The sequence below is a fragment of the Musca vetustissima genome, unplaced genomic scaffold (genome assembly GCF_032173495.1).
Source record: "Musca vetustissima isolate MV318-11 ecotype Yass unplaced genomic scaffold, APGP_CSIRO_Mvet_v1 utg57338, whole genome shotgun sequence".
Classification (NCBI taxonomy): Eukaryota; Metazoa; Arthropoda; class Insecta; order Diptera; family Muscidae; genus Musca; species Musca vetustissima.
This window is the reverse complement of record NW_026877614.1, coordinates 52,900-124,988: the sequence shown is the minus strand read 5'-3', so window position 1 is coordinate 124,988 and position 72,089 is coordinate 52,900. Positions and strand designations below refer to the sequence as shown.

The following is a 72,089-nucleotide window of genomic DNA, read 5'->3' as shown; positions in this document are numbered from 1 at the left end:
AGGTGGTAAACACTCTATACCGTCATCTATTAAAGGTTCATAGGTTCTGGGGTATCCTCTTCACCGCTACTATTTGATACCAGAAGATTTTCAAGATGCTCCTTCCATATCCTCAGCACGATGTCTGTATCTGTCACCAAGGTTTCCTTCTTCATCTCTACAGGAGGATGTGCCTGCACCAAAGGCTTCGGTTTGGTGTTTTAACCGTTGGTAGAATTTTCGGTCTTTATTCTGACTCCTGTACATCTCGATTTGCTCACGCTCAGGTTTTTCTTGTTCTTTCTTCTTTTTTCTGAAAATGCGTTTCTTCTCTCTTTCCTTTTTCACCCGATAGTTCTCCATCACATTACGTGTTGCCACTGTCCGCAGGGTTGGCCTATACGCCTTTTATAGACTCAGGAAAAAAATTATTTTAAAAATCCACGACTTGTTATGACCTTTAGAAAAAAATCCTTTTCGATTTTTTTTCGATCCTCTCCACCCTTCCATTTATTTGATATCCTCCTGAAATCTGTAGTATATAAAATTGGAGACCCGCTGGTTTACAAACAAATACATTAATTGTTTGTAAACATTTCGCAGTTCTTGTCAGTTTTTTTTGCAAAAAATCAAAAACCACTGACGCAAATGAAAGCAAAAAGCTCTGTGTAAATATTCGTAGCCCGATTCGAATCGTATGTATATGCAATTTCCAAATAAATAAACATAAAACCGATGAATAAATATTATTTTATGTCCATGATTAGAAATTGTATTAGTGATTGTTCAAATAAGAAAATAAAAAAAAACAATGCAATTGGAACACATGACTTAATTGGAAGCGATTTTTTTATAACAAAGAATACCATAAGGCACCGAAAAATCGTGCACCTCTGGAGGGATGGGAAGCACAGACTCACATGTTGGGAATGAAAGGGGTGCAATTTAATTTCATATCCTTATTTATACTTAATATTTTATTGCCATCTTTCTATTGAAATAAAAAAATGGTTATTTTTTCAAAAGTAACCGGTTACCCGAAAAAGTAACCGGTACCAATTTTCAAAATTTTCATTTAAACTAGTTATTTAGGCCGTAATAAGTTGCAAAAGACAAAAAACCAAACCGGTTACTCGAGTAAAAAACCGGTTACTTAAAAAAATATTCGGGATTTTTATCACGAAAATAAAAAGATAAAAAATTTTGTGTTAAACTAGTTATTTAAGCCATAATTAGTTGAAAAAGACAAAAAACGAAACCGGTTACTCGAGTAAAAAACCGGTTACTCAACAAATTTACCACATTTTTACTTCGAAAATGTATACAAACAATTTTATTTGCATTAAATTATGAGTAAATGTGTTAAAATTATAAATGTTGTGCATCTTTTAAACGATTACTCGTTTAAACATAACCGGTTACTTAAAGAATTAAGGCGTTTCTGTTTCGAAAATGTATTCAAACTATTTTATTTACATTAAATTATTAATAAAAGTGTTAAACGTTTAAATTTTATATAAAAATTAAACGGTTACTCGTATAAAACTAACCGGTTACTTAAAAAATTGACGGGTTTCTATCTGGAAAACGTATACAATCTATTTAATTTACACACAATTATGAATGAATGTGTTAAAAATTTTAAGTTTGTCGGAAAATTAAACGATTACTCGAATAAACATAACCGGTTACTTGAAAAATGTCCGGGTTTCTGTATTGAAAATTTACTCAAACTATTTTATTTGTATTAAATTATGAATAAAAGTATCAAAAACTATAATTTCATAAAAGAAATTAAACGAATATCCTTATACAACTAACCGGTTACTTGAAAAATTACCGGGTTGCTATCTCCAAAATGTATCCAAACTTTATTAAATTTGTTAATTAAATAATAAAAGTGTAAAAAATTTGAATCTTTTTACAAAATGAAACGATTACTCGTTTAAAACTAACCGGTTACTTGAAAAATTATCGGGTTTCTATCTGGAAAATGTATCTGAACTAATATATTTTTTATGAAATTTTTAATATAAGTGTTTAACATGTAAATTTTATAATTACATGAGACAATTACTCGAATGAACATAACCGGTTACTTGAAAAATTACAGGGTTTATATCTCAAAAATATATCCAAACTATTTAATTTACATTAAATTATGAATAATAAATTATGAATAAAGAATTTAAAAGTAATCCAGTGATTTATAAAAATGTCCGAAATTTAAAATTTGTTAAGAAATTAACGGATACCCGTATAAAAATATAACCGGTTACTTAAAAAATATTGGCATTTTTAATTTGAAAATGTTACTAATATATTTTATTTCTGTTAAATTGTCATAAAAGTTATCCGAAATTGCAAATATATTAAAAATGAAACGGTTACTCGAATTAATGAATTAATCTAACCGGTTACTTGAAAAATAATCGATATTTTAATTTGCAATATTGTATAAATAATTTCTTTGTAGTTCTGTTCTCATTAAAAGCGCCTGACATATAAAATTTATTAAAAATTTTGATGGTTACTCGAATAAATATAAACGGTTATTTGAAAAAAAATGAATTTTTTAATTGGAAAATATCACCAATAAATGTCAGTTTTTAAAAATTATCAATAAAAATGTCCGAAATATTTAATTTATTACAAATTAAATGGTTACTCGAATAAATATAATCGGTTACTTGAAAAATAATCGATTTTTAAATTTGAAAATTTCACTAATAAATTTAGTTGTTATTAAATTATCAATAAAAATTTCCAAAATCGGTTAAAAATTAAACGGTTACTTGAATAAATATAACCGGTTACTTGAAAAATAATCGATTTCTAACTTCGAAAATTTCACAAAAGAATTTAATTGTAATTCTATAACCAATAAAAGTGTCAAAAATTTGAAATTTATTAAAAATTAAACGGTTACCCGAATAAATATAACCGGTTACTTGAAAAATAATCGATTTTTTAATACGAAAATTTCGCTAATGTATTTAGTTGTTATTAAAATTTCGATATAAGTGTCCGAAATTTCAATTTTATTAAAAATTAAACGGTTAACCGAATAAATATAACCGGTTACCTGAAAAACAATCGATTTTTCAATACGAAAATTTCACTACTAAATTTAATTTCTAATAATATGATAATAAAAGTGTCCGAAATTTTAATTTTATTAAAAATTCAACGGTTACTCGAATAAATATAACCGATTACTTGAGAAATATTCGATTTTTGATTCGAAATTTTCTCTAATGAATTTTGTTTTTAATAAAATTACAATAAAAGTGTACAAAAGTACAAATTTCATCAAAATTGCAACGGTTACTCGAATAAATACAACCGGTTACTCGAGAAATAAATTGGTATTAAATTGGTATTAAATATGTCTACGAAAGTAAAAAATTTTTACAAAAATTAACGGTTACTCCCTACAAAGTAACCGGTTACTTGAAAAATAACCGGTTTTTATGTTCCAAAATGTCACAAAAGACTTCCATTGCTATTACAATGGCAATAAAAGTCCACTAAATTTAAAATTTGTGAAAAATTAAACGGTTACTCGCTACAAAGTAACCGGTTTCTTCGAAAAATAATCGGTTTTTAAGTTCGAAAATGTCACAAAAGAATATCATTGTTATTACAATGTCAATAAAAGTCTAAGAAATTTCAAATTCTTGAAAAATTGAACGGTTACTCGATTAAAAATAAGCGGTTACTTGAAAAATATTTGGTATTTTAATTTGAATAATCAATTTTTTTAGTAGAAAAATTCACAAAAGAATTTAATTGTAATTCAATGATCCATAAAAGTATCCGAAATTTTAATTTTATTGAAAAGTAAATGGTTACCCGAATAAATATAACCGGTTATTTGAAAAATAATCGATTTTTCAATACGAAATTTTCACTAATGAATTTTGTTTTTAATAAAATTACAATAAAAGTGTCCGAAAGTACAAATTTATACAAAATTCCAATGGTTACTCGAAGAAAAGTAAGCGTTTTTAAATTTGAAAAATTTTAAGAAATCGGATTTTGATTTAAAAATTGATACCAAAATTTTTGGTATCTAATTTTATTTGATATTTAATATTTTCTTCAACAAAATAAAAGTGACTTAGTCATTTTTTATTTTAATAACCGGAAATTTATTTTTAATCTCCAATTTCCTTTTCAAATATGTTGTGACAAAAATTGTATTTTCTCCAAAGAAATCGGCTAACAATATACATATTACAGTTGTCAAAATTTGTTGATAAATCAAAGGCCTATGCCGCCAACAACCTCCCGCCTCCCCCCTACCTCCTATCAAAATTTCTCACTCAGGCGATAGGTAATAAAATTCCAACATTTTGTTTCATTAACCAGAAGACAATTTACACACACACGACGGTCATAGCACACCATAGACATATTTATATATGTTTGTATGTGTGTTATGAAAATTTTTCAATTTTGCTTCCCAATTCTCTAAAAATACATTTTGAACTTTGTTTTGACTTTGCCCTAGGGTATATTGCCCCACAGAGCATGAAACATTCTGCCTAAGATGCCAACCAACGAGATGAAACAAAAAACAAGAGGCAGATGGCCCACTAATGGGTGATACAATTAGCCTACAATTCAATGTACAAACACACACAGAGAGCAGGAGCTCTCTGAGAGATACAACAACAAACTGCGATTGCCAAAAAATTTCCGCATTTTGGGTGGTGAGAAACATGAACTCCAATGTTTGGTGATCCGATCAGACACACAAAAGAGCCCCAACTTAGCTAAGGAAATTCTCTGTGTTTTAGAGAATTTTCAAATACCAAAACCGCACCTATTTTTTGAAATTGATTTGATTTGAATTTTGTTGTTTTTTTTCTAATTTAATTTCAATTGATCTGCAATGGGCGCCTGGCTTCCTTTGATTGAAAGTTGAAATCAAAAAAAAAAACTGTTCGAATTTATTTTTAAAGAATTGACCGAAAAATGACGCATTTTGCGTGGCATACAAATCAGTCACATTACGAAGAAAAAAAAAAACAACAACAACAAATGATCGGTGGGATGGATGGGTGGACGGACAGTCAAACAAATTGGGGAGATAGGTGGCGGGTTAGTTAGCCTGATCGAAATGTTAATTTATTTTTATATTTGTTGGGTATTTGTTTGAAAATCAACAAAAACAAATCAATTCTCAATTTTTTTCTAATCAATTGATGGTTGTTTTTGTTGTTGTTCGATTTGTTTTAATTTTCAATGAATTTGAATTATTGCAAAATTTGTTGTAATTTTTGTTGGGCCAACAAGCAATAAAATAATTAAAATTTTCTATGAATGGAAGGAAATAAATAAATAAAATAAATGTTCAAAATTTGCAAATTTATGAAAAAATGAAACGGTTACTCGATAAAAAATAACCGGTTACTTGAAAAATAACCGGTTACTTGAAAAATAACCGGGGTTTCAAATCGAAAATACCAGCAAAGAATTTAATTGTTATAAAATCATCAAAAAGGCCCCCAAATCTTACTTTTTTTTAAAAAAATTCAACGGTTACTCGTTTCAAAATAACCGGTTACTTGAAAAATAGCCGGTTTTTCATATCGAAAATACCAGCAATGAATTTAATTGTCATGAAATTGGCTATAAAAGTCTGCGAAAGTTGAAATTTTTACAAAACCTGACGGTTACTCGATTAAAAATAATCGGTTACTTTAAAAATAACCGGTTTTTAAGTCCAAAATGTCACAAAAGAATTTCATTGTTATTACAATGTCAATAAAAGTCTACGTAATTTCAATTTTTTGAAAAAATTAAACGGTTACTCGATACAAAATAACCGGTTACTTGAAAAATATTCGATTCGAAAATATCACAAGAACATTTAATTGTTCTTAAATTGGAAATAAAAGTCTATGAAAGTTGAAATTTTTACAGAAATTAACGGTTACTCGATTAAAAGTAATCGGTTACTTGAAAAAATAACCGGGTTTTAAGATCCAAAATGTCACAAAAGATTTTCATTGTTATTGCAATGTCAATAAACGTCTACGAAATTTCGAAGTCTTGAAAAATTAAACGGTTACTCGATATAAAATAACCGGTTACTTGAAAAATATTCGGTATATTAATTTGAAAATGTCACAAGTACATTTAATTGTTATTAAATTGGCAATAAAATTCCGCGAAAGTTAAAATTTAAAAAATATTAACAGTTACTCGCTACAAAATAACCGGTTACTTAAAAATTATCCGGTTTTTTAAACTCGAAAATATCACAAAACAATTTAATTGTTACTACAATATCAATAACAGTCTACGAAATTTCAAATTCTTGAACAATTAAGCGGTTACTCGATTAAAAATAACCGGTTACTTGAAAAATAGTCGGTATTTTAATTTGAAAATGTCTATGTTGTTATTAAATGGTCAATGCATGTGTCAGAAATTTCAAATCTATAAAAAAATCAAACGGTTACCCGATTAAAAATAAACGGTTACTTGGAAAATATCCCACTTTGTAATCCGAAAATGTCATCAAAGCATTTAATTGTAATTAAATTGGCAATAAAAGTGTACGATATTGTAAAATTTTTATAAATTATTCGGTTACTCGATTAAATATAAACGGTTACTTGAAAAATAATTGATTTTTAAATTCAAAAATGTCACAAAAAAATTTAATTGTTGTCAAATATTTAACAAATTTGCAGAAAATTTAAATTTTACCAAAAAATTAAACGGTTACTCGATTTCAAAATAACCGGTTACTTTTAAATTCATAAATGTCGCCAATGAATTTATTTGTTATTAATATATCAATATTTGGATCAGAAATAACAAATTTATATAAAAATTAATCGGGTACCCGTATAAAAGTAACAGGTAACAGAAAAAAATTCTGTTTTTCAAATCGAGACAGTCACTAAAGCATTTAATTGTTATCAAATTATTCATAAAAGAGTTCAAAAATTTCAAATCTATAAAAATCCAAACGATTACCCGTTTAAAAATAACCGGTTACTTGGAAAAATATTCGTTTTTAATACGAAAATGTCACCAACGAAATATCACCATACGAAAATATTAAATGAACAATAAAATTGTCCGAAATTTCAAATTTATAAAAAAATCAGACGGCTACCCGATAAAAAATAAACGGTTACTTGAGAAATAAACGATTTTTCAATTTTAAAATTTCACAAAACCATTTAATTGTTGTTAAATAAGCAATAAATTTTTAGAAATTTTCAATTTTACCAAAAAATTAAACGGTTACTCGAATAAAAATAACCGGTTACTTGGAAAATAATTGACTTTTTAATTTAAAAATGCCACCAATGAATTTAGTTGTTATTAATATATCAATTTATGTGTCAGAAATTTAAAATTTATAAAAAAAATTAATCGGGTACCCATAAAAAAATAACCGGTTACTTAAAACATATCACTTTTTCAAATGACGAGTGTCACTAAGGCATTTAATTGTTATCAAATTATTCATAAAAGAGTTCAAATATTTCAAACCTATAAAAATCCAAACGATTACCCGTTTAAAAATAACTGGTTACTTGGAAAAATATTCGTTTTTAATTCGAAAATATCACCAACGAATTTAATTGGTATTAAATGAACAATAAAATTATCTGAAATATCAAACTTATAAAGAAATCAAACGGTTACGTGTTAAAAATAACCGGTTACTTGAGAAATAAACGATTTTTCAATTTTAAAATTTCACCAAAGCATTTAATTGTTATTAAATTTGCAATAAATTTGTCTAAAATATTAATTTTTTCTAAAAAAATAAGCGCGGTTACTCGATTAAAAATAAACGGTTACTTGGAAAATATTCAATTTTGTAATTCGAAAATGTCACCGAAGAATGTCTTTGTTATTAAATAGACAATAAATATGTCGGAACTTTTTAAATTGTTGAAAAAATTAACGGTTACTTGATTGAAAATAAATGGTTACTTGGAAAATAATTGATTTTTTAATTCGAAATTTTCACCAAAGAATTTACTTATTATTAAATTGTAAATAAAAGCGTCTGAAATTTTAAATTTATCAAAAATTAAACGGTTACCCGATTAAAATAACCGACTATCTATTCGTATTTTAATATAAAAATGTCACCAAATAGTATCTTTGTTATTAAAGTGTGAAAAAATGTGTCCGAAATTTAAATTTTTTGCCAAAAATAAAGGTTACTCGAATAAAAATAACCGGTTACTCGAGAAATAAACGGTCTTTCAATTATAACGTGTCAATAAAGGTTATAAATTCTATTAAAATGACAACAAAATTATCCGAAATGCAAAACTACTGAAAAATATTCGGTTAACCGAATAAAAATAACCGGTTACTTGAATAATAATAGATTTTTTCGATCGAAAGTTTTACAAACGAGTTTCATTGTTATTAAGTGGTCAATAAAAATGTCTGAAGTTTAAAATTTATAAAGAAAATATAATGGTTACCCGATTAAATATAACCGGTTACTTGGAAAATAGTCGACTTTTTAATTGGAAAATTTCACAAAATAATTTTATTGTTGTTAATTTATCAATAAAAGTGTATAAAATTTCATAATTACAAAAAAATTAATCGGTTACTCGATTGAAACCAAACGGTTACTTGAAAAATAATCGGATAAATGTCACTGAATAATTTAGCTGTTATTAAATATTCCATAAGAGTCTCCGAATTTTTAATATGTTGAAAAAATATTCGGTTACCCGAATATAAATAAACGGTTACTTGAGAAATAAGTAATTTTTTAATTCGAAATTGCACTAAAGCTTATAATTTGTATTAAATTGTCAATAAAAGTGTCCGAAATTTTAAATTTTTCGAAAAATAATCGGTTACCCAAATAAAAATAAACGGTTACTTGAAAAATAATTGATTTTTGAATTCGAAAATTTCACCAAAGAATATATTTGTTATTTAGTTACCAATAAATGTGTCCGAAATTTCAAAATTTTGAAAAAATAAACGGTTACTCGTTAAAAAATTAACGGTTACTTAAAAAATATTCGAAATTTCAAATCGAAAATTTCACCAAAGAATGTATTTTTAATTTAATTGCCAATAAATGTGTCCGAAATTTCAAATTCTTTAAAAATATATTGGTTACTCGAATAAATATAACCGGTTACTTGAAAAATAATTGATTTTTTAATTCGAAAATTTCACTAAAGAACTCAGTTGTTATTATATTGTCAATAAATGTGTCCGAAATTACTCGTCTAAAAGTAACCGGTTACTTGAAAGTTAATCATAGTTTTATTTGAAAATTTCATAAAAAAAATTGATCATGAATAATACGTCAATAAAAATATCAAAATTTTAATTTTAATAAAAATTATGCCCACGTTTTTCCAAAGAAAAAAAATATTTATTTTTCTCTCTTAAATATTTCTCTTTTGGTTCATGGAAATTTGTTTATTTAATTTCAAAATAAATTTCATTATTATCCGTTTCATATCGAATATATATTTTTCCCTTCCGTCCAGATTTCTCAATGACCAAGATGGCTGGCTGAAAATATATGTCTGCCAAAATCAAGAAATCCATGAGAAATCGAATCGAAAAACTAAAGAAAATCATTTTTCATTTTCAATGCCAAACAATGTCGAGATTTAACACAGATATGAACAGAACAGCAGACAGGCATGCCAATGTTCGGACAGACAGACAGGCTGGCAGATAGACAACAAACAAATAAGCGAACAGATTGTATACAAGATTTTATGAAAATAAATTTTTGGAATACATATTTTTTATAATGTAATTTTTTAATTATAAAAATATTAAAAAAAATTGTGTTTTTTTTTTTGTAAAAAATATTAAAAAAAATTGATTTTTTTTGGATTTTTTTCATCCAAAAAAAATATTAATTTTTTGAAATTTGGATTTTTTAATTTTCCAAACATGACAATTTTTTGACTCGACTTCTGTATGGATCCGAACAGCTGCTCAGATTCCCCCATCCATCAAACTACGTCATGTTTACGTGTTTCACACCAACTTTGTTCTTTTTTATCACAGTCGTTGACACCTTAAACCCATGGCGCACAAGTTCTTATCTTGAGTTACTCACACAAAAAAATTTGTGAATTCCTGACATTGAAACCTCGAGATATAAAATAAAAAGTTAAAAAGAGAGTAGAGTTTAAACCATTTCCAACAGAAAAAAATATTTTTTTCAAAAATTAAAAAAAGTCATAAAAACCGATTACTTGTTACTCGAGTAACCGTTTAATTTTTTTTTAAGAAATTTGAAATTTCGGACACTTTTATAGCTATATTGTTAAGAATTAAATACTTTGGTGAAATTTTCGAATTAAAATAACGATTATTTTTCGGGTAACCGGTTATTTTTATTGGAGTAACCTAATAATTTTTCATAAATTCTAAATTTCGGACACTTTTATTGGCATTGGAATAGGAATTAGGTTCTTTTTATATAATATATTTCAAGTAACCGGTTATTATTATGCAAGTAATCGTTTAATTTTTATACAAAATACAATTTCGTAGACTTATATTGCCAAAGTAGTAAAAGATTAAGTCATTAATAAAGTTTTCGATTTAAAAAATTTATTATTTTTCGGGTAACCGGTTATTTGTTTTCGAGTAACCGATTAGATTTACATAAATTTGAAATTTCGGACACTTTTATTGGCAATTGAATAGGAATTAAGTTCTTTGGCAACATTTTCAAATTCAAATAGCGAATATTTTTCAAGTAACCGGTTATTATTATGCAAGTAATCGCCTAAATTTCATAAAAAATTGATTTAAGAACACTTTTATTTTAATATTATTTAAAATTTGACTCTTTTGGGGAATTTTCGTATTGAAAAATCGATTATTTTTCAAGTAACCGATTATTTTAATTCGGGTAACCGATTTAAATTTTTGTAAAAATGTAAGATTTTGAACATTTCATTGGCAATTTAATAATAAATAAATACTTTTTATGATGTTTTTGACTTCAAAATTCGTTAATTAATTAAGTAACCGTTTATTTTTAGTCAAGTAACCGATTAATTTTTCACAAAATTTTAAATTTCAGACATTGATATTTTAATAACATATACAATCTATTGTACATTTTTCGAATTAAAAAATCAATTATTTCTTAAGTAACCATTTATTTTTAGTCGAGTAACCGATTTAATTTTCCAAAATTTAAAATGTCGGACACTTTTATTGTTAATATAATCACAAGTAATATCTTTTGTGAAGTTTTCGTTTTCCAAAATCAATTATTTTTCAAGTAACCGTTTCATATTAATTGAGTAACCGATTAATTTTTCACAAGTTGGAAATTTCGTACACTTTTGTTAAAAATGCAATGCAAATTAAATTGTTAGGTACATTTTTTGAACTAGAAAATCTATTGTTTGTCAAGTAACCGGTTAATTTTAAGCGAGTAACCGCTTACTTTTCCGCAAGTTTCAATTTGCAGACACTTTTATTAACAATTTTATAATAATTAAATCCTTCAGTGATCATCCTTCAGTTCGAATCAAAATACTGATTATTTTTCATGTAACCGTTTATTTTTATTCGGGTAACCACTTAAATTTCAAACACTTTTATTGACAGTTAAACCAAAAACAATCTTAATCTCACAATTTGCAAGTAACCGTTTTTTGTTAAACGAGTAACCGATTACTTTTTCACAATTTTGAAATTTCAGACACTTTTATTGACAATATTACAATAACTAAGTCCTTCAGTGAAGTCCTTCAAGTAACCGCTTATTTTGAAACGGGTAACCGATTACTTTTTCATTAATTTTTATGTTTTTTCAGTATTTGAATAAATATAAAGTACATTATTGTAATTTTCCTATTAAAAAATCAATTAGTTTGTAAGTAACCGGTTATTTTTAAACGAGTAACCGAATATATTTTCACAATTTTGAAATTTTAGACACTTTTATTAACAATATTACAATAACTAAATCCTTCAGTGAAATTTTCAAATCAAAATACCGATTATTTTTCAAGTAACCGGTTATTTTTATTCGGGTAACCGATTACTTTTTCATTTATTTTTAGGTTTTATCAGTATTTGAATAAATATAAATAATCATCAGTATTTGAATATATATATATAAATAATCAAATCCTTCAGTGACATTTTGGAATCAACCGACTGATTAATTTTCAAGTAACCGGTTATTTTTATTCGGGTAACCGATTATGCTTTAATTAATTTTAACGTTTTATTATTATTATAATCAAAATAATGTACGTTAGAGCAATTTTCGGATTAAAAAATCAATAATTGTTCAAGTAACCGGTTACTTTCAATATGGTAACCGATTATTTATGTTATAATACTGTATTTTTCTATTAAAGTGTCGATTATTTTGCAAGTAACCGTTTCATTTTAATCGAGTAACCGAATAATTTTTCACAAATTTGAAATTTCGGGCACTTCTATCAAAAATATAATACAAATTGAATTCGCTGGTATCATTTTTTAATTAAAATTAAAAATTAAAAGTTATTTTTCAAGTAACCGGTTATTTTGAATCGGGTAACCGGTTATTTTTGTCATAATTTTGGAATATTTGGCAACTTTTATTGAGAATTTAATAACTCAAAATTTGTTTAAGGATATTTTTGAGCTAAAAAAATTCTAAGTAACCGATTATTTTTAGTCGGGTAACCGAATATTTTTTTTCTTTTTTTGAAAATGGTGTGCAATAAAGTTTATCAGTAACTTGTTTTTATTTTTCGAACTAATTATTAAATAATTCACCTTTATTTTACGTCGTATGCTCTCTCTCTATCTCGCTCTCTCCCTTAACTTGTATTCTTATCACTAATTTTGTTTTTGTTCTTCTTCTTTTGTTTATTTGCAGATATCATTTTTGCCAACGAATAAATTTAATTCTTCTTTTAAATTTTCTTCATACACATGAATGGAGACAAACAAAAGTTGGTGGGAGTTTTGACGCCAAAATAACACAACGACTGTCTGAAACACAAAAAAAAAAAATACAAAAACAACAAAATTTCTTTCACTGGGTGCTAAAAAAATAAAAAAGTGAAAGAAAATAAATAACAATAAAAAATATTAATTATTATATGGATTAATCGTAAAAACAAAAAAATAAAATAAATACCTCTGTGGGAATTCAATAGTTCTTGCCAGACCAACGACAACAGTAATTGCCAGAAAATAAAACAAAAATTCCAGATAAGGTCTCTTCGTACTCTCTCTCTCTCTCACAAAGTCGCTCTCTCTTCATTGTTAGACCTTTACCTTCATTGCAACTAACTACGAAGAACAAAAAAAAAAACTTAGTAGCACCCCATTTAATTTTCGCATTTAACCAACCAGTCGGGATAGATAACGCTGCAAAAAAAAAAAGTTTCCCATTGTATCGAGGTTATGCGGATCTGTCTAAAATTTAAACGGATTACGGATATCAATATTTTGCGGATTATTTAAATTCCCGAATTTTAACTAGATTTTAAGTAAAGAATTGAACACATCAACCAATCCTAACCATGGAGCATTTGGATTTAGCCGGTATTATGACAACACCACCCCAATGGAATACACCAGTATTTGATCAACAAGGTAAGGAAATTAAAATAAAAAAAAATAAATATTGGGGTAAAAAAATATTTTTTTTGAAGACCTTAACAAAGGCGTGTATTTTTTTAAAAATATTTTTTTCAAAGGCGTGGATTTTTTAAAACTATTTTTTTCAAAGGCGTGGATTTAAAACAAAAAATTCAAAAGCGTGATTTTTTTAAAAATATTTTTTCAAAGGCGTGGATTTTTTTTAAAAATATTTTTTCAAAGGCGTGGATTTTTTTAAAAATATTTTTTCAAAGGCGTGGATTTTTTTAAAATATTTTTTCAAAGGCGTGGATTTTTTTAAAAATATTTTTTCAAAGGCGTGGATTTTTTTTAAAAATATTTTTTCAAAGGCGTGGATTTTTTTAAAAATATTTTTTCAAAGGCGTGGATTTTTTTAAAATATTTTTTCAAAGGCGTGGATTTTTTTAAAAATATTTTTTCAAAGGCGTGGATTTTTTTAAAAATATTTTTTCAAAGGCGTGGATTTTTTTAAAAATATTTTTTCAAAGGCGTGGATTTTTTAAATATTTTTTTTTTGAAGGCGTGGATTTTTTTAAATATTTTTTTGAAGGCGTGGATTTTTTAAAAATATTTTTTCAAAGGCGTGGATTTTTTTTAAAAATATTTTTTCAAAGGCGTGGATTTTTTTTTAAAATATTTTTTCAAAGGCGTGGATTTTTTTTAAAAATATTTTTTTCAAAGGCGTGGATTTTTTAAAACTATTTTTTTCAAAGGCGTGGATTTTTTAAAACTATTTTTTTCAAAGGCGTGGATTTAAAACAAAAAATTCAAAAGCGTGATTTTTTTAAAAATATTTTTTCAAGGGCAATACAGACAGGCGTGGATTATTTTTAAATATTTGTTCAAGGGCCATTGCAGACAGGCGTGGATTTTTTTAAAATATTTTTTCAAGGACCAGTAACAAAGGCGTGGATTTTTAAAAATATTTTTCAAAGGCGTGGATTTTTTAAGAATATTTTTTCAAAGGCGTGGATTTTTTAAATATTTTTTTTTTGAAGGCGTGGATTTTGTTTAAAAATATTTTTTCAAAGGCGTGGATTTTTTTAAAAATATTTTTTCAAAGGCGTGGATTTTTTTAAAAATATTTTTTCAAAGGCGTGGATTTTTTAAATATTTTTTTTTTGAAGGCGTGGATTTTGTTTAAAAATATTTTTTCAAAGGCGTGGATTTTTTTAAAAATATTTTTTTCAAAGGCGTGGATTTTTTAAAAATATTTTTTTCAAAGGCGTGGATTTTTTAAAAATATTTTTTTCAAAGGCGTGGATTTTTTAAAAAAATTTTTTTCAAAGGCGTGGATTTTTTAAAAAGATTTTTTTCAAAGGCATGAATTTTTTAAAAATATTTTTTTCAAAGGCGTGGATTTTTTAAAAATATTTTTCCAAGGCGTGGATTTTTTAAAAATATTTTTTTCAAAGGCGTGGATTTTTTAAAAATATTTTTTTCAAAGGCGTGGATTTTTTAAAAATATTTTTTTCAAAGGCGTGGATTTTTTAAAAATATTTTTTTCAAAGGCGTGGATTTTTTAAAAATATTTTTTCAAAGGCGTGGATTTTTTAAAAATATTTTTTCAAAGGCGTGGATTTTTTAAAAATATTTTTTCAAAGGCGTGGATTTTTTAAAAATATTTTTTTCAAAGGCGTGGATTTTTTTAAAAATATTTTTTTCAAAGGCGTGGATTTTTTATAAATATTTTTTCAAAGGCGTGGATTTTTTATAAATATTTTTTCAAAGGCGTGGATTTTTTATAAATATTTTTTCAAAGGCGTGGATTTTTTTAAAAATATTTTTTCAAAGGCGTGGATTTTTTATACATATTTTTTCAAAGGCGTGGATTTTTTATAAATATTTTTTCAAAGGCGTGGATTTTTTATAAATATTTTTTCAAAGGCGTGGATTTTTTAATATTTTTTCGAAGTGGGGGATTTTTTTTAAATATTTTTTTCAAAGGCGTGGATTTTTTAATATTTTTTCAAATGCGTGGATTTTTTGAAAATAGTTTTTTCAAAGGATTTTTTAAAAATATTTTTTCAAATGCGTGGATTTTTAAAAATATTTTTTCAAAGGCGTGGATTTTTTTTAAATATTTTTTCAAAGGCGTGGATTTTTTTTTTTTAATATTTTTTCAAAGGCGTGGATTTTTTAAAAAATATTTTTTCAAAGGCGTGGATTTTTTTTTAATATTTTTTCAAAGGCGTGGATTTTTTAAAAAATATTTTTTCAAAGGCGTGGATTTTTTTTTAATATTTTTTCAAAGGCGTGGATTTTTTTTAAATATTTTTTCAAAGGCGTGGATTTCTTAAAAAATATTTTTTCGAAGGCGAGAATTTTTTCAAAATAATTTTTAAAAAATCCACGCCTTATGATGGTAGTCTCAAAAAATAATTTTTAAAAAATCCACGCCTTATGATGGTAGTCTCCAAAAATAATTTTTAAAAAAATCCACGCCTTATGCTGGTCTCCAAAAATAATTTTTTAAAAATCCACGCCTTATGCTGGTCTCCAAAAATATTTTTTAAAAAAATCTCCAAAAATAATTTTTAAAAAAATCCACGCCTTATGCTGGTCTCCAAAAATAATTTTTAAAAAAATCCACGCCTTATGCTGGTCTCCAAAAATAATTTTTAAAAAAATCCACGCCTTATGCTGGTCTCCAAAAATAATTTTTAAAAAAATCTCCAAAAATAATTTTTAAAAAATCCACGCCTTTTGAAAGTCTCCAAAAATATTTTTTAAAAAATCTCCAAAAATAATTTTTAAAAAATCCACGTATGAAAGTCTCCAAAAATATTTTTTAAAAAAATCTCCAAAAATAATTTTTAAAAAATCCACGCTGGTTTATGACCCTTTGAAAAATATTATATTAATTTTTCAAATTTATTACCCTCCTCCCCTCCCAATATCAGTTTCCAAATATTTTCAATTATTGCTCATAAACATGCCAAGTTTATATTTTTGTATTTCAAAAATTTATCTTCCCAAATAGGTTCCTTAATCTGACCGTAATTTATTTTTTTTAAACTCATTCGGAATCAGTTTCAATTTTTGTTGTTGCTGTATTTTTTGTGGACCTGAAATGTCACGGCTTCTTTCGTAATTGTTGGCTACTCCATCACTGGCACACAGTCACACACACACACACGCACATTCGTACCCATGCCCACATATACGACCTCTTGTCACAATTTATAAATTTATCTTCTTCGAAGATTCATGTGTCCCGAAATTGTTTTCCTGGTTCTGAGAGGAGCAGTTGCCTTTCAGAAAATTTACTCCGCCCCCTTTGGGGGGAGGGGGACATTTTTTTCTAGAAAAACAAATTCTGCTGGTGAGGAGTAGGTTGCTGATGGGTGGAGGATGGTTGGCCCTTGCGCCAGCTATTTTTCTCTCTCATTCTGCCTGACATTCTTGACTTGAGGCACACACGCTTCGCAAGTTTTTTTTCCTTTGTTTATTTTTTTATTAATAAATTAATTGCAATGACAGCAGAAAAAAATAGAAAAACAGAAAGAGGCAACTAAACAAATGCATCATCATTTGTACCCGGCATCATCATCCACTTCGGCCGATGCAGCCTCCGCTGCATCAGCGGGGCCTGTCGTCATCAAAAATAAAATTGAAAACAAAATTCTAAGGAAAGGGAGGGAGGTAGAGGGTCTCAGATGACGATCATGATCGCCATCATCATCATTATCGCTTATGATCAAAAGGCCGCATTGGCGGCATAGAGGTCCATCAGAAGACAAAAACAACAACAACTGCAATGGCATGGCCATTGCCGAGGGCTGAAGGGAAAAATAATGAAATCCATTTAAGGCAGAAATTAAGGCAAAGGGGGGAAGGATAGCCAACGCAAGGCGTGGATAAGGCGTAAATTTTTTAAAAATTTTTGGAGACTTAAAATTTCTAAAAATAAATTTTGGAGACTTAATATTTCTAAACAAAATTTTTTGGAGACATGAAACTTCTAAAAAAAAATTTTGAGACTTGAAATTTCTAAAAAAAATTTTTCGGAGACTTGAAATTTCTAAAAAAAAATTTTTCGGAGACTTGAAATTTCTAAAAAAAATTTTTTTGGAGACTTGAAATTTCTAAAAAAAAATGAAGACTTGACATTTCTAAAAAAATTTTTTTTGGAGACTTAATATTTCTAAAAAAAATTTTTTTGGAGACTTAAAATTTCTGAAAAAAAAATTTGAAGACTTAAAATTTCTAAAAAAAAATTTGAAGACTTGACATTTCTAAAAAAAAAAATTTGGAGACTTGATATTTCAAAAAAAAAATTTTGGAGACTTAAAACTTCTAAAAAAAATTAGAGACTTGAAATTTCTAAAAAAAAATTATTTGGAGACTTGAAATTTCTAAAAAGAAATTTGGTGACTTGAAATTTAAAAATATATATATATATATATATTGGGGACTTGAAATTTCCAAAAAACAAAAAAAAAAAAATTTGGAGGCGTGGATTTTTTAAAAATTATTTTTGGAGACTATCATCATTTGGCGTGGATTTTTAAAAACTTATTTTTGGAGACTACCATCGTTTGGCGTGGATTTTTAAAAAATTTTTGGAAACTTGAAATTTATAAAAAAAATTTGGAGACTTGAAATTTCTAAAAAAAAAATTTTTGGGGACTCGAAACTTCTAAAAAAATTGGAGACATGTAATGTCTAAAAGAAAAATTGTTGGAGACTTGAAATTTCTAAAAAATATTGGGGAATTGAAATTTCTAAAAAAAATGTTGGAGACTTGAAATTTCTAAAAAAATTCTTTGGAGACTTGAAATTTCTAAAAAAAATTCTTTGGAGACTTGAAACTTCTAAAAAAATGTTTGGAGGGAAAATGGAAAAATTTTTGGAGGTGTGGATTTTTTAAAAAATTATTTTTGGAACTTCCATAAGGCGTGGATTTTTTTAAAAATTATTATTGGAGACTTCCAGAAGGCGTGGATTTTTTAAAAATTATTTTTGGAGACTACCATCATATGGCGTGGATTTTTTTAAAAATTATTTTTGGAGACTACCATCATAAGGCGTGGATTTTTTAAAAATTATTTTTGGAGACTACCATCATAAGGCGTGGATTTTTTAAAAATTATTTTTGGAGACTACCATCATAAGGCGTGGATTTTTTAAAAATTATTTTTGGAGACTACCATCATAAATTTTAAAATTTTTTTTTGAGACTATCATCATTAGGCGTGGATTTTTTTAAAATTTTTTTTTGAGACTATCATCATTAGGCGTGGATTTTTTTAAAATTTTTTTTTGAGACTATCATCATTAGGCGTGGATTTTTTTAAAAAAATATTTTTGGAGACTTTTTTTATATGGCGTGGATTTTTTTAAAAAAATATTTTTGGAGACTTTTTTTATATGGCGTGAATTTTTTTAAATGGCGTGGCGCTTTTTTTATATGGCGTGAATTTTTTTAAATGGCGTGGCGCTTTTTTTAGATGGCGTGGATTTTTTTAAAAAAATATTTGTGGAGACTTCCATAAGGCGTGGATTTTTTAAAAATTATTTTTGGAGACTACCATCATAAGGCGTGGATTTTTTAAAAATTATTTTTGGAGACTTCCATAAGGCGTGGATTTTTTAAAAATTATTTTTGGAGACTATTTTCAAGGCTTCCTTTCTCCTAACCATATCTCCCAATGAACGACATACATGAATGATTTGCTGCATGCATCATCATGATCACAATATTTTTAACCTCATAATCACCCATCATAATTATGAATCATATTTTAGATACTGTGAAAAATTGAAAAACACCCATGCAACATTTTCATTTCGGTATCAAAGATCAACTGTTGCGGTTCTCTCTGTGGCATTCATAGATAAGAAGCCATCAACATGTTGAAAGTACAAAAAAAGAGGAAGAAGAAGAGTAATATGGATGATGAAGATGGTGGCCTTAAGGCACTGCCATCCATCCATCCACAACTGGCAGCCCCCAACAATTCAACCAAGAGTTATTGCTTAGTTTCGAAGCGAATATTCTTAAGGACGGTTCGAAGTTGTTTACGACACGAATACCGGAATATTTTACGAAAAAAATTTGGTGGAGGAAGGAAGGGGGAAACAGCCAAGAAATGCGTAAAAAACGCTCGATAATAAAAGGCAAGAATGGAATTAGTCGGTAGAGCTGAAAACCTCCAAAAAATCCGGACCTGCAAAACCAATTTTTTTTAAATCCACGCCTTTGTTAAGGCCATGAAAAAATATTTTTAAAAAATCCAAAAATGTCTCCAAAAAAATTTTTTAAAAAAATCCAAGTCTCCAAAAAAATATTTTTTTTAAACCAAGTCTCCAAAAAATATATTTTTTTAAATCAAAGTCTCCAAAAAATTAAATAAAGTCGTATTAAAAAATACACGACTGTTTGAAAGTCTCCAATTTTTATTTTTAGAAATTTCAAGCCTCCAAAAACATTTTTTTACAAATTTCAAGTCTCCAATAAAATTTGTTTTTTAGAAATTTCAAGTCTCCAAGATTTTTTTAGAAATGTCAAGTCTCCAAAATTTTTTTTGGAAATTTTAAGTCTCCAATTTTTTTTAGAAAGTTCAAGTCTCCAAATTTTTTTTTTTAGAAATTTCAAGTCTCCAATTTTTTTTAGAAATTTGAAGTCTCCAAAAATTTTTTTGTTAGAAATTTTAAGTCTCCAATTTTTTTTTTAGAACTTTCAAGTCTCCAACAATTTTTTTTAGAAATTTCAATTCTCCAATTTTTTTTAGAAATTTCATATCTCCTATTTTTTTTAGAAATTTCAAGTCTCCAAAAATGAATTTTAAAAAATTCACGCCTTGTGGAGACCTCCAAAAATGAATTTTAAAAAATCCACGCCTTGTGGAGACCTCCAAAAATGAATTTTAAAAAATCCACGCCTTGTGGAGACCTCCAAAAATGAATTTTAAAAAATCCACGCCTTGTGGAGACCTCCAAAAATGAATTTTAAAAAATCCACGCCTTGTGGAGACCTCCAAAAATGAATTTTAAAAAAATGCACGCCTTGTGGAGACCTCCAAAAATGAATTTTAAAAAATCCACGCCTTGTGGAGACTTCCAAAAATTAATTTTAAAAAATCCTGCCTTGTGGACACCTCCAAAAATTAATTTTAAAAAATCCACGCCTGTTTGCAAAAAATCCAAGTCTCCAAAAAATACTTTTTAAAAATGCACGCCTATTTATATGTCTTTAAAAAATATTTGAAAAAAATGCAAGTCTCCAAAAAATATATTTTCAAAAAATTTGGACCCTTTTAAAATTTTTTTAAAAAATCTACGTCTCCAAAAAATATTTCTAAAAAATCCTCAAAAATATTTTTTTAAAAAAATCCAAGTCTCCAAAAAATATATTTTAAAAAAATTCAAGTCTCCAAAAATGTATTTAACAATCCACACCTATTTTGAAGTCTCCAAAAAATATTTAAAAAAAATTCAAGTCTCCAAAAAATATTTAAAAAAAAATCCAAAGTCTCCAAAATATATTTTTAAAACCATCCAAGTCTCCAAAAATATTTTTAAAAAATTTAAGTCTCCAATTTTTTTCAAAAAATGCAAAGTCTCCAAAAAATATATTTTTTTAAATCTCCCTTGAAAAATATTTTTTATTAATTTTCTTTTTTTTCCTCCACTTTTTCCAGATGCCATATATCTATCCTCCTCCCGCCAAATGTTGGAACCCATTATGGAAGAAACTTCTGAGGATGAGGAATATGCCTATAACTCCTGGAACCAATATGACTCGCATCTAATTGATGGTGGAGGTGGTGGTGGTGGAGAAGTTGATGATTTTGCTGCCGACCAGGAGGAGGAATGCGATGAAAGCCTTTGCAGTGCGTCGAATTGTGTACGCAATCACAGTAGCAGTTTTTATAGCTCAGCCGAATCGGATACAGGTTCTGTAATTAGAGTCGAAATAACCAAAGGTAGGGTAGCTTTGAAATTATTTTCAAAAATTCAAAATGATTTTTAATCGCAAAATTTTCCGATTCCGATTTTCCAGATAACGATTCTAATAGTGAACGTGATATTTTGTGTCCGGCCAAGCGGGCAAGGCGCTGTGATGATCCCACTTCAGAGGATGAGGTGATTTTGCGAAGACCGGCAACATCAAATCTCTATGCGGAACATAAAAATAGCAGTTTGGAAAGATTTTTGAATTATGAGAATTTTTCACGCGATTCCTGGGGCAGTGGCGCCCAACAGATTTCGGCGCAGCGCAATAGTTTGGGTAATCGCCGTACTTCGACAGCCTCTGGTGGGGGTGGTGGTGGAAATGGAGGTTTTGATGATTTCTATTCCGATTCCGACTCCTTGTCCTATAACTCCTTAAGTCGCTCCTCATCGCTGATCCAATTCGAGTCCTTGGAGCGCCAGTTGCTGCTGCAGGAACAGCATGCAAGCATGAATAGTTTGGGTAATTCTTCGCCCTCCCTGCTCAGTTTTGATATGTCCAAGGAGGCGAATGAGGATTGCAATAATCGAAATTCCGCAAATAGTTCGGGAAATAATAGCAGGAGAGGTTCACAGTCTTCGTTGCTGAAAAAATATGAATCGCTGGATGGCCGTCTACATCAGACCTATTACGATTTGGATAAGCTGAATTTTGATGATATGGTGGAGGTTGGTGGTGGGGGTTCGAATGCCACTTCGGAAAATTTCCCCCGAGTGGGTGGCTTGAAATTGGCGGAACTGAGATCAGATTCAGAGTCGAGTTCCTCGTCATCCTCCTCAAGCTCATCCTCGTCCTCCTATGAAGGTTCCGATGCCTGTTCCCCAAGGGTAGTATCGGTTCTCTCCCCCAAATTCCAGCGTTCGCAAAGTAAAAAAGGTAAATCTTCGGCGGAGAACCTTAGTGAGGACTCGGGCTATTGTGAGCCTTTTGGTGGAGGTCTGCTAAGGCGTAGCAAATCCCAGAACCTGTGTAAAAATTATGAAAAATTCTCCGAAGAGGATGAGGAGTTAATGGAACATAAATCCCTGCAGCATTCCGATTTCGATTTCAATTTGCCAATAAAAAATCCAGAAGCCCATGAAGCAGCAGCATCCTCACACGAAGTGCAGCCAGCATCTTCTGGCTTCTGTAAAGATCAGGCGGCCAAACATTCCATTAACGTATTTAAAAATAATCCGACAACAACAACACCCCCCACCTCCCCCACTCTTGTGGATTACATGCGCCACAAGCAACGCAGCCAAACACACTCACCATCGCCAGTCTCCTCGGAGGTGTCTACGGCCTCAAGTAAAAATTCTCATACATCCTCAGCGGCATCGTCATGCTCACGCTCATCAGCCGCATCATCAACATCATCATCCACATCGTCATCATCATCTTCGGCCACGACATGCGCATCTCGGGCCTCTTTCACATGGCTAATGCCGTCAGCCTCCGACGCCACCAACAGAATCTCCACGCCACCACTGGCTTTTCACTGTACGGAAAATCGGCTGCCAATTAGTTTAAACGATCTCTGTGAAAGGAAAACATCTAACGGGAAAATAGACATCGACGACGAGAACCGAGAACCGACGATCAGCAGAAGCAGCAGCATCGGTCAAAAGAAAGAAAATGCCAACCAACAAAAAATCAGGGCAGAAGAAAATTTGAAAACAAGTGATGACGAAGATATAGAACAGCAACAACAACAAAAACATTCAGAACAAGAAGCAGCAACAAATTTTAAAAATTTTGAAAAATTCCAAAATTTTGAAAATTCCGAAAATCGCTTGAGGGACCAAATTTCTTCTAACTACAGGCACCTTGAAGAAAAACAACAACACAAACCCCAAGAAACAGACAGAAATTTCAAAAATTTTGAAAATTTCCAAGATTTTGAAAATTCCGAATTTGGCTCGAAGGACCAAATTTGCTCCAGTGGCCTTCTAGAAGAAAATTTGCTACACAAAATCCGCCAGCAAGAAAAATATTTGAACTCAAGTGAAGATTTGAGATCCCCTCCTCCAGTATTTTATAGTTCCGAATCATCGGAATATTATTCTTCGCCAGTGGTGGAACGCCGAAGTGGTTTCCCCAACTTAATGCAGAATTGTTGGTTCGGCAGGACCTCAAGTGTACCAAATGAATTGCAGCAATTGGGCCGAAGCAAAACAAAGAAATTGAAAAAGTCCCGGACACGGATCCCCCACCCTAACCTCAGCAACTCCCCTCAAAGCGGCGACTCAAGTTCCCCCGAATCAAGTGAAGAGGATTCGAGACTCAAAAGAAGTTCCAGTTGGTGTTTTGAGAATTCATTTTCCCCCGAAGCGAACCTCCAGACCCCTTTCCAATTCTGTCAGACCCCAGAACCTCCTTTGGCCATTAAACATTGCTCGCGATTACATCAATCCTATTATAATTTGGCCCAATTGAATTTTGAGAACGAAGAAGAAGAGCAGCGGGAACAAAAAATGTCCGACAAACGTAGCTCCTCCGACTATGAAACGGAATTGGTTTGCCGTAATAATTTCCTCTTAGATGAGCTATCGGCCCATTATGATAAGACCGCCTCGATTTTAAATGATCGCCCCCAGAGTAAGGAAAAAGAAATGGCGCCCGATGTGGTGGATTGTGTGAAACCCAAACCTCCGACAAGGAGAAGGAAAAATTCCAATTCTTCCAGTCACTCGGAAACGGAAAATCCCGAAGAAGATGCAGAAGCTGTCCAACACGTCCAATTAGTGATACGCAAACCCCCGGCCCGCCAGAAGCGCCAGGGAAAACACGTCGAAGAGAAAACCAATAGTCTGACCCAAGATTTCACCTTCAGTGCCCTTATGGGTCAAACTTCGGGCAAGACATTCGACCAAGATCCGACTATGCTGCGCACCAGCTATGCCCAAAGTTTGGAAAAGTGCAATTTTGATTGTAGGGAGATAAGTAATCCTGATTTGACACGCACACGCACCATGCCCAAGAGACGTTTCCATAGCCAGGCGAATTCCTCGAAAAAGAAAAATTTAGTTTCCTCCACCCCCAACCTGAATGCCTATCAAAATGAAGAGGATCGTGACATCGAGGATGATATGTTTGTCTCCTCCGCCACTAATTCCATGCATCAATTGAACATCAATCAAACCCAAAAGCCATTGGGAATTCTACTGCCCGCCGGCTCAAGGAGTTCCTTTGGTAAGGAGGTTAGTTTTTGCCCTGTCGTCTCGAAATATTCATGGCAGGAACAATCCTCAGAGGAATATCATGATGAGGGAGAGGCGGAGGTACTACCCGCCTCTGAATCCAGTGATGATGAGCTATTGGATAATTGTGATGCCGTGGTCATTAAAAATACCAAAGAAAATGAAATTATTGGCAGTTTTTATAAAGAAAAAGAAGAGCCTGAAGAGTTATCGCTGAAAGAGAAATATAAGGCCGTTATCAAAGAGTTACCTAAATTAATAATAAATCAGAAAAAAGAAGAGAATTCGGGCATTAAAGAGACTAAGAGAGTGGATCAATATGATAGCAGCAACAAAACAACACAACAAATGGTTGAAGAGCATGCCAACAGTGACAACATAAGGGGAGAGAGGCCAAACACAGCATGCCCAAGTGAACAGTATGGCAACAACAACAATAATGTAAACAACAATGAGGGAGAGCCTAACAGCACAACACAACTGTGTGGTGGAGCAAATGAACAACAACACACAAACAAAGCTCTGTTATGTGCTGCTGGCGGCGCTCGTTCAATTACCGAAGACGCTGAGCATGCTCGGCCAACGTATGCAGAGACGACAAGCCAAACAACAACACACAATGAGGGTCGGCAACAACAACCACACACAGGCAAGCCACAGTACAGTGGCGCTCTGCCTAGAGGAGACGAAAACAGAGACAGAGAACACAACACAGAGAGTCAGGTGGCCGAGAGAGCCCACACAAGTGATACTGCTCAGCCGTCTTTACTAATGGCCGTTGTCGAAACCAAACAAGAATTGAGCAATGTAAAACGGGAACGCATGACAAATGAAACACAGGGGAATATGGAGAATGAGAACGCAGACGACGACGATTCAATGTTTATAACCAAAGCAACATTTAGTTTAACAACGAACGTAAACAATGAAACAACATTAAATGTTAATAAAACGGATATTAAGCCATCGCAACAAGAAGAAGCAGAACAACAAGAACGAGCAACAGTCGGCGCAAAATCAGACAAAACAAAACACGGTGACCAACCAATAAATAAGCCTGCAATTAAGCCCACCATTGTTATTGCCCGGCCAATTAGTATCCAATTGCCCATATTATCGGAACCGCCAATTAATCGGGCCCATCACATACTCTACGCCTCCCAGCAGATGTTGGATAAATTCCAAAGGCAACAGGAAACGGAAAAACAACAATATTCGGCCAATAAATCTCAGTCGGTGCAAAATTTGAATAGGATGTCGTCGTCCACGAATTCCATGGCAAATGCCTCTTCCGGTTCCACCGCGAAAATTAACAACAACAATGATATCATGAAATCGAAATTTAAGGCCGATGAAAAACATCCAAATTCCAAGGGTTTCTTATCGCGTTTTGCCAATGGTTTTCGGTTTTCGATGAGGAAAAATAAGAAAACGAAATTAACAAAGGACCCGGAGCAACAACAAGGGGAAGTTAAGGAGGTCGTCACCAAAGAAGCCAACAAAAAATCGAATGGTTCTTCCAAAATGCCTTCGAAATCCTCTTCATCACAACCGGATTACATTTACATACCCTTAAAGGGGCCCTTGCCGGAAAAATATGAAACCGGCTTCTTTGAGTCGCACAAGGAAAACAATAATGGCAATGCTGGCCCCAACACAAATGGCAATGCCGCCGCCACCACAGTGACAAATGGTACTAAAATGTCAAACGCCAAAAAGGGCACAACAAAATCCAACTCAAAGGTAATCGGCAAACCACCCCTACCACCCCAACAACAACAAGCAAAATCTCAAAGCGCAAACTCCACACAACAGCAGCAGCAATCAATTGGAGGCAGCCGTTTTTACACCCAAGAATTACAGCAAACAGCTGATGCCGGCGGTGCCCCATTCACCACCCCCTTGGCTCCCCTCAATCCTCGTGGCAGTACCGAAGATTTCTTGCAAGCAGAACGTTCACATGGCCATGCCCATCATCGTCAGTCCTTTGGCAATAATGAAACGGTCGACAACATGTCCGGCACGAATGTTGTTGTAAACTATGATTTCGGTGTATCGCCGTCACGTGCAACGGTCTCGCAAAAAACTCAAATGTTTAATAATTTATCGCGTAACTCCGCGGCATCCAACAACGGCTCCGGAGGTGAACCCAAAATCGGTTTAATTGAAACAAATTTGGATACCCATGAAACGGTTATAACGGGTAAAACACGTTCGCTCATGAATATTGGACCTAATGCCTCATTGGGTGGTGGTTCGAATAAAAGGCACACCTTGGGTGGCGGCCATAAGGTATCCGGAGGTGGTGACCCCGATGATGATGTTGATTATGATGATAACGATGAAGTTGTTGTACGGCCTGATGGCACAGTTGTTGTTATTAAAAATGCCGGTACGGCTGGTGGGCAAGCGGCCCAAATTGCATCGGTGAGACGTCCACACAAGTCAATGGAATTTTTATTGGATAAAGAGAATCAAAAGGATGTAATGGTAAGTAGAAAAGAAAAAAACAAACTACAACAATAACAACAATAAAAATGAACGAAAAAAATAGTAAGACAAAGATAATAGTTAACAAAACGGAGAAAAGTGTGTAATTGAAGGAAGTGTAAAAAAATAACAACAAAGAAAAAAAGGGAGATATTTTCAAAGAGAGTGAGCAAACCAACAACAACAAAGCGAAAAGAAGTAATTAATGACAAAATAAAGGAGATTTTTCGGAAATGTGAACAAACAAACAACAACTAATGTGAAAGAACAATAACTAGTATAACAAAAAATATAAACAAAACAAGTGTTTAATAGTCAAAAGAGTGTGAGTAATTATTGAAACAGGATAAGACAAGAAAGTGCAAAGCAGCAGCAGTGCTGTGTCATTAACTAAAAAATCATAATTAAGAAAATAAAATAATGTAGAAAATGGTAAAAGGAGAAGGTGTGAAAAATGAAAATAGTAAAATGAGGTGACTTAACAAAAATTTCAAAAATAAAATATCGATGACAAAAAAGGAAGAAAAAAAATAAAAGTAAAAAAATAACAAAGGGGCAAATTAAATAGGAAATATTTTATGAAATAAATGTAATAATTTTAAAAAAATTAATAAAAACTGAATATTAAAAAAAATAATGTTTCAAAAAAAGTGTTTGAGAGAAAAAAAAAACATAAAGAAGGAGGAGACTACTTTAAACGAAAAAAAAATAATAATTATAGTGAACGAATAATGGCGTGAATTCAAAAGAAGATGATAAAAAATAATAACAATAGTTTCAGAAAAATAATCCAAAAAGAAATGGTAGAAAATACTAAGAAAAAAGTAATCCTTAATAATTAATAGTGTGAATAGTGAATTCGGATTAAGAAAGAATGCATAACAAAAAAAATATATTTTTAAAAAGAAATATTGGAAAAGGATTGGTAATAAATATATACAGTGTCAAGTATCAGAATGTATTATCCTGAGAGTGGAAAAAAAAACATAAAGAAGAAGATGCAGAATTTAAATAAAAAATGAATTTATTATAAAAGAATAGTAAAAAAATAGTGATTGAATTAAAACGTATAACATTAAATAAATACGTAAAAATATTGTAAAAAAATAAACTCTTCTCAGAAAAATAAGAGTAAAATTAATACAAAATATTGTTGTATAAAATAAGAAAAATAATAATTTAAAATACATGATAATATAAAAAAATGAATAACAAAAATAATAATTAAAAAATGAAAATAAAAATAAAAATCATTAAATATTAAGAAATTATATATATATATATATATATATAAAGAAATTACATAAAATAATATAATAATATGAATAACAAAATTTATAAAAAAAAAGTCTAGTTTAGGGCCCCTCCCGGATAGTTTTGACATTTTTACCACATGTAGTCCTTGGGGCCCTGATTATAACAGTATTTTTTTCTTGCGGAAATCAGTATTACCGGAGATATGTGCTTCCAAAATTCCGTTTGGACCCTTGTGTTTTCTCATACATTTTTAAAATCCACTAAGGCAATATGGGTATCATTTTAAAGCATTTGAAGCCCTGATTACAAAAATATAATATTCAGTCCATAAAAAAATTACGAGAAAATACAAGGGCCCCAACGGAACTTTCGAGGCCCATATCTCCAGAAATACCAATTTCAGCAATCAGGGCCCCAAGGACTACATGTGGTAAAAATTTCAAAACGACCCGTGAGAGGCCCTAAACTAGTCTTAGACTAAAAATTAAAAATTTATAATAACGAAAAAAATATTCTATATAAATAATTACAAACAAGAAAAACATTTGAAATTAATATGAAAATTATTCAAATAAATAATTGCAAAATTAAAAAAGGGGCTCTATAATAATTAAAGAAGTAATATAAAATATAAAGAAATATAAAAAATGATTTTAGGAAAAATTGTGGATTAAAAAAAAATAACTAAATATAAAATAAAAACATATTACAAAATAATCTTGTACACAAATGGACTCAAAAACATAATCAAAATAAATAATGAAAAAATATTTTATAATAATTAAAAAAAAAAAAAATAATAAAAATATCGAAGGAAAAGAATAACAATAACAAAATAAATAAAAGTAATACAATAAAAAAATAAATAATATACCTATAGGAAAATAATTAAAAAATAAAAAAATAAACTAAAAAATAAAAAAATAAATTAAAAAATTAAAATAATTTGTATATAATTATTTACCTAATGTAAATAATAACAATAATATTTCATAAAATAAAATAAATTATTAAAATAGTAATATAAATAATTAAAAAAATAAAATGAATAAAAAAATAAATAAAAATTTGAAAATTATAATACAAAATTTTTTTATTTAATTTTGTACAATGAAATAGACAATTTAGAATGTGACAATAAAAAAAAAATTATTACAAAAAATAAATTATAAAATTAATTAATAAAATAACAGAATAATTTGTATATACTTTTTTACTTAATATAAATAAAATAGTAATATTTTATAAAATTAAATAAACAATAAAAACATTAATATAAATAATAAAAAAATTAAACAAAAAATAAAAAATAATAAATTTTGAGAATAGAAATCAAATAAATAATTTAATAAAATGACAAAAAAAATAATTTCAAAAATGTTTTCAAATATTATTAAAATATAAAACATGATGCAATAAAATACAAATTCAATTATTAAAAGTAATAGAAAATCAAATATTAAAATTATATATATATATGTATATTTAGGTATATAATAAAAAAATAAATAATAAAAAAATTAAAAAAAATAAAAATAATAAGTTTTGAAAATAGTAATCAAATAAACAATTTAATAAATTGACAAAAAAAATAATTTCAAAAAAGTTTTCAAATATTTATTATCAAATATTTTTAAAATATGAAATATGCTGCAATAAAAAACAAATTCAATTATTAAAAGTAATGGAAAATCAAATATTAAAATTATATATATACCTAAATATTATATATATATATATATATTTAGGTATATATTAAAAACAATAAACTTTTCAAAAATTTAATTAAAATTAAAAAAAATTAATTTCTTATTTTTTAATTTTTTATATTAAATTTTAAATTAAATAAATTGATTTGAATTGAACCCCAAGAAAATGTAATGTTTTGTTAGAATAATTAAAAAAAACATTGTAGAAAAAAAATTAAATTGTAATAATAAATTGAATAAAAACAACAACATGTAATGGAAAAAACAATAATTAATACTAATTCTATTGTGTATAAAGAAATTTTCAATAATAACATTAAGAAATTATTTAAAAAAAAATCTTACAAAAAAAAAAATAAATAAAAAAATAAAAAAATAATACAATTAATAATAAATTAAAAAAAAACAATAAATATTTAATGAACAAAAAACGAAATTATAATACAAAACATAATAAAATTATATAAGATTTGTGATATAATATAAAAAAAATTTCAATACCAAAAAAATATACCTATAAAAAATATAAAAAGTTAAAACTAAAAGTGCCACCATTTTACCAATTTATATTGCTAAATATTAACAAAATGTATTTATAATTAAAGAAAAAAATATAAATATAAAAACATTTTTATTTAATTTACACAAATTTTAAAATATTACTTAATAAAAATTATATACAAATTTTATGTGATTTTAATACAAAGTTAAAACAAAAATTTATAAAGTTTGCTCACAAGTGAAAAATATCCTCCTTCAAAGTGCTACAAAAAAATTAATAAATAAATTAAATAAAAAAATATTAAAATTTAAAATATTCGAATTTATGTATATGCAAGATCATGTTCTCAATTAAATATATATTTTTTAAAACATTTATTTGTACCACGAAATTTTTATTGAAAATATATATTTTTGTATCGATTTTTTTGAATTAAAATATTTAACAATTTTAAAAGAATCCCAATCAGGAATAGTCCCTTAAAAAATCCCCAAGAAAATATCATATTAAAAAATCCACTATTCAGTTAGATTCCAAAATTACTTTATACCATACATAAAGATTTAAAAAAAATATCCAGTGGGAAAAAATTGTTTTTAAAAATCACTTGGACTATAACTTGGGATAGAACCTATAATTTATTATTTTTACATATCCCCTTCTGAGATGTATCCATGACAAAAATATGTTCGGAAAATTAAAAAAAAAAAAAAATAAATAAAATAAAATAAAAAAATAAAAAAAATTACGCCTTAGTTGGAGCATAAAAAATACACTTAAAAACCAGTGAGCGGAGGAGCAGTATAGTCGGACGGGGCCGACCATATAATACCCTACACAACTTCCACGAAAATCTAACTTTGCGTTATTTGCACCCTCTTGAAACCTGACTAAAGGTCAACAAATATTACTAATATTCCGTAGAAGAGGGTCATACTTGTCCAGATTCTCTTTACCGTGGGTTATGATGTGATGTTGGGCTTTCAATTGTGGCCTATAGATCGACTCAAAAAAAAAATCGACTAGGACCAATATTTCACGGCGTTACAAACTTTTGGGTCTGCACAAAGCTATAATACCCTGACAACATAGCTCTGTAGGGTATAATAAATTTATTTTTTTCATTATGATCATTACCTAAGAAAAATTATTTATTTTTGCTCGAAGGACCAACATTTTCTACACATCCCTTAGAGCTTCATGCATAATTGAATTATTATATTTACTTCACAATTATACACCAAAAAAACCAGGACAAAAGAAAAACGAAGAAACTACTCCTCGTTAGCTTTACAACAAATGCGATTAACCCCCAGAAAGCACACAAACACACTCACACAACCATCCATACTTCCATCCAGACAAAAAAAAAAAAAAAAAAAAACGTTGAACTCCCCTTAAATGAGGTCCTCCTTGTTTACAGCAGGAGGTTCTGCCAACAGCAGCAGTAGCACTGCCATTAGTTTTCGTTGTTGTTGTTGTTGTAGTGCTAATATTTAGCAGACAACATAAAAATGCCGTTGACATTTGTATTGTTGTTGTAGTTTTCTACGTGCCAGAAAAAAATGGAATTCCAAAACAGAAAAGGACAATGAATGAAGGATGAGAATAACTTCTTCGGTAGCAAAAGGACTAAATGTTCTGAATTTTAATATTTTCTGTTTCTTTCTTTGCTTCTACACTATCCTTCTTCTTCCTTTTTAACTTTGTTTTCTACTATTATTTGCCTTTTTGGGTTCATTATAACTATCCCCAAATGGAGTCCTCTTTCCTTTTTTTCCTCCAGCTCCTCCTTCTCACTCCCCACAATCTCTTTCCTAGCGTGTACTTTATTATCCTTTATTTTGGCACATTTATTTTATATTCTCTGCTCGTGTGTTTTTTGTATTTTTTTTTTTTTTTTTGGCACAATCGTAACGTGCCCGAATATTTTTTTTTTTTGGGATTTTTTTCTGTTATGTCGTTCCATCGTATTATCATCATTTGTTTTATTTTTATGTGTGTTTTGTCCCCGGTTTCCTTTTGTGCTGTTATTTCTGGGGGGTAGAGTTTGATATGAAGAGCCTTTAATTTAAGCTATTTTGGGTGTGTTGCTTTCGAAATCCTTATGGGAATCACATCCCTAAACACAGCAATGGAATATATGTGTGTAAGAGAATTTAACTAATTTGGGGAGGGTCAATGGGGTGAAGAAAAACTGGGAGTTTAACTGCAGGACATTGACGCCTTTAATAAACTTTGTGACTTTAATGGAGAATAATTAAGGCGTGTATAAGGCGTAGATTTTTTTTAAATATTTTTCCTGAGGTCCTTATAAGGCGTGGATTTTTTAAATAATTTTTTCTGAGGTCCTTAGAACGTGTAGATTATTTAAATATTTTTTTCTGAAGTCCTTAGAAGCCGTGGATTTTTTTAAATAATTTTTTCTGAGGTCCTTAGAAGGCGTGAATTTTTTAAATAATTTTTTTTGAGGTCCTTAGAAGGCGTGGATTTTTTAAATAATTTTTTCTGAGGTCCTTATAAGGCGTAGATTTTTTAAATAATTTTTTCTGAGGTCCTTATAAGGCGTGGATTTTTTAAATAATTTTTTCTGAGGTCCTTAGAAGGCGTGGATTATTTAAATAATTTTTTCTGAGGCCCTTAGAAGCCGTGGATTTTTTACATAATTTTTTCTGAGGACCTTAGAAGGCGTGGATTTTTAAAATAATTTTTTCTGATGTCCTTAGAAGGCGTGGATTTTTTAAATAATTTTTTCTGAGGTCCTTATAGGGCGTGGATTTTTTAAATAATTTTTTCTGAGGTCCTTATAAGGCGTGGATTGTTTAAATAATTTTTTTCTGAGGTCCTTATAAGGCGTGGATTTTTTAAATAATTTTTTCTGAGGTCCTTATAAGGCGTGGATTTTTTAAATAATTTTTTCTGAAGTCCTTATAAGGCGTGGATTTTTTTTTAAATATTTTTTTCTGAAGTCCTTATAAGGCGTGGATTTTTTAAATAATTTTTTTTAATAAATTTCTGAGGTCCTTATAAGGCGTGAATTTTTTAAATAATTTTTTCTGAGGTCCTTATAAGGCGTGGATTTTTTTTTAAATATTTTTTTCTGAAGTCCTTATAAGGCGTGGATTTTTTAAATAATTTTTTCTGAGGTCCTTAGAAGGCGTGGATTTTTTAAATAATTTTTTCTGAGGTCTTTAGAAGGCATGGATTTTTTTAAATAATTTTTTCTGAGATCCTTAGGCGTGGATTTTTTAAATAATTTTTTCTGAGGTCCTTATAAGGCGTAGATTTTTTTAAATAATTTTTTCTGAGGTCCTTATAAGGCGTGGATTTTTTAAATAATTTTTTCAAGGGTCTATACAAGCCGTGGATTTTTTAAATAATTTTTTCACGGGTCTATACAAGGCCTGGATTTTTTTAATAATTTTTTCAAGGCTCTATCTGAGGCGTTGACTTTTTAAATAATTTTTTCAAGGGTCTATCTGAGGCGTGGATTTTTTTAAATAATTTTTTCAAGGGTTTTGTTTTTTTGTTCTTAAATACCGGAAACAAGATGACCAGGTAGTAGAAAGAGAAAATAAATCTGAGAATCATTAATGTTGACACATGTCGCCAGACAATTAATTTTGTTTTTATTTATTTATGAAAACATAAAAGTGACACCAAAAGAAGGGACCGGATGTCAGCGAAGGGAAAGGGTCATAGGTAAAGATTTACACTCAAGGAAAAATTTGTATTTTATGTGTAACATAAAATATTTATGTGTAACATAAATATTCAGGAGGTGAGGAGAAATTCCCAAATGACCCTTGTGTTTATATGGGTGTGTGTGAGTGTGACTGTGTTTGTATATTTTCCCATTACAAGTGACTAAATTACCCAACAAAGTGTTACTGATTATTGTGCGACATTTATTTTTTTTTTCAAGTACCCTCCAGAATCGCAATTCAATGTCAACAAAATAAGGGGAGGCCCCTCAATCCCCTCTTCACTTAATGTGTGGACAATAGCGGAACCATAATGCAATCATCTTCGACAATAGCCGATTTCAATGCTGTTTGTCATCTGGTGTGTGTGTGTTTATGTGAAAATGGAAGTGTGAACATTTCGATCGAAAGGCTACTTGAGGGGAATCCATAAAAAATATGTCAATAATAATAAAAAAATAAATAAACAAAAAAAGAACATTATTCGGAAATTGTTTATCATAGCATGTAGAAGAAGAAATATGAAGATGAGTATTATTGAAATCATTTTCTTTTTGCTACAATTTTCCACAGCTGCTAAAAAAATATTCATTAAAAAGAATACGACATGAGTCGTCGATGTTTTGCAGTCATCCATTTATGTGGGTGGTTTTAATTTTGAAAAATTGAAATTGAAACAAAAAAATTGAGAAGACAAGACAACACTTGAAAGGAAAAATCAAGTGTCATAGACATCTGTTGACTGTTTGCCAGCTGTTGTAATTGCGTGTTTTTTTTTTTTTTTTTTTTGAATTGGAAAAAGTCGTGGATTAATTAAAATTTCAATATTTTCTTTGTATAGAGAATTTTTAAATGGCAGAAAAATAAACAAAGGTGGGATCAATGGTCAACTGATCTTCCAAAAATATATACTAAAAAATCCACGCCTTGTATAGACCCTTGAAAAAATTATTTAAAAAAATCCACGCCTTGTATAGACCCTTAAAAAATTATTTAAAAAATCCACGCCTTGTATAGACCCTTAAAAAAATTATTTAAAAAATCCACGCCTTGTATAGACCCTTAAAAAAGTTATTTAAAAAATCCACGCCTTGTATAGACCCTTGAAAAAATTATTTAAAAAATCCACGCCTTGTATAGACCCTTGAAAAAATTATTTAAAAAATCCACGCCTTGTATAGACCCTTGAAAAAATTATTTAAAAAATCCACGCCTTGTATAGACCCTTGAAAAAAATTATTTAAAAAAATCCACGCCTTGTATAGACCCTTGAAAAAATTATTTAAAAAATCCGCGCCTTGTTTAGACCCTTGAAAAAATTATTTAAAAAATCCGCGCCTTGTATAGACCCTTGAAAAAATTATTTAAAAAATCCACGCCTTGTATAGACCCTTGAAAAAATTATTTAAAAAATCCACGCTTTGTATAGACCCTTGAAAAAATTATTTAAAAAATCCACACCTTCTATAGACCCCAGAAAAAATTATTTAAGAAATCCACACCTTGTATAGACCCTAGAAAAAATTATTTAAAAAATCCACACCTTGTATAGACCCTTGAAAAAATTATTTAAAAAATCCACACCTTGTATAGACCCTAGAAAAAATTATTTAAAAAATCCACACCTTGTATAGACCCTTGAAAAAATTATTTAAAAAAATCCACGCCTTGTATAGACCCTTGAAAAAATTATTTAAAAAATCCACGCCTTGTATAGACACTTGAAAAAATTATTTAAAAAATCCACGCTTTGTATAGACCCTTGAAAAAATTATTTAAAAAATCCACGCCATGTATAGACACTTGAAAAAATTATTTAAAAAATCCACGCCTTGTATAGACCCTTAAAAAAATTATCTAAAAAAATCCACGCCTTGTATAGAGCCTTGAAAAATTTTTTTAAAAAATCCACGCCTTGTATAGACCCTTGAAAAAAATATTTAAAAAATCCACGCCTTGTATAGACCCTTGAAAAAAATATTTAAAAAATCCACGCCTTGTATAGACCCTTGAAAAAATTATTTAAAAAATCCACGCCTTGTATAGACCCTTGAAAAAATTATTTAAAAAATCCACGCCTTGTATAGACCCTTGAAAAAAATTATTTAAAAAATCCACGCCTTGTATAGACCCTTGAAAAAATTATTTAAAAAATCCACGCCTTGTATAGACCCCTGAAAAAAATATTTAAAAAATCCACGCCTTGTATAGACCCTAGAAAAAATTATTTAAAAAATCCACACCTTGTATAGACCCTTGAAAAAATTATTTAAAAAATCCACGCTTTGTATAGACCCTTGAAAAAATTATTTAAAAAATCCACACCTGGTATAGACCCCAGAAAAAATTATTTAAAAAATCCACACCTTGTATAGACCCTAGAAAAAATTATTTAAAAAATCCACACCTTGTATAGACCCTAGAAAAAATTATTTAAAAAATCCACACCTTGTATAGACCCTTGAAAAAATTATTTAAAAAAATCCACGCCTTGTATAGACACTTGAAAAAATTATTTAAAAAATCCACGCCATGTATAGACCCTTGAAAAAAATTATTTAAAAAATCAACGCCTTATATAGACACTTGAAAAAATTATTTAAAAAATCCACGCCTTGTATATACCCTTAAAAAAATTATCTAAAAAAATCCACGCCTTGTATAGAGCCTTGAAAAAAATTTTTAAAAAATCCACGCCTTGTATAGACCCTTGAAAAAATTATCTAAAAAATCCACGCCTTGTATAGACCCTTGGAAAAATTATTTAAAAAATCCACGCCTTGTATAGACCCTTGAAAAAATTATTTAAAAAAATCCACGCCTTGTATAGACCCTTGAAAAAATTATTTAAAAAATCCACGCCTTGTATAGACCCTTGAAATTTATTAAAAAAAAAAATCTCCCATATTTCTCTCATTCTTCTGCCAGATAGTATAATCGTATTTTTTATGATTAATTATATGACTCAATTAAACTTTCGCTTCCTTTTTTTTGTTTTTGAAAATAATTTCCCACAAATGTAATAAAACACATTTTTTAATAACTTACATAGACTGAGATTATGACCCACCAAAATTGGGAGCAAAATGAAAAAAAAATAAAAATATTTGTTTAGGGGTTTTTTAGAAAGTACTCAAAAAATTATGTTTTTAAACTTCCGCCTGGAGAATTTAATTGCAAACCACAATCAAATATTTTCAAATTTTTTTTGGTATCCAAAAATAAAAAAAATATGTTAGGGGCTCTTGCGCAACAACAATTATCGTCAAATTATGGCATTTGATTATTTTATTTATTTTTTCTTTTTTTTTTTTGGATATCAACAATTTGTGTTCAACTATTTTTATTGCTTATTTAGTTTTTTATTGTTGTAGTTTGTTGTTGTCACTGTTTGTATTTTTTTTATTTATTTTCAAATACTAATCCAAAAAAGACATTTAAGGCCGCCTTGTCTATCTCTAATATGTTAATTAATATTCGAAACATGTTTCCACCATACAGTCATTGCCACGATGACTGGGTAATGGGTTAAATAGATAAGTTGTGTATGTGGAGGTTATTCGATTTTAGAATCGGAATATTTGTTAGAAAAGTTAGAAACCTAGAAAAAAAATATTTTTAAAAAATCCATGCCTTGTATAGGCCCTTGAAAAAATATTTTGAAAAAATTATATAAAAAATCTACGCCTTATGTAGACCTCCGAAAAAAATTATTTATAAGATCTAAGCCTTATATAGGCTTCCGAAAAAAATTATTTCAAAAATCTACGTCTTATATAGGCTTCCGATTTCTTCTTTAAATCTACGCCTTATATAGGGTTCCGATTTTTTTTAAATCTAAGCCTTATATAGGCTTCCAAAAAAATTATTTCAAAAATCTACGCCTTATATAGGCGTCCGATTTTTTTCAATCTCATATTAGCTTTCGAAAAAAAATATATAAATAATTTACATCTTATATTTAAAAAAATCCACGTCTTGGATGGACCCATGAAATAATAATAATACAAAAATCCACGCCTTATAGAATAAATTCTTTCCTGCAAATATCCACCATTCTCATGGTATCCTTTCCCAAACCCCCACCACCACTTCATCCTCCTTCCTTTTGTGATTTATTTTTTTAATTTAATTCACTTAATGGCTCTACGAACAGAACTCGGAAAACAAAGCCATATCAATTCAATTATAGTGGCGGAACTGACAGCCATTATTATTACAGTAAATAATATTTTCAAATAAATTGCTTTCTTCTTCAGCAGTTTCAAGGACACAGGATAATAAAAATTAAGTGTAATGACTAATAAGGATAAATGACATTAAGAAGAGATATGTACTTCGTTATAAAGTAAAATTATGATGGAAGAGGTGTGGATTTTTTAAATAATTTTTTCTGAGGTCCTTATAAGGCGTAAATTTTTTAAATATATATATTTTTTTAAATTTCTAAGGTCCTAAATATTTTTTTAAATAAATTTCTGAGGTCCTTATAAGGCGTAGATTTTTTAAAGAATTTTTTCTGAGGTCCTTATAAGGCGTGGATTTTTTAAATAATTTTTTTTAATAAATTTCTGAGGTCCTTATGAGGCGTAGATTTTTTAAAGAATTTTTTAATAAATTTCTAATGTCCTTATAAGGTGTAGATTTTTTAAAGAATTTTTTTCTGAGGTCCTTATAAGGCGTAGATTTTTAAAATATATTTTTTAATAAATTTCTGAGGTCCTTATAAGACGTAGATTTTTTAAAGATTTTTTTCTGAGGTCCTCAGAAGGCGTAGATTTTTTTAAAATTTTTGTTCTGAGGTCCTTATAAGGCGTAGATTTTTTAAAGAATTTTTTCTGAGGTCCTCAGAAGGCGTAGATTTTTTAAAATTTTTGTTCTGAGGTCCTTAGAAGGCGTAGATTTTTTAAATATTTTTTTCTGAGGTGCTTATAAGGCGTAGATTTTTTAAATATTTTTTTTTAATAAATTTCTGTAGTCCTTATATGGCGTAGATTTTTAAAAACACTTTTTTTAATAAATTTCTGAGGTCCTTATAAGGCGTAGATTTTTTAAATATTTTTTTAAGGCGTAGAATTTTTAAATATTTTTAAGGCGTAGATTTTTTATTTTTTTTTTTAAAGTCCTTATAAGTCGTAGATTTTTTAAATATTTTTTAAGGCGTAGATTTTTTAAATATTTTTTCTGAGGTCCTTATAAGGCGTAGATTTTTTAAATATTTTTTTTCTAAGGTCCTTATAAGGCGTAGATTTTTGAAATATTTTTTTTCTGAGGTCCTTATAAGGCGTAGATTTTTTTTACTATTTTTTGCTGAGGTCCTTATAAGGCGTAGATTTTTTAAATAATTTTTTTTAATAAATTTCTGAGGTCCTTATAAGGTGGGAATTTTTTTACATTTTTAAATAATTTTTTTAATAAATTATAAGTTGGGAATTTTTTAGGAATATTTTTTTCACATTTTTAAATATTATTTTTAATAAATTTCTGAGATTCTTATAATGTGGGAATTTTTTTAGGAAAATTTTTTTCAGATTTTTATTTAATTTTTTCCCTGGAAATTGGTTTGTTCAATTTTTTTAGCTGATTTAATTTATGTGATTGTTGCCTAGTCCACCTTTCGCTTTTTAAAATGCCATATTCAGCATTTTTGTAAAATAGCAACAACTACATTCAACAACAATACACATCTTCATTTAAGGAATTTTGTTTCGAAAGAGAATTGTTTTGAGTGACTTTTTCTTTTCATGTTTTGTTTTTTATGATGACGTTTTCATTAAAAACTTTCTTTACAAATAGAAATAAAAAAATATTTTAATAGAAATAAAAACACAAGCAACGCACAATCGCAAATCGCACCTTAGCTATGACAGACATTATTCAATGTTTTTTCTAAGCGTTTTTTTTTTTTCATAGTATTTTGCAAAACGTGTAGTCAATCGTCGTCGTCATCTTCATCATCATCACCATCGCACCATGTTTGACTTTAATCCACAATGTCCCCCCTTCCCTTCCCGTTCCGCCACAGTATGTCAGATGAGGTACTAGGTGTGCTAGAGCTGAATAAATCTCATAAGATTTGAAAAAATTAATAGAAAAAAATCTATCTATATAGAGTCATAGCTGATGTCACCCCGTTTAAGTCGGATTTTTTCTACTTCACAAGCAAACAAAAAAAAAAAAAAATAGTCAGGTTTTATAGACAAGTTTTTTTTTTGCCTTAGCCTTACATCTGCTTTGCGATTAGCGTTTCGTTTTCATTTTCAATTTTATAAATAATTTTTTTTGTATTTTTTCTGGGATTTTTTTTTCTGTGATTTTTTTTCTCTGATTTTTTTTTTCGTGTAGCTATAATTCATTTTTTTTTTAATTTTGCTTATTGTTATAAACAATATATAATTATAATTAACATTTCAGTCAGATGATAAATGTGTGAAGATTTGCAAATTAATATTAAAATCGAATTTTTTGTTGAAAAAAAAAATATTTAAAAAAATTAAATTTCAATAGAAAAATATTTTTAAAAAAATTTTAAAAATATTTTTTAAAAAATTTAAAAATTTTTTTAAAAAAAATTTAAAAATATTTTTTAAAAAATTTAAAAATATTTTTTAAAGAAATTAAAAATATTTTTTAAAAAATCCACGCCATATGTTCGAGCCTTAAAAATAATTTTTAAAAATTCTCCACCTTTGAATAATCCATAAAAATAATTTTTAAAAAATTCTCGCCTTATGGTAACTTCCTTACCTTCCGTAAAACCTCTAAAAATATTTTTTTAAAAATCATTGTCATTAAAAATAAATAAAAAGCTATTAAATATTTTAACAATGTCATCATTGGGGGTATTGGAAAAAAAAAATAAATAATAAAATAAAATAGCAAAAAAAAATGTTATTTATATTTGTCCAACTGATTGAATTCACATGTAAACAAGATCTGCTGCACCCCACACCATCGCACCTCTAATGCTAAAAGCTAAGCAATTGGAAAAAAATGTTTTTAGCAAATAAAAAAGAAAAATAAATAAATAGTAAATAAATAAAAAGCCATGTAAATAAAAAAGAAGACAATTATTTGCGAGAAGAGATACAGTGGTAGAAAAGGAATATTATTCAGTCATAGTCGTAGATTTTTTTAAAAATATTTTTTAGGGTCCAACAGCACGAGTAAATTTTTTAAAAATATTTTTTAGGGTCCACCAGTAGACGGTGAATAAAAAAAAATATTTTTTTAATGACCAGAATCCTTAATTTGAAAAAATATATATTTTTTTCATGACCAAAGCAAGGCTTGAATTTTTAAAAAAATATATTTTTGATGACCGACATATGCGAAGATTTTTTTTTTTAATATTTTTTTTCAATGACCAATTTTTTTTCTTTATATGATGATTATTATTTTTCCCCAGCATTTCAATAATTTCATATTTTATTTTTTTCAGGTAAGTTTCCTGTGTTTTTAATTGAAAATATCCCTTACATTGCGTTTGTGGTGAGTCCCCCCATCCTCTTATTAGATAAGTTTATGTTCACGAAGTCCAATTTAATTACGACTTGCGAGGATTTCCAGAGAATTACAAATAAAAATTTCCAAAATTTTATTTTGGAAGTCGTTGAACTCCGAACAAGTAACTTTAAATGCAAATACGCCAAAAAGTTGGTATTCATGGTTGCCTCTGATGAGCCTTGAAGTAATAACTTTAAATGCAAATATGTCAAAATTACAAAAAAATATGCTTCCAAATTGTCCATATATCCAGAAGGATGAGTCTCAGAAAGAAGCTCATCGTCTATAATGAAAGAAAGAAATTGAGTTACTAAAAATTGTTCTTACTTACTTCGCTGACTTGTGCCGGAACTTTCGTTCCATATGCCGAGCTTAAAAAAGATTTCCAAGCGCGTCGGTCTTGTGCGCATCTCCTCCAATTTGAAAGGCCATGTTCCATGATGTTGTTTCCAACTTGGTCTTTCCATCTTATTCGAGGCCTTCTACAGGTTCGCTTTTATATGCCTTTTGGGCTGGGGCATCTTCATCCACTCTCACAACATGATCTAGCCAACGTAGTCGCTGCAGCTCAATACGTCTAACAATGTCCGAGAATAGCTGGTACAGTTCATGGTTCATGTGACGGCGATATTCACCAGCCCATAGATCTTTCGGATAATTTTTCTCTCAAACACTCCAAGAGCTGCCTCATCTGCTAATGCCAGTACCCATGCTTCAGATCCATATAACAGCACGGGTAGTATCAGCGTCTGGTAGAGTGTGAGTTTGGTCTGGCGGGAGGTGGCCTTGCTTTTGAGTTATTTGCACAGACCATAGTAGCATCTGTTGGCAATCACAATCCTTCTCCAAATTTCAAAAGAGATGTCATTCGTTTTATTTGTGGCCGTACCAAGGTATATAAAGTCTTTGACTACCTCGAAGGTGTAGTTCTCAAGTTCCACAATTGGTTCGAGTCTATTGGACGTCTTGCGTGTTGATACAATCAGCTTAGTCTTCTCGCCGTTTACTGGCAGACTCCTTCTCAATTTGTTCAAAGGTGGCTGTTACCGCTCGCAATGTTCGACCCATTATATCGATGTCATCGGCTTAGGCGAGTAACACGTGTTGTTTGGTGTACAGAGTGGCATTTCTGTTCACCTTTGCGTCTCGTATGACATTTTCCAGCAGGATGTTAAAAATATCACACGACAAACGGTCCCCTAGTCTGAATCCTCGTTTGGTATTAAAGGGCTCAGAGAGGTCCTTTCCGACTTTAATTACTGATCTTGTGCCTGTTAAAGTTATCCTGCATAACCGTATTAATTTTCCAGTAATGCCGAACGTAGACATGGCTTTAAACCCCTCTGAACGGATAGTGCTGTCGAATGCGACTTTATAGTCGAATGGAATGTGTCGATGTGTTTTTCGTGGGGTTTTTCCAGGATTTGGCGCAGAGTGAAAATCTGATTAATGGTGGATTTGCACAGGTCTGAAGCCGCATTGGTATGGTCCAATAATGTCATTGACCATTGGCTTCAGTCGTTCACACAGCACGCTGGATAACACTTAATATGAGATGGGAAGGTGACTTATTCTTCTATAGTTGGCACATATCGTCTTGTCAACTTTTTTGTGCACGGGACACAGGATGCTGAGGTTCCAATCATTGGGTATGCATTCCTCTAGTCAAATTGTACTAATCTGCTGGTGCATGCTCCTTACCAGCATCTGACAACCAGTTTTGAATAATTCGGCTGGTAACCCATCGGCACCAGCTGCTTTATTGTTCTTGAGCCGATTAATTGCTATTCTGACTTCATCATGGCTAGGTGGTATACACTCTATACCGTCATCTATTATTGGTTCTGGGGTATCCTCTTCACCGTCACTATTTCATACCAGAAGCTTTTCAAAATGCTCCCTCCAGATCCTCAACACCAGGTTTCCTTCTGTCACCAGGTTTCCTTCTTCATCTCTAAAGGATCATATGCCTGTACCAAAACCTTCGGTTTGGTATTTTACCCCTTGGTAAAATTTCAGGACTTCATTCTGACTCCTGTACATCTCGATTTGCTCACGCTCACGTTTTTCTTGTTCTTTCTGTCACCAGGTTTCCTTCTTCATCTCTACAGGAAGATGTGCCTGCACCAAAGCATTACATGTTGCTACTGTCTGCAGGGTTGCCCTAAATGCTGCGTTTTTCGCATCAGTAGCATTATGACACTCCTGATCGTACCACGGATTTCTTGATGGTGGTCTTTGGTACCCAAGTTTTGCTTTTGCTGCGGGGCTTTGTAGGGAGTGGGTAATTTTCTGCCCCCCCCCCCCCCCCCCTATGCTTCTATATTATTATCGGACAAGGGGTACTTTCGTCAACAGTTCTGTAAGTTAAGCGGACTAGGCTTCTGCTATCTGTTGTGTTTTTGCAGCTTTTCGACATCAAATTTTCGTGTTACATTAAGACGGGTGCGTACCTTGGCTGCTACAAGGTAATGGTCCGAATCGATATTCGCTCCTCGGATCGATCGGTAGTCTAAAACACTGGATGAATGCCTTCTAAAACACTGGATGAATGCCTTCCGTCTATATCACAACATGATCTATTTGATTTCTCGTTGCTTGATCAGGAGAAATCCAGATGACCTTGTGTATATCGAGATGCTTGAATCTGGTGCTGCTATTTACCATGTTTTTTTCTGCCGCGAAGTCAATCAACCTCAAGCCGTTGTCTGATGTTTCTTCAAGAAGGCTGAATTTTCCGACGGTGGGGCCAAAGATTTTTTCCCTTTTGATTTTTGCATTAAAATCTCTTAGCAGAATTTTAATGTCATGACCAGGGCAACGGTCATTTGCCGTTTTACGAACGCCTAGTAAAATATGTCTTTGGTCTATTCACCGTTATCTTCGGTCGGAGCATGGGCGCAAATGACCACTGTTCACTACTTTAAGACCACTGTGTTCACTTACCCCTTCCATTTCAACCTGTTTTGTCTTCTGCCACCTCTTCACCGTCTTCCGCACGATTTTGTGTCCCCCTTTCCATGTTGACAGCAAACAATCAAATCGCAAAGCAAGCAATCGGCAACATCAGCAAACAGCCAGCAAGCCAAGGTAGCCAAACAGGCAGGCAGGCAGGCAGGCAGGCAGGCATGCAGAGTCCCCAACAAAAACTGTCAATACAATTTTTTGTTTATGGGCAAACAAATACAGGAGTCACAGCAGCACAAACAGCAACACAACAACAATAGCAACTCTAACAAATCCAAACAAGATCAATCTGTAAACAATGAATAGTAAATGGGTAAATAGTAGTAAATGTTTGTTGTTGTCGTTTGTTGGTATTCTCTTTCCATTCCAAAGCAATAACAATAATGGTTGTTGTGAGCCGTCAAATGGTTGGTGTTGTTTGTTGTTGTTTGTTGCTGTTGTTGTTTAAGCGCAGATAAGAAATTAAATTGCAAACAGGCGCACACACTCAATCAAACACACATTGCGACGACTCCCTCTCTCATTCTCACTCGTGTGTTAATGTTCTTTGGTCGGGCGACCCAGTGGCATAGAATTCGGGAATTACCGTGCCTTCCTACCTTTCACAAATTTAATCGACAATTCATTTAGTTGTGTGATTTTAATTTTCACACCAACACCTTCTTCCTCCTTCTGCCGTCGTCACCTCCTCTCTCACTCTCTCGTTGTCCAGTAAATTTCACAGTGGGATAGATGACGATGACTCGGCCTAAGGCTAGCACTAACAATAATAATGTATACAATTGTGTAAAGTAAAATAACAATAACAACATTTTTATGGCAAAAAATTCTCAAAAGAGATAATGATTTTTCGTTGTTGTTGTTGTTTTTTATTTCATTTTATTTCGTGGTGAGAATGAATATAGCAGCAATAACAACAACAAGAAGAAGAACAAATAAACACAATATAACATGAAATAGCTATTATTTAAATTTTGATGTATATTTGTTATTAATCTAAAAATAGCAACAATAACAACAAATGAATAGAAACAGAAAAAACAACAACAAGAAAACCTGCTACTGCTTGTGCAAGGCAGCCTGGCCAGACAAGCAAATCAAGCATGCTCTCTTGTGTGTGTGCTTTGTTTTGCCTATTTCCAGTTGTTGTTCTTTTTAACGCTTTTCTAATGGGAATGTGTGAGGCAGAGAGTAGTGGCTCCCTCTAGTTAAGAGAGGCAGACATTGAAACAGCCGCTGTTATTATTTCATGTAATGGGGGGACAGTGTGTGTGAAAGAGATTGAGAGAATGGTGGGTCCCTCTAGATAAGAGAGGGATACATTGAAGCAAGCACTGTTATTTCATGTGATGGGGGGACAGTGTGTGTGAAAGAGATTGAAAGAATGGTGGCTCCCTCTAGATAAGAGAGGGATACATTGAAGCAAGCACTGTTATTTCATGTGAAGGGGGGACATTAGAAAGAGAAAAAAAGACTGGGGGCTTTGTGATGGTGGGACATGTGTGTGTGTGAAAGAGATTGAGAGAATGGTGGCTCCCTCTTGTTAAGAGAGGCAGACATTGAAGCAGGCACTGTTATTATTTCATGTGATGGGAGGACATTAAAAGAGAAAAAAGACTGGGGGCTTTGAAAGTGACTTATTTAATAAAAATGGATATATTTTTTGATGATTTTGATCAGGAAAAAAATATATTTTTTTAAAACTAGGGCTATTAATGGACTTTAAAAAGTAATTAGAAAAAATTCAAGGCCTAATAATGCACGCTAAACCATTTGACGGACCCAAAAAAATATTTAAAAAATTGCAAACCTTTGATAGACTCTTGGAAAAAATATTTTGTAAAAAATTCAGACCTTTAAAAAAATCTAGTCCTACTAATGGACTTTAAAAAATATTTAAAAAACTACGAGGCAGCATTGAAACAGCCACTGTTATTATTTCATATGATGGGGGGACAGTGTGTGTGAAAGAGATTTAGAGAATGGTGGCTCCCTCTTGTTAAGAGAGATAGACATTGAAGCAGGCACTGTTATTATTTCATGTGAGAGGGGACATTAGAAAGAGAAAAAAGACTGGGGCTTTGAAAGAGATTTATTTAATTATTTTATTTTTTGATGATTTTGAACAGGAAAAAATATATTTTTTTAAATCTAGGGCAATTAATGGCTTTAAAAAAAATTAAAAAAAATTTTCATGTGATAATTTAAAAAAAAAATTCAGGCCTTTAAAAAAAAATTCTTGACCTAAATCAGTACTCTGTGCAAAATTTTATCCGAATCGGACAAATATTGGGATTTTGGTGTATCATCCACCAAAAAATCGGACGAAACTATATATGGGAGCTATATCTAAATCTGAACCGATTTTAACAAAACTTCGCTGACATCAGTCAGGACCTAATTCAGTACCCTATGCCAAATTTCGTGCAAATCGAAAGATATGTGGGGACTTTAGGGACCTATATATAAATCTGAACCGATTTTCACGAAATTTAACACACATCTTTCTAGACTTGTTTCAGTACGCTGTGCCAAATTTCGTGCAAATCGAAGGATATATAGGGACTTTAATCCACCATTTACAAAAAATCGGACAACAATATATATGGGAGCTATATCTAAATCTGAACCGATTTTCACGAAATTTAACACACATATATCTAGACTTAATTCAGTACGTTGTGCAAAATTTCGTGTAAAGCGAAAGATATATAGAGACTTTGGTGCACCGTTTACCTAAAATCGGACGAAAATATATATGGGAGCTGTATCTAAATCTTAAAATTCTCCAATCGTAGAAAATATAGGAGACAATTTTTTGGAATATACCATCACTTTTTAATCAACTAAGGGTCCACAATTCCGACAACTAATTACGCCAAAGTTCTAGGGGTCACATTCGATAGTCTCTACAAGTTGTCAGCGCATGCCACAGCTATTTGCGATAAAGTCAGGAGCAGAAACAAGGTTCTCAAGTCGCTAGCCGGCGGCAGCACCTGGGGAGCTGATAAGGAAACCTTTTTAACGACTCATACAGCAATAGGAGGCCGGCCTGTGCTAAACTATGCAGCGCCAGTGTGGTCCGCTAACGTCAGTGCAACGCAGTGGAAAAGTCTTCAATCCTGACAGAATGCCGACCTGAGAGAACTGCAACTGGGTGTCTCCTCATGACTCCAATAGACCACTTACATGAGGAGACGAAGATCCTTCACAAGATGTTGTCGATGCAATCAATACCTGCTTGCGCGTCATAGAAGTAGCCATCCAAACCGTTACCTAATGGATAGGCACCCACCCACCTAGGCATGTCAGAAAGGATCTTCATGATCTGGAGAGAGGGGTCCAAAGGTTTAGATTAAAATCCACCTAGGCATGTCAGGAAGCATCTTCATGATCTGTGGAGAGAGAGAGGTCCAAAGGTATAAAAGGGAGCCTCTAGATCAAAAAGGCCTATCAAGCAGGATTAAATCGTATTCATACGGATGCAGTTGAGGAAGCAGTTCAAGAATATCGTGTGAATACCATCCTAGGAAATCATCCACCTATGATAGCTGCAGAAGAGCAGCAGACCACTTACATGAGGAGACGAAGATCCTTCCTGTGCATCAACACAACAAGATGTTGTCGATGCAATACCACCTAAGTATGTCAGGAAGGATATTCATGATCTGGAGAGATAGAAGTCCAAAGGTACAAAAGGGAGCCTCTAGATCAGCAGGCCTATCAAGCAGGATTGAATGCTATTCACACGGATGCAGTTGAAGCAGTTCAAGAATATCGTGTGAATACCATCCTCGGAGATCGATCCACCTATCATAGCTGCAGAAAAGCAGCAGCAGCTACCTCGGCAAACCAGAGTGGTCTTGGCATAAGTAAGATCTCTGGATGGTGTAGCCGCCTCAATTCATATTGGGCACGAATTGATGGAGAGGTTGACAATATCTGCCCGTCATGTGGTAACGGACCACATGACACACGCTACACCTATTCAACTGTCCAGCCAAATCCACTCACCACTCAGTCATCTTCTTTTTGGACTCAACCGATACAGGTCGTAGCCTTCCTGAACTTAGAGTTAGCAACAGAACCAGGTTAAGGAAAATAGAAAAAATGCACTGCAGTACAAGCTGCAGCAACAACAACAACAACGATGTGGTCACTTATTTTGAGAGCCCTCGTCTTGTAATACTTCTTCATTATCGAATCTCTTATCGATACATAATGTCTGGGCTTGATAGAGGCACATTAAAAAATGTACATAATGCCCCAGAACAGGTGCAATCAAATCAGCTAATCTTTATGACGAACATTTCTGTAGAATATTCTGAGCAGCTTAAATCCCGTTTTGAATGAGTTTTCAATCACTTCTGGAAAAGAGGACCGAAAAGACCCCTTCAAACTGACGGTTTAGGGTTAAAGTTGTATACCAAAAAATTCCTCGATATTTTATCAGTAATATTGCCGAAGACACTATATACCTAAAATGCAGGGATTTCATGAAATCATAATTCGAAAATTTTCAAAATTCTTGAAAATGGGGATATTGCCCCGCCTTTTTAGGCTACCTCCCGACGTAAACTTTCAAAACGCCGATACACGTGTCTTCTTTTTTAGCCCCTCTTCATAATCTGTTGAAATTTCCCGGTAATTATTTTTGGTGTTGCACAGTGCAATCATGATTATGATAGATCATGAAAAAATATTTTAAAAAAATCTACTCCTTGTGTGGATGTTTAAAAATGTTCATTTTATTATTTTTTAAGAGATAATTCCTTCCGTCTCTTCCAATTAAAATTGTCGTTTCCCTTAATTTCCATCGTTATGGAAATGATTGAGAAGTTAAATAATTTTATCTCTCTTCTCTATCTCTTACGGATATCACACAGCGATCTCTTTTTCACTCTTTCCCCTGTGTTTCTGTGTTTTGTTTCATTTCTCATTTCATTTCCGTTTCGCTTACACGAAAATGTTTTGGAATTTTGTTTTCGCTGTTCATTGTTTATGGAATATGATGGAATGGAACATTGCGATTCATTCCATCATCGTAACGGAATTTGTGGTTGGCTTCAATTGAGGCAATTATTATTTTGGGTATGATAGGGAGAGAGTAGTGAGCTCTGATGACGCTCGCTGTGTAATTTTTGTGTTTATATTTCAACAAATCGACCAGCGGTGAATCTATTTTTTTTAATTACAGCGATTATATAAAAAATTCATATATACGTTTTTGCGCTCCGAAGTTCAAAAAGGGCAAATAAATTATTTGTAATTATTCGAATAGAAAAAAAAATAAATTATAAATGTGATAGCTCGGCTGAGGCCTTGAAAAACAAACAGTATTTTTTCAGGGACAATTGAAAGGTGGGGATTTTTTAAGAAAATATTTTCTACCATAAGGAGGGAATTTTTAAAAAATAGTTTTAGGGATTACCATAAGGCGTGGATTTTCTAAATAATATTTTTAGTGGTTACTATGAGTCGTAGATTTTTTTAAATTTTTTTTTTTTGAAGACCTGGTCAAGGCAAATGTGTTCATGCTTACATTTGAAGGGAACAGCATTTTGTAAACATTTTTAAAATTATGTTAATTTTTTTTTTTGGGTTTTTGGGGAATCCAAAGTTTATCTTTTGTGCAGTATTATTTTTTTTAAATCTACACCTTTGTGAGGTGTTTAAAAAATATTTTTAAAAAATCCAGACTACATATTTACAATTTCTGTTTAAATATTTTTTCTACCTCTTCTTAATCATCCTCCCAAATCTTGGGTTTATTTATGTTTTCTTCTTCTTTATTTGTCTATACTGATTATAATGCTGCACAAAAGTTAAACTTTGGATTCCCAAAAAAAAAAAAAAAAAACAAAAAAACAATTTTTGAAAATGTTTACAAAATGATGTTCCCTTCAAATGCAAACATGAACACATTTGTTAATACAGCTGGTTAGTTACATAGAGACATACATTGTGCTACATACATATATTTGTTCTTTTATCGGAGCATACAAGTGCGGTACATAAATCCACACAATAAATAAATAAATAATAAACAAAATAAGTGAACATGAACATATGTATGTAGGTATGTAAATTTCGGATTTTGGATTTTTTAAAACAGCAACAACATCAATGACACGTTCCCCACGCTTGAGGGGTTTTTTTTTGTTTTTCGATTTCAAATTTTAATTTCTAATAAAACATAACATGAGAACGTAAAATAAATACCCTCCGCCAACCCTCTTCAGAACACATTCACCTATCCAAGTAAACAGAAAACACGTGCAAAGCACTTGTTATATTCATCTAATGGTTGGAGGGGGAAGAGGAAGATAGGTTAGGGGGGAGAAGATGTGGAAGTAATTATTAAAAATAATTGAGAGAAATAAAATTTTGAAAAAATGGCATCAGAGGTCAAAATTTAAAATCGAAAATATTTTTACAAAATCTACGCCTTGGCTAAGCCATGAAAAACTATTTTTACCTACCTACCTTGGCTAGCCAATGAAAACATATTTTTTAAACCAGTAAGGATAGTAGTAAAGTCGTATGAGGCCGACAATATGATACCCTTCACCACCTTCGGTATATTCAACAGATGAATCCTAACAGACGTCGCATATTTAAAGGACCAGTAAAATGAAATTGGAACCATAAACATATCATTCTGCAACCGATACTAAATTTTTCATTTGGTCAGATATAGAAGCTATATCTAAATCTGAACCGTTTTTCAGGAAACTTAACACACTTCATTCTAGACCTAATTCATTACGCTGTGCCAAATTTCGTGCAAATCGAGAGATATATAGGGACTTTGGTGCACCATTTACATAAAATCGGACGAAACTATATATGGGAGCTATATCTAAATCTGAACCGTTTTTCAGGAAACTTAACACACTTCATTGTAGACCTAATTCATTACGCTGTGCCAAATTTCGTGCAAATCGAAAGATATTAAGGGACTTTGGTGCACCATTTACATAAAATCGGACGAAACTATATATATGGGAGCTATATCTAAATCTGAACCGATTTTCACGAAACTTATCACACTTCATTCTAGACCTAATTCATTACGCTGTGCCAAATTTCGTGCAAATCGAACGATATATATACCGAAAATTCGGGGTACCCTTATATGGGGGCTATCCGAAAAAATTGACCTATTTTTATAATATTTTGTGGACAGATTTCGTACCTATTAAAAACTCAAAATGCTAAATTACAGCCAATTCGGTGGAAAAATGTGATCAAACCCCCTAAAATACTGAAAATTAGGAGGTACCGTTATATGGGGGCTATCAGAAAAAGTGGATCTATATTTATAATTTTTTGTGGAGACATTTTCTACCCAATAGGACCCAATGTACAAAATTTCAGCGAATTCGGTTGAAAACCGCGCTCAAGAACCCTAAAATACCGAAAATTGGGGGGTACCCTTATATGGGAGATACCCGAAAAAATTGGCCTATATTTATAATTTTTAGTATAGAGATTTTGCTACCCAATAAGAACTCAAAGTACCGAATTTCAGCGAAATCTGTCGAAAACTGCGATCAAACAACCCAAAATACCGCAAAATTAGGGGTACCCTTATATGGGAGCTACCCGAAAAAATTGGCCTATATTTATATTTGCTACCAAATAGGAACTCAAAGTATCGAATTTCAGCGAATTCGGTGGAAAAACGCGCTCAAGAACCAAAAAATACCGAAAATTGAGAGATACCCTTATATGGGGGCTATCCGAAAATATGGACCCATATTGATAATTTTCAGTGGAGAGATTTGCTATCCAATAAGAACTCAATATACCAAGTTTCAGCAAATTCAGTTAAAAAACGCGCTCAAGAACCTCAAAGTACCCATATATGGGGGCTACCAGAAAAAGTGGACCTATATTTATAATTTTTATTTAGAAATTTGGAACCCAAGATGAACCCATTGTAGCAAATTTCAGCGAATTCTGTTGAAAAACGCACTCAATAACCCCAAAATACCGAAAATTGGGGGGGGGGGGGGTACCCTCATATATGGGAGCTATGCCTAAACGTGTACCGATATATTCCATCTTCGAACTTGACCTGCCTTCAGACAAAAGACAAACCTATGCAAAATTTCTGCACCCTATATCAATTCCTTTAGAAGACAGCGTGATTACAACAGACGGACGGACGGACATGGCTATATCGTCTTAGAATTTTACCCTGATCAAGAATATATATACTTTATAGGGTCGGAAATGAATATTTCGATGGGCGAGTTACAAACGGAATCACAAAATTAATATACCCTCCATACTATTGTAGAGGGTATAAACAAAAATCCCTTACCCTTTAAACCTATTTTTCAAATACCTACTCTTTGGTTAGGGCCTTTGTTAGGTCTTCAAAAAAAAAAAAAAAAAAAAATTAAAAATCTACGCTTTCGATGAGGCATGAAAAATATTATTTAAAAATGTTGACCTGAGAGAATATTTTTAAAATATCTACGCTTTTTGGTAGACCTCAAAAAAAGGATGTACCTTAACGATTGTTTTTTTTCAAAATCCACGACTTTTGGTAGACCCTAAAAAACAATTAGTTTGTTACTACTTCAAATATAGAGGGCGGTGTTTCAAGTTTCGTTTACTTCAAATATAGAGGGCGGCAAAGCATTGGTTTGTGGCTTAGCTACATTATGTACCTTTAAATGTAACTACTTGACTCCGCTAGAGGTCGTTACCAATAATGTGATGTGTCTTGTGCACGTTTGCCTTCTGGTAGACCTTGAAAATAAGTTTAAAAAAATCCACGTGTTACATCGGACCCTTAAAAAATATTTAAAAAAATCCTCGCCTTGTTGTGGACCCTTAAAATATTTCAAAAAAAAAAAAAAATCCCTTACCCTTTAAACCTATGTTTAAAAAACCTACTCTTTGGTGATGGCCTTTGTTAGGTCTTCAGAAAAATATTTAAAAAATCTTCCCCTTTTTTATAGGTCTCCAAAAATATATTTAAAAAATCTACGCCTTTTTTTATAGGTCTTAGGGCCTTTGTTAGGCCTTCAAAAAATATATTTAAAAAATCTACGCCTTTTTTTAAAGGTCTTTGGGCCTTTGTTAGGTCTTCAAAAAATATATTTAAAAATTCTAGGCCTTTTTTTGTAGGTCTTAGGACATTTGTTAGGCCTTAAAAAAATAAATTAAAAAAAAATCTAGGCCTTTTTTATAGGTCTTAGGGCCTGCGTAAGGCCTTTAAAAAATATATTTAAAAAATCTACGCCTTTTTATAGGTCTTAGGGCCTTTGTTAGGTCTTTAAAAAATAAATTTAAAAAATCTACGCCCTTTTTATAGGTCTTAGGGCCTTTGTTAGGCCTTCAAAAAATATATTTAAAAAATCTACGCCTTTTTTATAGGTCTTAGGGCCTTTGTTAGGTCTTCAAAGAATATATTTAAAAAATCTACGATTTTTTTTATAGGTCTTTGGGCCTTTGTTAGGCCTTCAAAAAATATATTTAAAAAATCTACGCTATTTTTAAAGGTCTGAGGGCCTTTGTTAGGCCTTCAAAAATATATTTAAAAAATCTACGCTTTTTTATAGGTCTTAGGGCCTTTGTTAGGCCTTCAAAAATATATTTAAAAAATCTACGCCAGTTTTTGTAGGTCTTAGGGCCTTTGTTAGGTCTTCAAAAATATATTAAAAAAAAATCTACGCCTCTTTTTATAGGTCTTAGGGCCTTTGTTAGGTCTTCAAAGAATATATTTAAAAAATCTACGCCCTTTTATAGGCCTTAGGGCCTTTGTTAGGCATTCAAAAAATATATTTTTGAAAAATCTACGCCTTTTTATAGGCCTTAGGGCCTTTGTTAGGTCTTCAAAAAATATATTTAAAAACTCTACGCCTTTTTTATAGGCCTTAGGGCCTGTGTAAGGCCTTTAAAAAATATATTTAAAAAATCTACGCCATTTTTATAGGCCTTAGGGCCTGTGTAAGGCCTTTAAAAAATATATTTAAAAAATCTACGCCATTTTTATAGGTCTTAGAGCCTTTGCTAGGCCTTCAAAAAATATATTTAAAAAATCTACGCCATTTTTTGTACGTCTTAGGGGCTTTGTTAGGTCTTCAAAAAATATATTTAAAAAATCTACGCCTTTTTTAAAGGTCTTTGGGCCTTTGTTAGGCCTTCAAAAAAATATATTTAAAAAATCGAAGCCTTTTTTCTAGGTCTTAGGGCCTTTGTTAGGCCTTCAAAAAATATATTTAAAAAATCTACGCCTTTTTTATAGGTCTTAGGACATTTGTTAGGCCTTCAAAAAATAAATTAAAAAAATCTAGGCCTTTTTTATAGGTCTTCAAAAAATACATTACAAAAATCTACGCCTTTTTTTATAGGGGCATGAAAAATATTTTTTTAAAAATTCAGGCCTTTGGTAGACCTCAAAGAAGGATGTACCTTAAAGATTATTTTTTTCAAAATCCAGGCCTTTTGGTAGACCTCAGAAAACAATTTGTTGTTGTTACTACTTGAAATATAGAGGGCGGTGTTTCAAGTCTCGGGTTTGTGGCTTAGCTAAATAATGGCAAATTAAATGCTACATCTTGTCTCCGCTAGAGGTCATTGCTCATCATTTAAAGTATCTTGAATGCATTCGAATTAGAGATCAGCTAATTCGAATTAGAGATCCGCAATATTAAATATTTTTATTATAAAATTATGAAATAAATAAATAAAAAATTAATATAAATATTTTCATCATGTATTATTTTCTTGGGAATCATGCTGAGTAAACTTCCGAACCTACATGTTCAAATCTCCTATTAAAAAGAAAATTCATTTGTTTAGGAAAATTAGAAAAAAAGAAAATAGAAAACCATCCTCCACTAAATTATTATCTAACTGAAAAATCAGTAACGCAACGGCGAACAAATAAATACGAGGATTGGAAAAATATTAATATTTGTTTTTTATTTTCCCAACAATTGCATTGTTTGTTTTTGTGCCATCGAACGAACGGCGGGTACTTTGCGGGTTTGCCGCCGCAAAACTTAACAAAGCCATAGCCGAAGCATCGGCAATCTGCTGCTGATTGTTGTGGAAAGAATGCGTGCACCAACAATACGCCCCAAATATGTCGGGGGCCTACTATTTAGCTAGGGAAATTTTCTTTATGACTATCAGCCACCCCCTCCTATCCTCTCTCTCTCTACCTCCCTCCCTCCCCAGTTTTTGGTTAACAATTTCAATATTAATTTTTTTGAACAAAGGCAGGAATTTATGGAAAACATGTGTGTGCTGATACTGCTGCAGCAGATGGAAAATGAACGAACTTCTCTATGGGGGTATATGGTGTGGGTGCTCCATGGAGGCAGAAAATTTTGCTAACAGAGAATCGGCGGCTGATTTTAACCAATAACAATTTTAATATTTGTTCTTGTTGGAAAAAATATTTTTTTTTTTTTTGTATTTATTCGAATTTCTATTGCAATGAAAGACAGGCATTTATTTTCAGAAAAAAACTAATATGCTAGCGGTCGATCGATCGGTTGAATGACCAAAATAAATAGCATCCAGCAGTTCACTTGGGATTCCAAGAAAGTAAAAAAAAAAAAAATAAAAAATCTAAGCCTTGAATAGGTCATTGACAAAGGCTTAGATTATAAAAAAAAATTTGAGGCTTAACAAAGGCGTAGATTTTTTTTTAAAAATATTTTTGGAGGCCTAAAAAAAGGCGTAGATTTTTTTAAAAGTATTTTTGGAGGCCTAACAAAGGCGTAGATTTTTTTAAACATATTTTTGGAAATGCTTAAATTTTTTAAATATATTTTTTGAGTGCCTAAAATGTATTCAGAAAGCCTAACAAAGGGGTAGATTTTTAAAGAAAATCAAATCTTTTATATCTAAATGTCTAAATCCAAACTACTGACTATCTCCGCTCAAGTTATTAACCTGTTAACGCCACCTGGTGTAGAAAATTTAACACAACTAACATAGCAAAGACGTCAACCAAAAAATTCCATTTGATTACTTGATAATCCAAACCAGACATCAATAGATGGCGCCCAAACGAAGCCATTAGGCATGTATTGTTTAAACAAATTATGCTTAGATTAAAAATAATTTTTTTCCTAGTCCATCAATTTTAAAAATATTTTACTTACTTACTTAGCTGGCTTATTACAGAGCCTGGCTTGTTCCATAAGCCGAGCTTAAAAATATTTCCAAGCGCATCGGTCTTGTGCGCATCTCCTTCAATTTGAAAGACCACATTCCAAGATGTTGTTTTCTGCTTGGTCTTTCCATCTAATTCGTGACCTTCTCCTTCCATGGGAACCATCAGTAGGCTCGCTTTTATATGCCTTTTGAGCTGGGACATTCTTATTCATTCCACCGTAGTCGCTGCAGCTCAATACGGCGGACTATGTCGATGTTCCGCATATAAATTGTAAAGCTCGTGGTTCATTCGACGCCGATATTCGCCGTCGACGCAGATCGGAACGTAGATCTTTCGAATAATTTTTCTTTAAAACACCCTAAGAGCTACCTCATCTGCTTGCGTAAGTACCCATGCTTCAGATCCATATAACAGCACGGGTAGTATACGCGTCTTGCAGAGTGTGAGTTTGGTCTGGCGGGAGGTGGCCTTGTTTCTGTTTACTGTTTACTTAGTCCATAGTAGCATCTGTTGGCCATCACAATCCGAATTTCAAAACTGATCGCATTCGTTTTATTTATGGCTATACCAAGGAATATAAAATCTGTAACTACCTCGAAGCTGTAGTTCTCAAGTTGCACAGTTGGTCCGAGTCTACTGGATGTCTTGCGCGTTGATACCATCAGCTTGGTCTTCTCGCCGATTACTGCCAGACCCCCACTTTGGCAAACTCCTTCTCAATTTGTTCAAAGCTGGCTGTTACCGCACGCAATGTTCGGCCCATTATATCGATGTCATCGGCGTAGGCGAGTAACATGTGTTGTTTGGTGTACAGAGTGCCATTTCTGTTCACATTTGCCTTTCGTATGATCTTTTCCAGCAGGATGTTAAAAAGGTCACACGCCAGACTATCACCTTGTCTGAATCCTCGTTCGATATTAAAGGGCTAAGAGAGGTCCTTTCCTACTTTAAGTACTGACCTTGTGCCACTTAAAGTTATCCTGCATTGCCGTATTAATTTTGCAGGAATGACGAACGTAGACATGGCCTTAAACACCTCTGAACGGATAGGGCTGTCGAAAGCGGTTTTATAGTCGACGAATAGATGGTATGAGTCGATGTGTTTTTCGTGGATCTTTTCCAGGATTTGAGGCAGAGTGAAAATGGAGTCAATGGTGGATTTGCCAGGTCTGAAATCGCATTGGTATGGTCCAATAATGTCATTCACCATTGACTTCAATCGTTCACACAGCACACTAGATATCACATTATATGCGATGGGAAGAAGCCTAATTCCTCTATAACTGGCACATATCGTCTTGTCTCCTTTTTTTGTGCACGGGACACGGGATGCTGAGGTTCCAATCATTAGGCATGCATTCCTCTTGCCAAATTGTACTAATCAGCTGGTGCATGCTCCTGACCACCAGTCAAAGAAGAAAATTTTTTAAAAATGTACTTAGAAAGCCTAACAAAAGGGAAGACTAAAAAAAATATCTTTTATATCTTTTTTATGTCTAAATCCAAACTACGGACTATCTCCGCTAAAGTTATTAATCCGTTAACGCCACCTGGCGTAGAATATTTAACACAATTAACATAGCAACGACTTCAACCAAGAACAATTCCACTTGTTGACACTTGATAATCCAAAGCAAACATCAGTAGATGGCGGCCACAAGATGCAATTTGGCATGGATTATTAAAAAAATATAAGTTTAGATTATAATTTTTTTTTAATATATGTTTTCGTGACCTATCAATGGCCTGTATTTTGTAAATAAAGTCTAAAGTGAGTGATTCTTAAACGCCACCTGGTATAGATTACAAATTCACAGAATATTAGCAATGGCACCAACCTCTAAACACTTGCAAAAATTACCGCGCAATTTTTACTAAATTTCAACAGATGGCACCCATTAAGAGTAGAGTTTTGTTAAAAATATTTTTAAGAGACCACAGACAGGTGTGGATTTCTTACAAATTATCTCCTGGGACCCTCAATAGATGTGCGATTTTTTTTTTTAAATATTTTCTAGAATATTTAAACCTCAGCCCGCATAATTTTGTAAAAAATATTTTTAAGGTCCATCCGAGGTGTGGAATTTAAAAAAAAATATTTTGAGGACCTTCAATAAGCGGGGACTAATTACAAAAATTATTTGCAAGCTACCTTATAATCATGGCGTTTTTATAAAAATATTTTTCAAGTCACTATTGTAGTGTAGATTTTTATAAACAATTTTTTTTTAGATCCGATTGGGCGATCTGGAAGAGGAAAGTCAAAGATCTTTTGGATTTTTATGAAGGAGCTCTGGATGTGGTTTCAAGGAAAATTACAAAGCCAGAACCCTTAAGAGATGGATCAACTGATGCTGTCGTAAAGGATTACAACACACGATCTGCATTCTACAGGAAACCGAACAGTCTTGCCAAAACCATCATTACCAGTACCATATCTGATGATATATATCTAAAAGTAATGGACAAAGTATCGGCTGCTGATGTTTGGGATGCATTAAATCAACAATTTGAAGCAACATCCAAGGACTAACTTTTCAAGATGTGCACAGAACTTTTTTCGTTTGTGTGGGATGAAGATTTACACGTTTCTACACACATTTCAAAACTTAAAAGTTTGTGGACAGAGATTAACGCTGTTTTAGAATTAAAAGGTAAAGGAAAACTTCCTGAACTGCTTCTTATTTGCAAGATTTTGCATGTGCTACCATCATCGTTCAAAATGTTTAAATCGAGTTGGATGATGATGACTCGTGATGAAGTGATGAAGTCCTTAGACGAACTTATTATGCAGCTATGTCCATATGAACGCAATTTCAAGAAGTCTGAGAATATTGAAGATCAAGAAGCTTTAGTTGTCAATGAGAAATGTTTCAACACATTTAGCCGAGATTAAAAAAAAACAAAAACATATATTTTTTTCTTTAACCAACCGAACCAAATATTCTTTCCTTAACCATGTCGAGTTTTTTGTGGAGCCCAAACTATTGACGACCTCCCCTTAAATTAGTGATTCTAAAACGCCATCTGGTTAAGTATAAAATTCATAGGAAATTAGCAATGACCTCAACCGCTGAAAATTACAATAATTACCGAATAATCATTGCCCAACTTCAATAGATGGCGCCCAAGCGATGTCATAGCGTGTGGACCGAAAATTAAATATTTTTAAGGGCCATCAATAAGTTAAATTTTCTTATAAAATATTTTTTGTTAGAACCCTCAATCGCAATGGATATTTTAAAAATATTTTTCAGAATAAATGCCTGGATTTTTAAAAATATATTTTTGATAACATTCGATAAATGGATATTATTAAAAAATATTTGCAAGCGGCTTTGTAGTACAGATTTTTTTTTAATATGTTTCAAATCATCATAGTTGTGTGGAGTTTTTAAAAAAATAATTTAGAGGTCTTTTTTAATTAACCAACGCAATGCGAAGATTTTCTTTTAGAGACCTAACTTCTGACGACCTCCTCTTAAATTTCTCATTCTTAAACGCCACCTGGATAAAAGGATAAAAAAAATCAAATGAAATTAGCCATGACCTCAACCACTAAACACTTACTTTTATTAACAAATAATTTTACCAAACGTCAATAGATGGCGCCCAATTGCTTCCCAACAAATTTACATTAGGCAACGAAAATTCGCCAAATGGCCCCCAAAAAATTCAATTTAATTTTTCTTTTCATTTCAAAATTATTTTTTAATTTGCCTATTGCTAACATTTCCCACAATTATAAATAAATTATTTTGAAGGAAACAAAATTTCAAAAGTAATTTAAAAAATAGCCGAAACCGACTTAATGAATAGAAGCCCAGTAATTAATGGGATGATGGTGGGAACAAACAAACCAATTAAAAATATTTGAGAGTAATTAAAAAATACTTCGAGTTTATAAATTTAAAAAAAATATATATTTTTCAAAAATCCACGCCTTTCATGATACCTCCAAAAATTGTTTTTAAAAAATCTACACCTAAAAACATTTTTTTTTATTTTATTTTTTTTTATTTTATTTTTTTTAATATTTTTTTTAACTTTTTTCCTTTCCTTCCAGGTATGTAAATTCAAAGGATAACAAGGACACATTTTTTTTTGTATACAGCTAAGTATGGATACATATTTTTTTCTATACCCTTCCGGATATGTAGCCTGGCCTTTTTAGTATGCCGCATAGAAATAATTTTAATTCCCTGACACTTCAAAGCCCTTATCACCTGCCTTGAAAGTGTGCCACACAAAAAAGAGACCACAAAGGGGTTTTGTCTACACTTAGTCTAGACATGAACACAATAGATGGCTGATGATGACTGCCGACCGGCACATGTGGCACATTTATGTGCCACATACCTTAATTGCTTTAATTGTAAAAAATTGTTTTTTTCCTCTTTGACAACCTCCTCATCAGACTGAAGGTAATCCTCTTGTGTACACCTGTTGCCATGAACAAAAAACCCCCCGTAGAACCTCAATGAAATACCCTTACGAACCTCTCTCTCTCTTTCTAATCCCCCATTCAGGTTTTCACATACAAGTGCTGAAATGCATTTTTTTTTCAAAATCGTTTTGAAAACTGCAGCTTACCCATGAACCCATTTCAGGCTTGGCAAGTTTTTTTCTTCTGCCATCACCTGCTTTGCCCTGCCCTGGTCGGTTTTTTTTGCGGAACCCCACAACTATATGGTCAATTTGTTCCTAATAACCCAGAGTGTGAAAATTCTCACCGTACAGAAAACACACACACCCATACATATGTATGGGTGCTTTTCTTATTCGGCAGAACCCATGGCGTGCATGGGTTCAGAGCTCTCTTCTCCTCCTCCCCTTTCTATGCGATTTTCCGACTTTTGCATTATGTTCTGGTTTTTTTCTTTCGATTAGCAACAAATGCAAAAAAGCAACAACAACAAAAAAGTATGTTAAATTCATTAATAGGGTTTGGAAAAAAATCCAAGGAGGGAGGTATACAAAATTTCCAATGGGCGCGGATTTTTTAAAAATTATTTTTAAGGGTCTATCCTTAGGAGTGGATTTTTTAAAAATCATTTTTAAGGGTCTACCCTTAGGCGTGGATTTTTTAAAAATTATTTTTCAAAGACTACCCTTAGGCGTGGACTTTTTAAACATTATTTTAAAGGGGTCTACCCTTAGGCGTGGATTTTTTAAAAATTATTTTTGAGGTCTACCCTTAGGCGTGGATTTTTTAAAAATTATTTTTGAGGTCTACCCTTAGGCATGGATTTTTTAAACATTATTTTATGGGGTCTACCTTAGGCATGGATTTTTTAAAGATTATTTTTGTGGCCTACCTCTAGGCGGGGATTTTTTAAAAATCATTTTTGAGGTCTACCCTTAGGCGTGGATTTTTTAAAAATGATTTTTGAGGTCCACCCTTAGGCGTGGATTTTTTAAACATTATTTTTGAGGTCTACCCTAAAGCGTGGATTTTTTAAACATTATTTTAAGGGGTCTACCCTTAGGCGTGGATTTTTTAAACATTATTTTAAGGGTCTACCCTTAGGCGTGGATTTTTTAAAAATTATTTTTGAGGTCTACCCTTGGGCGTGGATTTTTTAAAAATAATTTTTGGAGGTCTACCCTTAGGCGTGGATTTTTTAAAAATTATTTTGAGGTCTACCCTTAGGCGTGGATTTTTTAAAAATTATTTTTAAGGGTCTACCCTTAGGCGTGGATTTTTTAAACATTATTTTAAGGGGTCTACCCTTAGGCGTGGATTTTTTAAACATTATTTTAAGGGGTCTACCCTTAGGCGTGGATTTTTTTAAAATTATTTTTGAGGTCTACCCTTAGGCGTGGATTTTTTTAAAATTATTTTTGAGGTCTACCCTTAGACGTGGATTTTTTAAACATTATTTTAAGGGGTCTACCCTTAGGCGTGGAGTTTTTTTTAAATTATTTTTGAGGTCTACCCTTAGACGTGGATTTTTTAAACATTATTTTAAGGGGTCTACCCTTAGGCGTGGATTTTTTAAACATTATTTTAAGGGGTCTACCCTTAGGCGTGGATTTTTGAAAAATCATTTTTAAGGGTCTACCCTTAGGCGTGGATTTTTTAAAAATCATTTTTAAGGGTCTACCCTTAGGCGTGGATTTTTTAAAAATTATTTTTAAGGGTCTACCCTTAGGCGTGGATTTTTTAAAAATTATTTTTGAGGCCTACCCTTAGGCGTGGATTTTTTAAAAATTATTTTTGAGGTCTACCCTTAGGCGTGGATTTTTTAAAAATTATTTTTGAGGTCTACCCTTAGGCGTGGATTTTTTAAACATTATTTTTGAGGTCTACCCTTAGGCGTGGATGTTTTAAAAATTATTTTTGAGGTCTACCCTTAGGCGTGGATTTTTTAAACATTATTTTTGAGGTCTACCCTTAGGCGTGGATGTTTTAAAAATTATTTTTGAGGTCTACCCTTAGGCGTGGATTTTTTAAACATTATTTTAAGGCGTCTACCCTTAGGCGTGGATTTTTTAAAAATTATTTGTGAGGTCTACCCTTAGGCGTGGATTTTTTAAAGATTATTATTTTTGAGGTCTACCCTTAGGCGTGATTTTTTAAAGATTATTTTTGTGGCCTACCTCTAGGCGTGGATTTTTTAAAAATTATTTTTGAGGTCTACCCTTAGGCGTGGATTTTTTTAAATATTATCTTTGAGGTCTACCTTGGGGCGTGGATTTTTTAAATATTATCTTTGAGGTCTACCCTTAGGCGTGGATTTTTTAAAAAGTATTTTTGAGGTCTACCCTTAGGCGTGGATTTTTTAAAAATCATTTTTAAGGGTTTACCCTTAGGCGTGGATTTTTTTAAAAATTATTTTAGAGGTCTACCCTTAGGCGTGGATTTTTTAAAAATCATTTTTAAGGGTCTACCCTTAGGCGTGGATTTTTTAAAAATTATTTTTAAGGGTCTACCCTTAGGCGTGGATTTTTTAAAAATTATTTTTGAGGCCTACCCTTAGGCGTGGATTTTTTAAAAATTATTTTTGAGGTCTACCCTTAGGCGTGGATGTTTTAAAAATTATTTTTGAGGTCTACCCTTAGGCGTGGATTTTTTAAACATTATTTTTGAGGTCTACCCTTAGGCGTGGATGTTTTAAAAATTATTTTTGAGGTCTACCCTTAGGCGTGGATTTTTTAAACATTATTTTAAGGCGTCTACCCTTAGGCGTGGATTTTTTAAAAATTATTTGTGAGGTCTACCCTTAGGCGTGGATTTTTTAAAGATTATTATTTTTGAGGTCTACCCTTAGGCGTGATTTTTTAAAGATTATTTTTGTGGCCTACCTCTAGGCGTGGATTTTTTAAAAATTATTTTTGAGGTCTACCCTTAGGCGTGGATTTTTTTAAATATTATCTTTGAGGTCTACCTTGGGGCGTGGATTTTTTAAATATTATCTTTGAGGTCTACCCTTAGGCGTGGATTTTTTAAAAAGTATTTTTGAGGTCTACCCTTAGGCGTGGATTTTTTAAAAATCATTTTTAAGGGTTTACCCTTAGGCGTGGATTTTTTTAAAAATTATTTTTGAGGTCTACCCTTAGGCGTGGATTTTTTAAAAATCATTTTTAAGGGTCTACCCTTAGGCGTGGATTTTTTAAAAATTATTTTTCAAAGACTACCCTTAGGCGTGGATTTTTTAAAAATCATTTTTAAGGGTCTACCCTTAGGCGTGGATTTTTTAAAAATCATTTTTAAGGGTCTACCCTTAGGCGTGGATTTTTTAAAAATTATTTCTGAGGTCTACCCTTAGGCGTGGATTTTTTAAAAATTATTTTTGAGGTCTACCCTTAGGCGTGGATTTTTTAAAAATTATTTTTGAGGTCTACCCTTAGGCGTGGATTTTTTAAAAATCATTTTTAAGGGTCTACCCTTAGACGTGGATTTTTTAAACATTATTTTAAGGGGTCTACCCTTAGGCGTGGATTTTTTAAAAATTATTTTTGAGGTCTACCCTTAGACGTGGATTTTTTAAAAATTATTTTAAGGGGTCTACCCTTAGGCGTGGATTTTTTAAACATTCTTTTTGAGGTCTACCCTTAGGCGTGGATTTTTTAAAAATTTCAAATATTTCTTGGAAATGAATGTTTTTTGGGGACCCTACTCCTTTATAACATCCTGTAACCAAAATCCTAATTGCCGTTTTTTCCAGGTGAGGCGATACCATACAAATTGCCAGCAATAAATAAATATTTAAACCCTTAATGTGGTGTTTGTTGAGGTTTTAAATTCCGCAACACCCCTGCCCACAGCAAAGGTTTCCTTTGTGTGTGTGTCCTTTCTGTCAGCCAGGCTTTCATTCGCATTTTTTTGTTATTTTGTCCTGCTGCCACACTCGTCGTCGTTGTTTGTTTATCCTTCGTTAAATACGGAAGTAATACTTCTCCGTGTGTCAGTCGGTCGGTCGTCCGTGTCTGTCTACCTCTCACCCTCGCTCTCACACACTCTCCGGCAATGTATGTCGAGAGGTTAAAGTACCCTCTTGTTGTTTTTTTTTTTTCAATATTACCAGGACTCGTTTGTACACAATGCAAAGCAATTTTGTGGCCTAGAGGCGGATGCGAGGATAATATTACAGAATAACTTCGCTTGGCATAGAGTTCTCAAACTTCGGCATGGCGAAGAAAAAATAAAATGAAAACTGAAACCATATTGAGAAGTTTTTTTTTATTTTGTTTCGACATCCTTTGTGTCCTTTTTTAAGGCAAACATAACCACAAAGTGGTTTAATTTTTTTGTGGGCTAAAAATGTAATGTGTGTAAATAGGAAATTAAAGGCTTTGGAGGATATTTTTATAAGAGTCCATAGATGGTTTTCTGTTGAGGAATTTCGATTTTTTTAAAGAAGTTCGGATTATGGATTTTTTAAAGAAGTTCGGATGACTTGTCTGATATTTTATATAGAAAAAATCCATCCAATTCATTATACAAAAAAAAACATCTTTGGAATTTCATCCCTATTTTTAACAGCTGTTAAATATTTCTCGGACTCCTAAAAGTATGCATTGGTTTTTGAACCAATGAACCGGTCTCCTAAAAGTATGCATTGAATGAAAAAGCTCTTAATATTTACGTTAGAGCTTTGAAATTTTGCACATACATTGCTACAACATCTAGGATGTTTGGTATTGAAAATGGTTTACAACGGTCCACATCTTGGTATAGCCCCCATAGAACGGTAACCACTAATATTCCGTATTTTTTGGGATATATGGCACCGAATTGGCTGTAATATAATATATAGGGTTCTCATTGGGTAGAAAGCCTACATACCAAAAATTAGTAATATTGGTCCACATTTGGACATAGCTCCCATACAAGGATACCCCGTATATTTCGATATTTCGGGGGGCTTGGATACATTTTTCAACCGAATTGGCTATAATTTGGTAATTTGGGTTCTCGGTGGATAGAAAACCTCCAAACCAAAAATTAACAATATTGGTCCAAATTAGGGCATAGCTCCCATACAAGAGTACCCCATATATTTCGATATTTTGGGGGGCTTGGAGACATTTTTCAACCGAATTGGCTGTAATTGCGTATTTAGGGGTTCTCATTGAGTAACTAAGCTTCCTACCAAAAATTGTGAATATTGGTCCATTTATAAGGGTAGCCCCGATATAAGGGTACCCCTAATATTGGGGACTTTGGCCACGTTATTCAATCAAATTGAATATAATTTTCTATTTTGGGTTCTCTGAGGATAGAAAACCTTCATAACAAAAATTATCAATATTGGTCGACATTTAAAGGTAGACCCAATATAGGTGTACCCTGAAAATTTCGATATTTTAGGATATTGGACACTTTAGTGCAAACGAATTAGCTGTAACTTGGTATTCTGGATTCTCATTAGGTTTAGAATATTGCTATCAAAAATTATCAAAATTGGTCCACTTTTTAGGGTAGCCCCCACATAGGGTTACCCTAATTTTGGGGACTTTGAGCACGTTTTTCGACCAACTCGGCTGTAATTTGGTATTTTGGCTTCTCTGTAGATAGGAAATCTCCCTACCAAAAACTAGCAATATTGGTCCACTTTTTAGGGTAGCCTCTATAAAGGGTTACCTCCCAAATTTTCGATATTTTGGGATCTTGGACACTTTTATTTACACGAATTGGCTGTAATTTGGTATTCCGCATTCGCATTAGGTTTCGAATCTTCCTACCAAAAATTATCAATTTCGGTCCACTTTTTAGGATGGCCTCCATATAGGGTTACCTCCCAAATTTCGGTATTTTGGTATAATGGACAATTTTTTTCCAACGAATTGGCTAAAATTTAGTCATTTGGCTTCTTATTGGATAGAAAACCTACCTATCAAAAATTATCATTAATTGACCACTTTTACGGGTAGCCCCCATATAAGGGTATCCGGTAAATTTCGATATTTTGGGATATTGTGCAATTTATTTCAAACGAATTGGCTGTAATTTGGTATTTTGAGTTCTCATTAGATGCAGAATTTTCCTACCAAAAATTATTAATATCGGTCCACTTTTAAGGGTAGCCCCCATATAAGGGTACCCCTCGATATTCGGTATTTTGGGGATTTAGAACACATTTTTGAACCGAAGTGGCTGTAATTTGGTATTTTGAGTTCTCATTGGGTAGAAAATCTCCATACCAAAAATTATCAATTTCGATCCATATTTGGGTATAGTCGCCATATAAGGATACCCCAAAAAATTCGATATTTTAGGGGTTTTGAAGACATTTTTCAATCGAATTGGCTGTAATTCGACATGTTGGGATCTCATAGGCTATGTAAACTTCCTACCAAAAATTATCAAAATCGATCCATATTTGTCCATTCAAAGGAAACCCTAATTTTTGCTTCAAACAGGATTTTCAAATGTCAGGAATTGTTTTCGATAATTTCAAGGACCTTGGTCATATTTTCCAACGTAAGTGTCGGTTGTCTAGTCTTTCATTTTCTTTTGGTCGGAATTCGTCATTGCATATCCCCCACAGAAATGTTCCGATTTTTCCCATTTTTTTTTGTATTTGTTCCACATTCGGATTTTTGTCGTCTGCTCTCCGGAAATAAACGTTTTATTTAGAATTCTTGCATTGTTCACCGGTATATCCTGTGCCACATACGAAAATAGAAGAAGAAAAAACGAAAAAGCTAAAAAAGGAGAAGAAGAAAAAGCAAATGTAAATAATACCCCTCAGCCCATGATATTTGTCTATTCGCACAAGCCGTTACTACACCCCACCAGATCCTGACAAGAAGTCAAAGAAAATATGCAAAAAAATCTTTTATTTACTACTCAGACACATTAGAGACCTAGGGAAATCCCCAAAACACCCAATCTTCCATCTCATCCCACTCCGCCCCACCCTTCCTCTTATACGAAGCAATAATTCCTTTGTACTCCGCAGCTCAAGTCCTTTCTCTTCTCAGCTACATAGGTCGCCATCCGAATGGCGTGCCATTTCCCAAAGCTACATTTCAATCACTTGTGTTTTTGCTTAAGGAAATCGGAATGAGAAAGAGCGAGAGAGGTGGTGAGAGGAAAAGGACTAGAAAATATATCCTATTGTTCTTTAGGATTCTGCATATATTACTAATGCTCGGCACGTTGCGAAAACATCGAAGAAAACAAATATTAAAGTTAATAGCAAGGAATTTTTTTAAAGACCCCAGAAATAATTTTTAAAAAATCCACGTCTAAAGGCAGACCCCGGAAATAATTTTTAAAAAATCCACGCCTAAGGATAGACCCCAGAAATAATTTTTAAAAAATCCAAGCCTAAGGGTAGACCCCAGAAATAGCCTAAGGGTAGACCCCAGAAATAATTTTTAAAAAATCCACGCCTAAGGGTAGACCACAGAAATAATTTTTAAAAAATCCACGCCTAAGGGTAGACCACAGAAATAATTTTTAAAAAATCCACGCCTAAGGGTAGACCCCAGAAATAATTTTTAAAAAATCCACGCCTAAGGGTAGACCACAGAAATAATTTTTAAAAAATCCACGCCTAAGGGTAGATCCCAGAAATAATTTTTAAAAAAATCGACGCCTTAGGGTAGACCCCAGAAATAATTTTTAAAAAATCCACGCCTAAGGGTAGACCTCAGAAATAATTTTTAAAAAATCCACGCCTAAGGCTAGACCCCAGAAATAGTTTTTTAAAAAAATCGACGCCTAAGGGTAGACCCCAGAAATAATTTTTAAAAAGTCCACGCCTAAGGGTAGACCACAGAAATAATTGTTAAAAAATCCACGCCTAAGGGTAGACCACAGAAATAATTTTTAAAAAATCCACGCCTAAGGGTAGACCACAGAAATAATTTTTAAAAAATCCACGCCTAAGGGTAGACCCCAGAAATAGTTTTTTAAAAAATTCACGCCTAAGGGTAGACCCCAGAAATAATTTTTAAAAAATCCACGCCTAAGGGTAGACCCCAGAAATAATTTTTAAAAAATCCACGCCTAAGGGTAGACCCCAGAAATAATTTTTTAAAAAATCCACGCCTAAGGGTAGACCCCAGAAAAAAATTTTTAAAAAATCCACGCCTAAGGGTAGACCCTGGAAATAATTTTTAAAAAATCCACGCCTAAGGGTAGACCCCAGAAATAATTTTTAAAAAATCCACGCCTAAGGGTAGACCCCAGAAATAATTTTTAAAAAATCCACGCCTAAGGGTAGACCCCAGAAATAATTTTTAAAAAATCCACGCCTAAGGATATACCCTAGAAATAATTTTTTAAAAATCCACGCCTAAGGATAGACCCCGGAAATAATTTTTAAAAAATCCACGCCTAAGGGTAGACCCCAGAAATAATTTTTAAAAAATCCACGTCTAAGGGTAGACCCTGGAAATAATTTTAAAAAAATCCACGCCTAAGGGTAGACCCTGGAAATAATTTTTAAAAAATCCACGCCTAAGGGTAGACCCAAGAAATAATTTTTAAAAATTTCTCGCCTTAAGGTAGACCCCTAAAAATAATTTTTAAAAAATCCATAATGACGAGTTGGTTTTTGTCCTTAAAAATATTGTTTAAAAAATCCGCACTTGTGCTGGTTATTGATTTTTTGACACCTCCCCTAATGGTCTTGTTTCAAAATCCCATTTAAATTTCAAAATTAAATAAATAAATTTCCATTTATTTTTCCTCTGTTTATTTTCACAACAAATTAGGGTGAAAATGAATTTCCCGAAAAAACAAGTATCGAAGAAAAAAACACCAGAGATGACACCACGTGCCGAACGGAAAACGGAAGTAAATATTAACAGAGGCGGTGTGGATGTGTGTGTGTGCTGCAGCATAATTTTTGGGAATTATTTGGAAATAATAATTTTTTTCTTCTAAAGTATTAAAATTACGTCCCGCATGTGTCGGTGAAAGAAGAAGGGGCAACAAACATGTCATTAAACACTCGCATATGTGTCGCGCTTCACATATGTAAGGTTAGTTGTTTGTCTGTCTGTCGGTTCGCCGTTCGGTATGTAAAGTGGAATGCATTCATTCTTCACCCATTCAGCCATTCATTCGTCCATTAAGGCCATGCATGAATGGCAGCAGAAAGGAGGAAATTTTGAAATGTTTAGAAGAAGAAGAAATGATGGGAACTGAATGGCGATGATGAGCCGATGACGATGATGGTGGCAATGGTGGTAAGGTGATGTGGAATGGGAAATACCGGCAATCCGCACAGGCAACATGTGTTCTGCCGTATGACTGATAGCTGCGCTATTCGCATTTGAAAATTTTTCTTTCGAAGAAAAAACAAAGAAGCTTAAATGAAAAGAATTATTCCAATAAAGCAGGTGAATGAGAACTGAAGCTTATGCGGAATTTCAAAGAAGAAGAAGAAAACAAAAATTATTACTGCAAATGAACAGGTGTTCGGTGTAATTTGAACTTTAACATTGGGGATTTGAAATATAAAAAAGAAATATTTGCCAAGACCTGGTGGGGGAATGCAAAGACAAAAGAAATTAAAAAAAATGATTAACCAACACAAGGCGTTTATTTTTAAAAAAATATTTTTGGAGACTAATACAAAGCCTGAGGGTTTCTGAGAGGCGTAGATTTTTTAAAAATTATTTCAAGGGTCTACATTAAAAAAATATTTTCTAGGTTCCCTTGAAGGTGGGTATTTAAAAAAATCCTTGCAATTAACTTTAATATTTTTTTGTTCGATGTTTTCGCAACGTGTCGAGCATTAGAAATATATGCAGAATCTTCATACAGTAATAGGATACATTTTTTAGTCCTTTTCCTCTCACCCTCCTTTCCCTCTCTCTTTTCGATTTCTTCAAGCAAAAAACATAAGTGATAGAAATGTAGCTTTGGGTGGGAAATGGCACGGCATTCGGATGGCGACCTATGTAGCTGAGAAAGAACTTGTGCTGTGGAGTACAAAGGAATTATTATCGCTTTGAATGAAAGGAAGGGAGGGGGCGCGGGATAAAGGTTGGGGTGGTGGTTTGGGGATTTCCCTAGGTCTCTAATATGTCTGAGTAGTAAATAAAAGATTTTTTGTTTTGCATTTTTTCTTTGACTTCTTGTCAGAAACTGGTGGGATGTGTAGAAACGGCATGGCGAATAGACAAATACCATGGGGTGGGTGGGGATATACCGGTGAACAATGTAGTAATAGTAAATAAAACGTTGATTTCCGGGCAGCAGACAGAACAATCGAAATGTGGAACAAATAAGAAAAATCTAAAAAAAATCGAAAATTTTAAATTTCGTTTGGCAGTTGAAAATCTTGTCGAAAGTTTTCAAAATAACAAAAATTTGCGTTACGGTTGTATGGGGGCTCTACATTGATAATTTTTGATAGGAAGATAGGATACCCTATGAGAACCCAAAATACCAAATTGCAACCAAATAGGTGTACAAATATAAATAAAATCAACAAAATACCGAATTTTGTAAGGTTCCGATATATGGTGGATACCCTAAAAATTGGACTGATATTGGTAATTTTTGGTAGGAAGATTGGAGACCCTATGAGAACCCTAAATAGCAAATTACAGCCACTTCGATTAAA

General features: G+C 31.8%; 1 protein-coding gene across 1 annotated transcript; it reads left to right on the top strand.

Annotated features, from left to right (window-relative positions):
- The first annotated feature begins 13,520 nt into the window (after nt 1-13,520).
- Nucleotides 13,521-45,203, top strand: LOC133322270 (serine-rich adhesin for platelets-like). The gene is made up of 9 exons (XM_061531281.1): nt 13,521-13,593; nt 21,267-21,369; nt 21,487-21,551; nt 21,629-21,865; nt 21,908-23,062; nt 23,594-27,281; nt 37,926-37,944; nt 40,338-40,448; nt 44,961-45,203. The coding sequence occupies exons 1-9, from the start codon at nt 13,521-13,523 to the stop codon at nt 45,201-45,203; spliced, it is 5,694 nt and encodes a 1,897-aa protein (XP_061387265.1).
- The last annotated feature ends 26,886 nt before the right edge of the window (nt 45,204-72,089 follow it).

Coding starts and splice junctions, on each gene's coding strand:
- LOC133322270 (XM_061531281.1), top strand. CDS start 13,521: ATGGAGCATTTGGATTTAGCCGGTATTATGACAACACCACCCCAATGG. Junction 21,370..21,486: donor TCCTGGAACCAATATGACTC/GCATCTAATTGA, acceptor ACGCAATCACAG/TAGCAGTTTTTATAGCTCAG. Junction 21,552..21,628: donor TAGAGTCGAAATAACCAAAG/GTAGGGTAGCTT, acceptor CCGATTTTCCAG/ATAACGATTCTAATAGTGAA.